The following is a 72,089-nucleotide window of genomic DNA, read 5'->3' on the forward strand; positions in this document are numbered from 1 at the left end:
ATGAAAAAAATTGTTTGGTTATGAGTTTTGAAAAAATTATTTTTTAGTAGTTAAAATAGCCCCAAACCCAAACCAGTCCAATCCTTCTTCCCAAACAAGTGCATATGAAATGAAAAGAGTTGTTTGGTTATGAGTTTTGAAAATAATTTTCAAAACTTAATTCAAAAACTTATAGCTCATAACCTAACATACAACTCAAAACTCTATTGAAAATTCTATTTAAAACTCATAACCAAACTCTTTTTAAAATTCAATTCAAAAAAATAATTTGTTATTTTGGTCTAAAAAAATAAATTGTATATCTAAAAAATATCAAAAACAAATATAATTTTTTTTTCCCCAAATAGCAGTTGCCGATTAGCAATTGAAAAAAGAAAAAATTATACTGTTTCGGTCAACCGGCCAGACATCCGGATAGATCAAAAATTCAAGAATTGTCTGATTTATCAAACATGTTTTTAAAATGTGTTTTAAAATTGATTTGGAATCATTACTTGAAAACTCAAATCAAACACAGCATTCAAATATAAGAGTGAAAACTTGATTTGAAACTCACACCAAATACCGTAATATTTTTTGTATTGTTATAATTTTACTACAAGTTAGAGAGAGAAAAAAAAAGAAGAAGAGAAATTACACTTCAGTGAAAGTCTTCAAAATTAATTACTAATCAGTGAGAAAGTGTATCAATTTTAATAATTAGAGGTATAATTTTTTTATATAAATTTATAAATATTTTATCTAAATACCATCGATTTGCAATTTTTCTCCCAAAAAATTTGAAAGTTACACATGTATATCCAACATAAATTTCATACAAATTAAATTTTTTTTAGTACATCTCACCTCACAAATATTTAAAATAAAAATAAAATAAATAATAAATAAAAATATTTGGGGAAAAGTATATGGTTGATGTGGTGCTCCAATTATAATTCAATGAATGGTGTGAAACAATACTGTAAAAACTATCAAATAACTGTTCTAACTTATAAGGTAAAGAAAGAAGGGAAACCCAATGGTATAGTGTATCATATGCATCCTATCATAATCGGTGTAACTTTACAACAAAATTGTGTAACATCAATTATAAAATGAGTAATTTTGTCACGAATTAGCAAAATGTCTAAAATTTTATAATTCATGCAACAAATTTTTGTAACTCGATTATGATATTTTTTATTACGTTAATTAATAGTAAGTTTATATATTTTATAATTAATATTATAAAATTTTATAATAAAATTATGTCAATTTATAATAGGGTATATATGATACAAATCATAGGATTTCCCCCGAACAAAATGCATGGCTCATGTGTTCAATGTCGGTGTTTCACTTTCAGTAAAGTAGTTATATATAAATATAAAATACATGATAATGTAATTATTTGCTGATCTCTTTATATTATGAGTGGCATACTGAGCCGATATAATATAATATGATCTGTTTAAACCTAGTTCGATTTTAATATTGAGCTTTTATATTTATTTAAATTTAAGTTCAAAAAATAATTATAAATCCCAAATTTATCTATCAGGTTATATAATTTAGTTCAAAAATTAATTATAAACCCCAAATTTATCTATCAGGTTATATATTAATTTTTTTTAAACATTCTATAATTAAATTTTATCACATATCATTTTAAATTGAAGAATTTTGTGTATAAATTAAAAATTTTCTTAAATAAATTCAATCACACATATCGTTACAAATTTGAGTTTGAATAAAATCAAAAAAGATAAAATATAGATCCCAACAAGAAATATATATTTTAATTTAATATAATTAATTAATTTACTATCACGCTGGGCCAAGTCGGGCTGGGATGAGTTGCAATTATAAATCTCAAGCTCAGTCCAGTAATATATCAAGTTAAAAATATTGGCCCAACCCGACTTTATGAGCTAAAAACTAGGGGTGGGCAACGGTTTATCCGAATCGCTCAAACCGCCAAACCCGCATATAAATGAGTAGTTTCGCAAACATAATGCGGGCGGATGCGGTTTGAAATATGACAAATTTACGGGTTGCGGGCGACCGCAACCCGCAAAAACCGCCCGCACTTTAATTATTATTATTTATATTTTTTATATACCAATTTTGTAACTTTTACAGGAACACCATTATATTCTCTATGACACTAGGATCCTTATTTTTAAGTATTTCTTATATGATTTTCATTGGTGATTCATCCACTTTTTCCTAATAAAATTTTCCTTCTGGTGGTCGATGGAACTTCTAGTTTGATTATTGATTACTAAACTGACAATTCTAATTGAGTACAACCTTTAATGCATTTATATACATTTTTTTCATGGCAAAAATGTTAGTGTAGGGTCTCTTTATTTTGGGTATTTTTATTTAATGTATTGATATTCAATTTTTATTTGTAAACTCATCAGAAAATTGTTATCACAAATATATAAAATGAATCTGATGCTTAAATTTAATAGGAAAAAAAAACTCAAAAATTAATTTTTAAAGAAAAAAGTGTGAACCGCAAACCGCCTGCACATTTGCAAACCCTATTCTCACAAACCGCAAACTGCATTGCGGGCGATTGCGGGTTGACTTTTTCCCAAACCTCATAGATGCGAGCGGGTCAAAACTGAACCGCAAATCGTACAAAACCGATCCGCAAACACCCCTAACTAAAACAATCTTTCTAAGTCCTAAAAAAATAGGATTAGGCCAGATGAGTCAATGACCAATGTCCACCTATACTTTCCATACCATCGTGTTCATAATTTTAAAATATTAGTGTTGTATTGTTTTGAAAAAATTTATTACATAAAAATAGTTATTTGAGATTTTTTTTAAAATTCTCAAATTCATCCATTTTTTAATTTCCTATCATAATTTGTTCTAAAACCCACCTGTAACTTTTTTCATCAAATTCCATTGCTCATAGCCAAATAAAACACATCTCTAGATGATCCTCCTATTTCAATTGTGCCAATGTCGTATTTTAATATGTTATTGCAATGTCAAAATACTATTAAACTTGAAGAGGCCCACTCAACGGTATATATTACTTTTAACACCATTCACTTTTTAAGCAATATAATAAGGGAAAGACTGTGGCACCGTATGCAATATATATATATATATATATATTTATATTTTTTGAGTCATAATTAAAAAAAAAATTATAACTAAACAATATATAAGATATAATCAAAAATTTCATGAGTCATAATTAAAATAAGATTATATTTAAAGAAAAAAATTAATCATAATTAAAGAAAAAATTAATATAATTTAGGGGTGTGTATGATAAGGGGTGTGTATAGTAAAATTTCTCATATAATAATAAATTTAAGGAAATCAATAATAAAAATATTTATCATACCAAAATTTAGCTCAATATTCTTTTATTGCCAAATTTAATATGATGAAAAAAAGTATATTTTTGTGTGTTTATTGTGTCAAATTTTACTAATAACACGATAAATAAAAATAACAAAAAATTATTTTACAAAAGCCAAGGCCTTTGAAATAAAAACAACGTACTGATCTCAAAACACTTGCATCAAAATAATTGCTGTATATAAATCATTTGGTAATGATAATATTTGGAGAGTATCAAATAATTTTTTTTTTTTCACTTTCTATTTCAAAATATTAATTTCTTTTGGGGAATTTAATTTTTTTGTAATACAATTATTATATTTTAAAAATTATTCTTTAACTTTTTTTTAGAACATCAATTATTATAATTAATGAATTTAAAATTAGAGCAAAATAACAAATTTATGTTATTTTAATCCTTATTTTTTTTGAAAAATAATTAATATTTTGAGATATTAAATGCTCATTTGGCTAACATTTTGGGATTAAAAAAGTACCAAAAGACAAAATAAGCTATATATATAAGCTACTAAAACAAAATATTACTTTTTACTCATAATCATTACACTTTTCTCTCATAAAAGTTTAAAAGTCTCAAAATAAAAATCAAACGAGGCTAAAAAAGTCAGGTAAAAAAAATTTCAAGCTAAAAAAGTTGGCTATATTACACCAAACAATAATAAAATTAAAACATAATTACGCAAGTGTTTTGAGATCAGTACGTTGTTTTAAGATAGGAAGAATAATAAAATTAAAACAATAATGGACATTGCATATTTTAAAATAAAAAATATATATAATTTAAAATGTCAAATGAAAAAAAAAAAGTTTGATTGACAAATGACTTTTCATTACTACAAGTAGTTATTATTGTCGGTGAAACACTGAAGACAACCGTACTTAAATAAATTAATAATATTATATGAATCAATTAATTTATTAATTAGTGTATTAATTGAAATTGTAACATAATTTAATTTTTTTAATATTTATAATTTGTATAATGAGTGAGATTAACAAGAATATCATAACTAGTATTAGTAAACAGTAGTGCTACATATACCAATTAGTGTACTAATTATAATGTAATAAATCCTAAATAATTTACCAAATTTTCTATCAAACTTCTTATATGGGTGTGGAACTCCCACAAATTCACATGTATGTAAGTCCTACATTCATGTGAGAGGTTTGACAGAAAATTTAATAGATTATTTGGGATCTGTAGCATCACTCAGTGTATTAACATTAGTTTTGACATTATTATTAACTCTACTCATTATACAAATTATAAATATTAAAATTTTTTTAAATTATATCACATTATCAATTGATATACTAATTAGTACATCAATTAATACATATAATATTATTTAATTAATACACTTGAATTAAGAGCTCACTCTCATTATTATAATTACAGTAAACCGAGATTAACGACTAATCACAATCTCACATCACACCGCAATTATAGCGCGTGGCGTTACCGTAGCAACCTTACTTTCCTACAAGCAAACCAAACAGATAATCTATTCATCACACTTCCGAGTCCGGATTCTCGGTCGCCCTACCCGGCGGCCGTTTCCGGCAGCCCCCAAAACGACGTCGTTTTGGGGGCAAATTTTCAACAAAAAAAAAACGCAGAGGAAGAGAGGGAGGAAGGAGAGGAAGAGGGAGGGAGGAAGGAGGAGGGAGGAGGAGGAGGAGGAGGAGGAAGTGAAGGGCCGGACTGGAGGGGGCCATAACCAGTGGGGGAGGAGGAGGAGGCGGAGGCGACGGCGGTGTAACTGCTGCGACGAGGCGACGGGCTGCGACGCGCCGGCGGCGAGGCGACGAGGCGGAGGCGGAGGCGGAGACGGCTGCGACGGCCGGCGGCGAGGCGACGGGCTGCGACGCGCAGCCTCCTCCCTCCCCTCCCCTCTGGTTATGGCAGCTCGTCGGAAAAAATGGAGAAGAAGGAAAGAACGAAGAAGAAGAAAAGAAAGAAAAAAAAACCCCCAAAACGACGTCGTTTTGGGGGGCTGCCGAGGTAGGGCCGCCAGGTAGGGCGGCCGAGGATCCGGATTCCACACTTCCACGCACGCACGCACGGTCGGTAATGTCTTTCGTAGTCTTATCCTATATATTTTTTACTATTTTAATTTTTAAAACTCTACAATGATAATTTAAACTATTGTTCTCATAATTCTAACCAATTATATGAATTATGGTAAAATTTATTTCACCAAATATTATTAAATATATGAATAAATTATATCTTTTTTTTTAAATAAACAATAATTATGTTTCAATTTAAACCTTTTATTTTATAAAATAAAAAATGATTTACCTATGAATTCACTGCTATTCGATGAAATTAATTTTTTACCAAAACGATTTTCATTGTGAAATTTACAAGGTAAACCTTTAGATTATCAATTTGAGCCTATAAGGGCATCTCCAACATTGCATTATTTTTTTTATATCAAATTTCAGCAAAAACTCTCTTTGATATCGCCTGCTCCAATGGAGGAATTTGCTTTTTTATCAAACCACTGATCGATCAGATGGTCGACTGGCCAATGTAAAATTTTCACCAATTGAGAGGTCATCAGGGAGGTCAATCTCTCAGTGTAAATTTTTCACAAAATTTTGCCTTACAGTGGTCATTCGGGAGACATTTGGTAGTGAAAATATAATAATAATGAACAGTAATTTGATAAAAGACATAAAACATTTTCAGTTTGGTAAAAAATGTAGGATGTTCTCAATTTGATATAACTTTGATAAAATTATTAGAGAGAAAAAAGTATATTTTTTATCAAATTTAAAATTGATGATAAATTTAGTTAAACGTTAGCAATGAACTAAAAATAAAGGTTGCGTTTGATAAAGTTTTCTATATGATTTGAAAATAGAGTTGCATTTTGAGTTTGTGAGTTTTGAAATTATAATTTAAGTGTAGAAAATTAGTTTGGTGAATGAGTTTTGAAAAGAGTTTTGAATTGAATGAGAAATTTTTGACGTGATATATGATATTTGATATAAAAATTTACAACTCATAATAACAAACACAACTCAAAATTTTATTAAAATTCATAAATTTTTTAAAAAAATTCAGAAAATATTTTTTATTGAATATTGAATATATAAACATTAACATGTGTCAATTGAAAAAAAAAAATTTAATTTTTTTTTATACTGTTTCAATCAACTGGCCAGACGACCGGTGAAATATCCAATAGAATGTCTACTAAGATGACCAATTAGCATAAATTCTCCTGCCTTCAGCTACATTTTCAAAATTGAGTGTGTGATTAATTTTTGAAAATCCATGGCTCAAATCAACCAAACAGAGCCAAATTTAGTTAAACGTTAAAAATAAAATATGGAAAAGTATCCAGTTTTGATTTTTCTTTTTTCTTCTAGAGAGAGAAGAGAGAGAGAGAGAAAGAGGTTCAGCGTCTTCAGACGACTCTTTTTGCTAGTCTCTGCAACTTGCTACGCTTTAGCTTTCTTCTTTCTTAATCAATCTCGAACAAGGGTTAGGGTTTTCTCTCTCTAGATTTGAGTGCTAATAATAAATCACTCATTGATTTTTGGTATGCGAACCCCATTTCTCTCCCTGTTAATGCTCCCACTTGCTTCAAATTTGCTTTCACATTGATTTCACACTAGTATATCATTGTACTAGTTTGTTTTGTTCTGGGTTTCAAGTGATTGTAGTGATTCGTTTGTTTTGAAAAGCATAGCTGGTGTTGTGAATTGTTGTGCTGTGATGAGATCACTGACATTGTACGCATATTTTCCTTTGATTTTCAGGTTGGAGGTTGAGTGATGAGAGGAGGCTCGTTAAAGTGAGGGAATTGAAGAGAAAGGTTGGGTTTTAGACAATGGGTCTCAAGAGATCTGCTATAAAGTGCTTGAATTTGGAGATCTATGTACGGGTCTTTGTGGGGCTTGTTTTGATCTCCACGGCACAAATTTCGCGTGGAGACACTAATCTTGCTGATGGTAAGTGTGGGCTGGAGCATTTCTAATTTTATTGTGCTGTTTGGTTGATTAGAAAATTAGGGGAAGAAAAGAGAAAGAAAAAAGAGGAAAGTTGATTTTTTTTTTTGTTGGGTTGCATATAATGAATAGTCTGATATTCAACATTTTATGCTTTATTATTTTCCTACCTTTTCTCGCCAGCTGAGCAGGGCAATTTATGCAGTCTCCCATCACTTATGAACCTTGGGAATGATAATCTTTAACGATATGAAGCTTTTGCCTCCTAATTTTATTTATTTATTTATTTATTTATTTCCTTTTGGAATTTCTTGTTACTTATGTGCGACTTTTAGATTCGTCTAGTTAATTAAAGCTCTAAACCTGCCTATTCGCACCTTTTTAGTTGACAAGTTCTGAAATTTCTCTCTTGGTTTTTGTCTGGGGTGTCAACATTTATTTTCTCCTATTTGTCTCTATTTTCTCGGCAATGAAAATGACGGTTGGTTTAACTTCCTTTCAATTTTTACATTTTGAAAACAATATACTTTTCTGGAAACTTTCAGCGGAAAATGAATTTCCCAGATTCTTTTTTTCTGCTAGCAAGTATGATGATTTACTTATGCTACGTCTTTTCCCATTGTAAATTTCTCGAAACAATTGCTTATTGGTGGCATTCTTTTATGTTGGTTCAGTTGCTGCAATTAATAGTTTTTATGCTGCACTTGGAAACCCTCTTCTTCCTGGATGGGTTGCTAGTGCTGGAGACCCATGTGCTGAGGCTTGGCAAGGAGTTCAATGTAACACTAACAATTCCGTAATCTCTATGTATGCAATCCCTTCTCTTCCTGCATCTTGAATACTTAATGTTTATGGACAATGTCAACTTTCAATTCTCTTATAATTATCTGGTTTTATAGAACTCTTATTGGTGCCAATTTGGGAGGACAACTGGGTAACGACCTAGGTTCATTTACTTCTATACAAACAATGTATGTGCTTCTCTCTCTCTCTCTCTCTCTAAGTGCATTTGGTGTTTCCATTTTTGATGGATAGTGGTATTGGAAAGACTTAATAGATTCTTCATTGATTTTGCTTTTAAATATCTTCCCTCTTTTTTTGGTTTTTTTGGTTCATTACCAAGTTGCTTGACAAAGTGATAATATTTTGTCAAGGATGAGGATTGAGTGTTATAGTTCCCAATTTCTTTTAATTCTCTTGATGGACTATGTATCTGGATTTTGGGGGGACTATCTATTTCTTATAGTTCAACCCTCATTGGATTGGTAGAACCATCCTGATCAGCTGTCATGGGATCTTTCTCTTATGTGATCTGCAAGATATTTCGATGTTGCCCCAGTTTATACTGTGAAGTGAAGTCCCACATTGCTTAAGTACTAAAGTAATGTGAAGTTAATAAGCATGAGGGCACCTTCACCTCAATAGCTAGCTTTTCGTGTTGATTTCTACCCAATACTGTGTAACACGTACTACTCACATTTCACACTACTGGGGAGGGTTGTCTGCAATACCTTCTCCAGATCATAATGTTTCATTTTTCTTTTAATTCACAGGATATTCAAATTTCTCTATTGATGTTGCCTTTAACATGTGTTGTGTGCCATTATTTTGTGGCAGAGATCTAAGCAACAACCACATTGGGGGTAGCATTCCGACCAATCTTCCAGTTACCTTGCTGACCTTGTATGTGCTACCATATTAAAGAATATTGCATTCAATTCATGTTATACTCAATTTTACCTATGAACTTGGATTTCCTTGTTTTTGGCCATCTACTCTTGCAAAATATATAATAGGCTTTACTTTTGGCAGTTTTCTTTCAGATAACCATTTCACTGGAAGCATCCCAAGTTCTTTATCCTCTCTAAGTCAACTGCAAGCTATGTATGTTTTCACTTTCCTCTTGTTTGTATGTGTTCTGTGAGTTGCTTCCTTTTTCTAAACAGCTTGGTTTTCCTTAGCAGTTGCTTTCTGTGTTTCAGGTCTCTGAATGACAATCAAATAACTGGAGATATACCAGATGCGTTTCAAGGCCTTACAGGATTGGTCAATCTGTAAGCAAATTTCTTTGGCAAGCTTTTCATGGTCAGGTTTACTTTTATAAGTGATTGCCATTTATCTTTGTGCAGAGATTTATCCAGCAACAATTTGAGTGGGCAGCTGCCAACTTCGCTGGAGAATTTGTCATCTCTGACCACTCTGTGAGTAATTTATCTCAGTGAGGCACTTATTTTGCACCTATTCCATCTGTGTGAATAAAGCTAACATAGTGATTGACAGTCATTTGCAGAACAACCAGCTTTCTGGGACTCTTGATGTTTTGCAAGATCTTCCACTCAGAGATTTGTACTTTCTCAACCATGTCACCTTTAAACCTCAGATGGAGTTAAATTTTTCTAGAAATGCTTTTGTTCTGAGGGAAATAACTAAATACTATTTTCAGAAGTTGGTAGGGTGAGATGCTGCTATCTCACAGTTTTCTAACTTGCGTTTTCTTTTTTTCTTTCTTTTTTTATCAGGAACATTGAGAATAATTTGTTTAATGGACCTATACCTGACAAGTTGCTGAGCATTCCTAATTTCAAGTGAGAGCTACAATATGTAAAATTTTGGTTTATTTGTTACTTCTTTTTGTTGCAATTAGAATTTTTGCATAATTTAAAATGGTTTGGGATCAAGTTCGACATCTATGCGTACTTCAATACGTGGGGTTTGGGTCGATAATCGATATTTTAATGTTACTTGATAATTATGCAAAAATTCCCTGAAAACTTCATTACTTGCAGAAGCACCCAAATCATTAGAAAACAAGCAGTCACGTGTTTATGCCCTCAAATCCAGCTGGCCATGGAAATCATATTATTCATACCCGTTGTTGAGAACACTTGACTGCATCTTCGGTTGCCAATTGTTGAGAAGTCTTCACTGCATCTTAGTTTACTAGCTCATTTTTCTGGATGAATGAATTTTGTAGTAGTGTTTGATAGGTTCTCAAAAAGAAGGGCTAAAGTTTTCCAGAAGGACCAAAACAGATAGATTAGACTATGGACACTTTAATGATGTAGTCATGTACATATATGTAATTATCTGCAAATTGCATTGTAGTTGAACAAAATTGTTTTGTGGTGAACCTATTGTTCATTATTGTCCAAAACCCTGCTGAAAATTGCTTTGCGTAAAATGGGGGTACTTCGTTTGTGGTGAACCTAATGTTGCCATGACCACTCCTTTAATGGAGCAAAACGTTTTATTTGATTAGTGCTTATTTGTAGTCATATTGATGTTTCAACTTCATGATTCTGTCTCTCACTTGTTTCAGAAAGTTATTTACAAGTCTCCCTAGAGTCTTTAAAACATTATGAAACAGTTTGCTGTGGGTTTCCTTATTTTTCCTTGAAAGGTTCGCCCAAATTTTGAACAGTTTACTCAGAAATGACTTTCCTCTTTAAACCAATTTTCCAAGCATCTGGGTTCATTTAGAACAATATACAAGTTGTATTGTAGAATAAGCACACAAAAAATAAAAGAAGTATTTTCTTTGTAATTTTTTCTATATTTGATTTTATTTGAAAGTGTTCTAAAAATATATAGACAGTAGACACCATTTCATTTTGTTGTTGATAAAAAAAGAAAAAAGAAAAAAAAAGTAGACACCATTGCACGTTTCACTTCATTGGAAAGATCTGAAATGTGAAATATGGAAAACTCCTTGAATATTCACTCTTTAGGAAATTATGAAAACATCTGAACTGTTTAACTTGTTAATGAAAATATCTAGTAAGATGAGGTAGGTGTAAACTCCAAAGCCATAGAAGCTTATCTAGAAGACCTAATATCACGTAACCTGATAATTTACAAAGGTCAGGCTCCTCAACTAAAGCTGTAAATATGTCTAACCTATCATTTAAAATTTAACTTATTAAAATGTACTTGGCTCACAACAGATGCAGGTAAATGTATGTCCAAAATATAGATTCACATCTAGTGCCATGGCAATGTGCATGGAGTGCAGGTTTTACCAAGTAGCATTGGTGACATATCCTATATAGGTTTCTGAAGCCTCTATTAGAATAATGACGGTGTTGATGAACAATTAAACCCCACTGAAGGTTTCATAGTTATTTGTGTTGTGGTCAATCGTATCTGATGTTTAAGTCAATCACTTACTGTCATATTTTTTTCAGCAAGTGTTTAGAATGTGAAGAGGGGACACCACAGGGGCACTGTAAATCTTTTGTTGTTATGTTATGCTACCGCCTAATTTTAAATTTTATCTGCAGAAAAGATGGGAACCCATTCAACACTACTATTGCTCCATTACCTTCACCCATATCCCCAACAACACCCATATCCCCAACAACACCCACATCCCCAACACCACCTCCAGCACCACCGGTTTCTGGGGCACCATCTTCTGAACAAACCCCTGGGAAAAAGGCTGATGGACCATCTGCACCGGAATCAAATTCTATAAGTACCAAAAGACACTCAACTACCGCAAGGGTAGTTTGGATATCAATTGTTGGGGTGGTGTCATTTATAGTGTTGGTATTATCAATTTTGCTCTGTATGCCATTGTGTCGGAGAGGAAGACCAGAGGCTGACAGAATTTCCAAGCGGCATGAAGTAGCTCCATATTTAGGCAGTAGAGATAATCCCATGGACAGTGAATCCTTGGTTCAACCGAACAATCAAATTGAGAAAGGTAATTATAAGTTTGTTATCCATATTTTATGGCAATCAGTTACTTCCTGTTAAGTTTCTCTTTTTTTGTAATAAATGTCTTTCTTAAAATTCTTTGAGCAGTTCCAAAAGTGGCAGTTGTGAGGCCAAAGGAGGAGCATCAAACAGGGTCGAGAAGAACAAGCTTGATGCCAAAGCCACAAAATGAGAGGGAGCTTAACGTGCAAAGACTGAGTGGAATACCAAAACGGTCTGATCATGAAATTGACATGACCAGATTTGATATTGATTCAATGCGGCCCCCACCCCCACCACCGCCACCTCCTCCACCACCTCCACCTCCTAATTTTGAGAGGGTCATTGTAAATCCAATCGCACCTGCTTCAGCAACTGCAGAGAGGCCTTCCACCAAATCTCAAAGTCCTCAAATTTCTGTGAAGTCTTTCACAATAGCATTTCTTCAGCAATATACAAACAGCTTTTCTCAAGAAAATTTTATTGGAGCAGGCATGCTAGGAAGTGTTTATAGGGCAGAGCTTCCTGATGGAAAGGTTTGATTCTTAAATTAATTTCCTTCTTTGAGAGAGTTTACAGATTGGTTAACTGGGGTGTTTCTTGTGGATATTTTACTACCTTAGACACAATTTTTTTTTTTAAAAAATCTTCCTGTGCTAGATTTAGTTCAGCAGCTTGTGCTTTTAATCTTACCAGCTGTTGATTCTTTTTCCAGTTGCTTTGCATTTGCATGTCCTTGCCCCACCCACCCCGCAGTGATTATTGGAATTATAGAGCAGATATCACTGTTCTGAATTACTGATATCTATGTTTTGAAAATCTTGACTACTGCTATTATTGTTGTCGCAACAAAATTCTATGGCAAAGGCAAACACTAAGAAAAGTAACATCCATTTTAGTCTCCATTAGATGGGGTTTGGGAGGGGTGTATTGGGTATGTCACCTAATTCCTTCCATGTTGTTTGTTGCATTGTTGTTAGTTTTCAGAAACCTGTTTCACGCGTGGTTATCAAAATCCCCGATCCGGATCGTAGGATCTTAAGATCCTACGATTCTAGTTGGGGTAAACAATCTAGATCGCACTAGAATCTTAAATTCAGTAGGATCTTAAAGTGACAACGATCTTAGTCATAAAATCTTGTAGAATCGCACTACAATCCCGATCCTACTAATTTTTTTTTCTTATTATTTATTTTTTTATATGTTAAACTTGGAAAGAGATAGAATAACTCTGTATTCTTTATTATGATCTTAACCAAGTACAATGACTCCTATATATATAGGAGGAGAATAATTACACTTTATAGGATAGATATCAACTAATATATATCTATATACGTAATACAAAGATAACTAGATAAACACACTAACAGATAACTAGATATACACTAACAGCCCTCCGCAAACTCAAGGTGGATAGACATCAACCAACATGAGTTGGGAAACTAAGTCACCGAAATGACCAAGGGGATGAGCCTTGGTGAAGATATCAGCAGGCTGATCAACAGAAGCAATAGAATAGAGATGGATTGTGTCACGAGTAACATGCTGTCGGATAAAATGACAGTCAATGTCAATATGTTTAGTGTGATCATGAAAGACATCATTATGGGCAATTTGAATGGCACCTTGACTGTCACAATAGAGAGAAGTAGCGTCAGTAGAAGCTACACCCATGTCAGCAAGGAGCCATCGGAGCCACAGAAGTTCCTGGGTAGTATTTGTAAGAGCTCAATATTCAGCTTTAGTACTAGAGCGAGCAGTGAGAGTCTGTTTCTTGCTGTGCCAAGAAATAAGAGAATCCCCTAGGAAGAAGCAGAAACCAATAGTAGAACGACGATTAGTGGGATCCCCAGCCCAATCAACATTAGAATAAGCATGAAGCTTGAGAGAGGATAGAGAAGAATAGTGAAGACCATGAAACAGAGTGCCCTTGAGATAGCGAAGAATACGGAGTAGGGCATCATAGTGAGGCGTGCGAGGAGCCGACATATACTGACTGACAATGTGGACAACATATGAAATATCAGGACGAGTAACTGTAAGGTAGATAAGGCTGCCTACCAGCTGCCGGTAGAGTGTAGCATCAGGGAGAAGAATGTCATCTAGAGGAGTAAGACAAGTCTGATGGTCAATTGGAGTAGAAGCAACTTTGCAATCAGTAAGTGCAGTTCGAGCAAGAAGATCGGATGCATATTTGGCCTGAGAGAAAAAATAGCTTGTTGAGTCATGAGAGATTTCAAGACTCAAGAAATAATTGAGAGTACCAAGATCCTTCATCTCAAATTGGCAGCTAAAAAACTGCTTGAGAGTAAGAATACTAGTCTCATCATCACCTGTGATAATCATATCATTGTCATAAAGAAGAAGAGTGGTGCCCTGAGTAGTGGTGCGAATAAATAAAGCCGAGTCATAGGAGTTGGAGGTGAAGCCAAAGTCATGAATAGTAGCACTGGACTTAGCAAACCAAGCATGGGGAGCTTGCTTGAGCCTATATAAAGCAAATTACAGACTTTATATACCGGAACCGTAGATCCAGGAGGGGGTTTCATATAGACTTCCTCAAGAAGAGTACCATTGAGGAAGGCATTTTTTACATCCATTTGAAAAAAGCCCCAGTGACAAGCAACAGCAACAACAATCAAGCTACGGATAGAAGTGAGGCGAGCAACAGGAGCAAAAGGTTCCTCATAATCAATACCATATTCTTGAGTGAAGCCTCGAGCAACCAAACGAGCTTTATATCGCTCAACAGATCCATTAGAACGAGTCTTGATTTTATAAATCCATTTACATCCGATTGTAGTCTTACCAGGGAAAAGGTCAACAACATTCCAAGTATGAGTTTTGTCTAATGCTTGCAATTCATCAGTCATAGCTTGCTGTCAAAAAGGGTTAGAACATTAGGTTGTGTTACCCTTTGTGGACGACTAGAATAAGGAGGCTGGAAAGAAGATGAGCAAAATGGTGAAGACTCATTAAGGGGTGATGGAGCCAAAGAAACACTATGAGGACATTAGGGAGTACAGGCCCGGCGGGATTAGGCGTAGGCAATGGTGTTTCTGGAGGAGGAGGACCTGCATTAAAATCATCAGGAAAAAGATCTATAGAGGGATCAATAAAGTGAAGAGTGGAAGTTGGAGAAGATAAGTGAAAGGGAGAAAGAGAGGCAAACATTTTATGTTCTCAAAAGACTACGAAGTGAGAGATACGAAAATGCTTAGAAATGGGATCCCAACACTGATAACCTTTATGTTTAATTCTATTCCCAAGAAAACAACACAGACGAGAACGATGTTCTAGTTTGGTGTGTTCATGAGGTTGGAGAAGAACAAATTATGCAGACCCAAAAACCCGAAGGCGGTGTAAGAAGGAGAAGTGTTGTACAATCGCTCATAGGGTGTTTGATTATGAAGGACCGGGGTGGGGACATAATTGATAGTGTAAACAGCAGTAAGAGCAGCTTCCCCCTAAAAAGTTTCAGGACAAGAGGAAGAAATGAGAAGAGCCCGAGTAGTATCAAGAATATGCCTATGTTTTCGTTCAGCATGTCCATTTTGTTGAGACGTGCCATCACATGAACGATGAGGCTGTGTACCATGACTTTGAAAAAAGGGTAAAAAGTCTAAATCCCTATATTCCATAGCATTATCAGAATGGAAGATTTTTATAGTTTTGGAAAACTGGGTTTGAACCATTATGGCAAAATTGTAAAAAAGTTGTTTAAGTTCAGAACAATTTTTCATAAGAAATATCCAAGTATAACGAGAAAAATCATCAACAAAATAACAAAATAGCGAGATCCCCCCATGGTAAGTGTAGGAGATGGGCCCCAAATATCAAAATGCATAAGATTAAAAGGAGCACAAGAAACATAATTAATTTTATTAAAAGATAAAAGCCGGCTGTTTGGTAAGTTGACAAGGTAAACAATCTAAAGTGTCTGAAGGGACATGACCTAACTGACCACTAGAAATTAAAGATTGTAACCGACTAACAAAAATATGACTTAACCGACAATGCCAAAGATGAAACGGTGATAAGGTAGAGGAAGATGAGGATGAGGCAGAGGTAGGGGCAGCCAATGGAGTGGAGACTGGAACATGAAGATAAAGGAGTTCACAGAGACGTCATGCTTACGGCCGATCCCAAGGGTCTGTCCCGTCTGAGGGTCCTGCACCAAACAACCATTAGTAGAAAAGGTGACAGTTAGGCCATGTTCACATAACTAACTAATGGAAATAAGGTTTAAAGTGAGAGCAGGAATAAGATAAACATATGATAAGGACAAATGAGATGTAGGGATAGAACCAATATGACTCACAGACATGAGAGAACCATCATCAATATGTATGAAAGGAATATGAAGAGAAGAAGATGTGGAAGAAAAAATAGTAGAGTCATGGTTACAAGAAGCAGAGTCAAAATACCAAAAAGATGTACCTGAGGTAATAGACAAAGCAGTAGAAGGAGGATTACTAGAGGTGATAGAAACTGTTTAATTAGGGTTTCGTTTGGGAGAAGACTGGGGTGGAAGGATCCAAAGGGTCAGAAGAGGAGAAGTCCTCAGAAGTAGTAGCAGTGTGACGAGCAGGCATAGACCAAGACTGATTCCCAGAATGGTGAGACCAGCTCTGAGAGTGAGATCCATGAGAGGATGATCCAGTAAAGGATGGATGTGATGGGTTGCGAAAACAATCTTGTTGGAGATGACCTGGGGCAATTTTGTTATAGTAGCGGCAAGACTTGATTGAACAATGAACCAAAAGATGAGCAGAAGAGAGCCTGCGATTTGAAAATAAATGTACTGAGGAGTCTGTGGAAGAGAAAAGGAACTCCGTAACTGAGTGGCCAGAACTGAGTCCATATGTGAAGTAAAGAAGGGACCAAGACGAGTCTCCTCAGATAGAAGCTCAGATACAGCTTGCTCTAGAGAAGGCAAGGGAGTGCGATGCAGGAGAGATGCACGTACCGGCTCAAAATGAGAGGTGAGAGCCATGAGAAACTGAACCAACCGTTGTTGATTGCGATACTCAAGACATAGAGCAGCATTTTCATGATGAGGCTAGGGAGGCTTAGAAAAAGCAAGCTAATCCCAAACAGAATATATTTGAGACAAAAAATCATTAATAGACTGACCAGGCTCCTGTTGCATGCGATGGAGGTGATTCTAAAGTCGATACTAATGTGCAAGACCAGTAGTTTGATACCGTTCTTTGAGAAAGTCCCAAATATCTTTAGCAAGGGTAGAAACCGAGTCAAGTTGAAAGCGACCAAACTGAAGGTTGATAGATGTGACAGAGATTTCAGAACCAAGCAATAATCTGATAATTTTTACTGGCAAATTTGGCTGCAATTTCCTCAGCCTCCTTTGTTGGTTTAGACACACCCCCAGTAGTAATGTGCCATAATTTCTTACCTTTGAGAAATCTAGACATGGCTTGGGCCTAGAGAACATAATTAGAGCCGTCAAGAATGATAGAAATAGGATGAGCAGAGTCGGAGCGATCTATGATGGTTTAGAATCAAGGCAAAAATAGAAAACAACACGATAAAAGTAAAATTAGAAAAACAGAGCATACCAGTGAGTTGGGAAGGTCGAAAAGAGACGGGAACCCGGCCAAAACAATCAAATACAGCCCAAAAAGAGATGAAAAAGCCCAAAAGAAGGGTCCAAACTAAGGCTGACGTCAGTAGCAGAGGCGGGCTACGTCAGCAAGAGGGAGCAGAGGCACGACGCACGGTAAGGAGCAGAGGCGCGGCACACGTTGGCAGGGGAGGCGCAGGAGAAGGGCTGACGTCAAGCACACGTCATCGGCTTGAGTAGGCGACTGGCGTGGATCGGCGGTTGACGGAAGCAACTAATGGAAGTGGCTGACGTAAGTGTTGCACAGAGACGCGAGTGAATGTTCGTTGGCGAGTGGCGATGGAAGACAGTGACGCAATGACGATAGAGGCGGCGCGTGAGAGCGCGTGAATGGGCTGTTGAGGACAATTTTGGCGGCGTTGGAATCTGGAAGAAATTCCGAGCAAGATGATGGGAGTGGATGGGATAGCCTGACAGTGTGCAATCAGTATCCAAAAGTAAAACCCACAAACAAGATGATGTATTCTGGTGCTGAACAGGAGAACGAAGAGAGAAAAAAATAAAATAAAATTTATAGCTCTGATACCCTGTTAAACTTGTAAAGAGAGAGATTAACTCTATGTTCTTTATTATGATCTTAACCAAGTACAATGACTCCTATATATATAGGAGGAGAATATTTACACTTAACAGGATAGATATCAACTAATATATATATCTATATACATAATACAAAGATAACTAGATATACACTAACATTATATATGTATGTATATGTGTATATTTATATAAGAAATTTGACTATAAACTCTTTCTCCAAGTATCTCATTTAATTTATGTTATAACATAAAAGATGTATTATATCAAATTTATAATTTTTCTTTAATGATTTTGAAGTTATTTAAGATACATTATCATTATGGATAATTTTTTGTTTTATTTTACATTGAAAGTAGAATCTTACGATCTTCGATCCGATTCACAAGTCTCTCCCAACGATCCTACCTAGGATCCCAATTTTAACAACCTTGGTTTCACGATGCTAGGTTTATTTATTTATTGTGTCTGTTTTCTTTTCCTTCCCCCTTTTTTCAAGCCATCTCTCATGAAGTGCTTCCTCTAGAAGGTTGTGTTTTTTATACTGGAATAATTGAGTTTCACTTTCACCTCGACTCAGCAGCTGCCCCCACTGTGCTGGCAGGAGATACCCCAATTGAGTTGCACTTGCACCTCAAGCCAACAATTGATGTTTTAATGGTCAGCATAATTGCTGAAATTGATATTGTTTGCACATTGTAACTACCTGTATTAGGTAAGGTTAAAAAAAGATATCTCCACTCCTGGCATTCTGATTTGTTTTTATGTTTTTTGCTGTTACAAATATAGTCTCTACCTGTTCAAATTAATCAGCCTTGTTCAACCAATCTTCTTTCTTTCTTTTGAGAAGAATATAGTCTTCTGGGTTCAATCATTGGTCCAAGTTAAATTAGCAAGTATTTGTATGTTTTATACTTTTATCACTTAGTTCTCTTTAGGTCTAATCTTGGTATATATAAAAAATATTTTCTATGGGTCATTCTTGGGACATCCCCAAATGCATGTCTTTCTCTCTTGCTCTTATATTGGTGTCAACTTGTATGTCAAGCAGTCTGCATCTGCATAGAATTTAATTGACCTCTTATCTTTTTGAATGATGCTGTAGTTACTCGCAGTCAAGAAACTGGACAAGAGAGTTTGCAGTCAGCAGAAAGATGATGAGTTTCTTGATCTGGTGAACAATATAGATAAAATTCGTCATGCTAATGTTGTTGAGCTCATGGGTTATTGTGCTGAGCATGGTCAAAGGCTTTTGATCTATGAATATTGCAATAACGGCACACTGCAGGATGCTTTGCACTCAGATGATGAATTCAAGAAACAACTTTCGTGGAATAACCGCATCCGGATGGCCCTTGGAGCTGCTAGAGCCTTAGAGTAAGTCAAGCAACTACTGAATAACTGTTTCTGACCCAACTTGTTAATTATCTCTTACTTTAGTGGATATGCTGTTATATCTTGAACTTCTTTTGGTTAAATTCCTGATATCTAATTTTTCAACATCTGTATATGTCAATTGGTTTGGGTTTGAGAAAGGGGGTGAATGAAGAAAACAAAGTGGTGAATAGCGAACGGAAAAATTGTATCAAATGGGAGCTTATTAATAAGCCATATTATCTATTTTCCAGTCATTAAATTTTATATTGGAGGCACCAAAAGAAGGTTTTTGACCTTCAAAATGGTTCATGCACTTCACAAATGGAAGGGGCTGGGGAGGGGTAAGGTGGAGGACAGTGGCATTCTTGTTTTCTTACCCTTGCATGAATAACTGCTAAAATAGTATTTCATCAGGTTTATTAATATTTTTCGTTGTTCTATGCAATGAAGGTATCTACATGAGATCTGTGAGCCACCTATTATCCACAGGAACTTCAAATCTGCCAATGTTCTCCTCGATGATGATCTTGCTGTACTTGTCTCTGATTGTGGGTTGGCTCCTTTAATATCGTCAGGCTCCGTGAGTCAGGTAAGTCATGATATTAGTGTCATTTACTTTTTTAATTCTACATATTTAGTATCTTCATCAAGTAGCATCAAAAGGTTGGACTGTTTAGGAATCCATGTAGTTGAAGGTTTGTTAGACTAAGCCACTGCATCAAACGATAATGAGCAAAATGAAGAGAAGGCTTAGTACATGGTGAGGGTCAAGGGCAAGAGACTACTATATTTTCATTGATACCAATGGTTGATTTGGCTCCAACAATAATTAGAGAAGCAACTTAGGGATGAATGTAATCTGTTTTGGAAAGAATATTGGATGTTCATGGTAAGGGGAAAAAAAAAAATGAAGGGAAAATGGATTTTCCTGCCTGTTTCAATGTTGTACTCGTGAACACTTCAGTTGATGGCTAGCTCCAAGGAGATCTTGCAGCGTATAGGTCATTTTTTGTGATGGTCATTGCCTATCGATCCACACCTGTTTCTTTTCTTTACACTGTGTTTGGTTGGGGGATTTGAGAAAGGATTTGGAAAGGGAAATGAAAAAGAAATGTGAAATGTGAATGAAATATACTTACATTTCACCTAGTTTCACACACCTTTTCCCTTCCTTTTTTCAAATTCCTTCCCAAATCTCCCAACCAAACACAGTATTAATGTGACGAAAAGTATGACAGATCAGTCATAGAGTTCAGAATTGTCTACTTACTTTAGGTTTTAATCTTGGAGTGGCATTGATGATGTGGCAATCTATTATTATTCGCTCCTCAAGTGTTGGCGTTCCACTTAAGAGAGTCTTCTAATTTTGAAGAGAAAAGTAATAATTTACACAACTAGCTTGCTGCTGTCTGTTCGTTTAGATGAGAGAAAAGCCTTATATGGAAAAACAATTTAGACCTTGTCTATAGCAATGTAGAAAGTTGATTTTCAAAATGGTATTTGAGAAACCTCATTATTGACGTAGTGATATGACATGATTGAATTTGATGTCCCTAATTTTGTTTCGATAAGATAAATTGAGCCCAATTTGACTGAAATTATAGCTTGTAGAATAATACAATAGCTAATCAAGTAAGATAAAATGTTCAACACAGTTGATGAAGTGCCTCATGGCATTGAGACTAAAGACATGGTTTCCAAGGTGGTTAAAGGATAGAAATGGTGATATAGTTACTAGTTAGCTGGAGGTCCAATGGCTACAATCAAAGGTTTTGAGAGTAACAATAGTTACTAGTTGGTTGGAGGTCTAATGGCTACTGTGGGTGTTGATTTTTGACCACACAACAACCGAACAAGGGAACTCAGCTGGAGAGCACCGACAGAATAGATTAAGCCCAACAATCTGTAATAAGAAGATGAGATTACCGCAGTGGTTCACCACCCGGGGGCACTCGGACGATCAGGTCAGTTATCTCTTAAAGATATCAAACCAAGTATGCAACTCACAAGTTACCGCTCTGAGACTCACGGGGGTGCCTCTCTTTTATAGCCATTAGTGCCCAAATTCCTTAGAAGCCTCACTTCATAAGACTCAAGCACATAATGTTTATCTTGGACTCCCAGCTAGGTAGGTATAAATTCCCTAAGAATTTTATCCTTATCCAAAACTAGAACCCTCCTTCGTCTAGGATTTCTGCCCCTTATCTGCTTATCTCGGAATTCGGCATCTCCGCAGATAACCTCGGCCTAGCCGAGATCACCTCGGCAAGCATGATCAGGCCATGTGACACCTCGGTTGACACTTCGGCGCCACCTGAGCCACGTGCTATCACTCACAAAATACTTCCCCACAGCTACAATCAAAGGTAGATGAGAATAACACTTTGAATCCAAGGCTTACTATGTAAAAATCAGACTTTAGGACTTATTTTTGCAATTTTGACCAAGCAAGGCTCACCACTAGGCTCAAAACCAAGCCCTAAAAAAGTAGGAAAATACGAAGAAAACAACGTACGAAATCTGAAATTTTATTCTCCAAAAAAACCTCCTTAAAAGAGTTAGTACAGCTATATGTGACGAGCGAAGTACTAACATGTTGAAGTACTTGGAAATGAAGAAAATTATAGATGACGGACAAGGTGAGAAGTGGCTTACATGCAGTCACTTGGTAACAAGCAAGTGACAAGTAGGATTTATCATATATGCAACCCTTCATTGATGAAGAAGTGCCAAGTAGCTTGCAGTCACATGATTGACCACTGGTGACAAGTTGCTACAATTAACTACCCCAAAGACAAATGTTTATAAGTAGCCATCTCAAAGGAGGTTTACCATACAACTAAGGGAACTCACAAAAATACACCAAATGACAAAAATCCTGTAGTACATTGGGTAAATTCAAAACTATTATTTAATCTTACAACTCGAGAGAGAGAGAGAGAGAGAGAGAGAGAGAGAGAGAGAAATCAGCTCCTTAAATTATTTTCTTCCTATCTTGCAGAGTGCAATAAATAACTTTTTCCACCAAAAATAGCCTTGGATCTCGACCACATCAATGGCTTTGGGGTTCTGATCCCATCTTGATGGTCAAGGCAGTGTGTGCTTATCACTATTTGGCCAAATTGATTTCACTTGGGCATTATATTGTCTATGTGCTTGATTTTCAATGGTGGGACTGAAAATTGGTTAACTTTGTCTAGAAGAAGGTTTGCAAGCCCATCTTGGTCACATACATTTCAATGAAGACGTAGAAATGTATTTGTTATAAAGAGGACTGGTGATGTCAATCAAATAAATTATGTACGAATAGTTGTAACTAAAACTTGGAATTGTAATGTTTACATAAAGCAGTGCCCTGGAGCTCAAATTTAGTTCTAAATGTCAGTTACTTTACATTTTGCTTAGTATGCATGAATATTTATGTTTGTTTTTTTTAAATTTACATTTCTTAAAAATGTTTGAAAGTTGCCTTGTTTTGTTTTGGAACTTACTGCCCTTAATAATTCCATATTGTGCAAATTCTTCAGTAAATTGACTAACCAATATTACAGTCACACTGAGACCTTGCAAAATTTCCCCCTTTATTTCCCTGGAAACAAATGGAGCCTCATTTCAGTCTGATAATGTTATATTTACTCAGTTGTCGGGACAGCTCCTAACAGTTTATGGTTACGGAGCTCCAGAATTTGAGTCAGGAATTTATACCACGAAGAGTGATGTTTACAGCTTTGGAGTGGTGATGTTAGAACTCTTGACTGGAAGAAAGTCATATGACAGGTAAAAAGAGTAAAGTTGAATCATATTGGGTTTGATGTTTTGCCTATTCTTTGCAACTAACTTTTATCTTCTTCAAAATAATGTTTAGCACGCGAAATCGAGCAGAGCAAATTTTGGTGAGATGGGCAATCCCTCAGCTTCATGACATTGATGCTTTGTCAAGGATGGTTGATCCTTCTTTACATGGAGAATACACTGCTAAATCGTTGTCACACTTCGCTGACATTATTTCCCGATGTGTTCAGGTGAGTGCTTTGTGATGTTGGTATGAAGTTTGAGTTATATGTGTATATAGTCATTATTCTTCTGCCAATGGACACCAAGGGGCTCAAAATTTTAGGTTGGCGGTTCTATGTTTGTGTTGAGAGAGAATTTTACAATCATTTTAAGCATGGGAAATCCACACCCATTTCAGGTCCAATACTTTCTTGCAATCCCTGAAGTTTCTCCATTTCAGTGACTGTACTTTGGAACTGCTGAGGTCTCCATTCAAATTCAAAGTTGTCTACCTAACCTTCAGTCTATGAACCTGATAATTTGCCCGGGAAAAAAATATCAAACATAAAAAACCATGAGTGTAGTTTAACGCTGTGTTTGGATTGAGTGATTTGTAGAGAAAAGAAAAGAAATGGAGAGATATGTATTTCTCTTGTTTGGATAACTGAAGTGGAGAGAAATTGGGAGAAATGGAGAGAAACCCATTTCTCTTATAACTCTCATTTTCAATCTTTCCAAAAATGGAGAGATTGGGAGAGAAGATTCTTATATGTTCATAATACTAATTTTGTCCCTGTAGAAATAAAATAAATAAAATGACTGACAAAATATAAAAAGGTTATTTTGGTAATATAACATAAAACAATTTATTTTCTTTTTACTTATGAAATCTAACCAAACAAGAAGAAAAGAAATCACAATCATTTTTTTTTTTTATTTCTTATTTATCCAAACAAGGAGAGAAATCACAGTCATTTCTTTTCTTTTCTTTTATAACTTAAGTAATCATTTATTTTCTTTTCTCTCCTAGGTTCCCAAACATAGTGTAAGTCATAGGAGGAAATAAATTGCCGCATAAATGACGCTTTGGCAAAATCTTTTCTACATGTGTATAGTAGGTGATGAGAGTGAGATAATAACAAAAAGATGCGTACACATTCACACATAGACATATACAATCCAAACATGCAAAAGTGGAAAACCCACAATCCTTTTATTAAAGGTGATGAAGTATCAAATCCACTTCCTATACATGTGATGGGTTTTACCAGGCTCTTCGTAATGATAGTGCAAAAAAAATAACCCCATCACATTTAAGAAATTAATTGACATTTTGATGTCTGTCTGTGCAGTGCACCAAAGTTCAGGCTGCTTGGCTCAGTTGGTGATAGTAATTTGTTAACATATAACCCATTTTGAGTTTCATTGTTATCGTCTTTTTCTTTTTTAGCTTTTGTGATATTATGCAATGGTAATGCACAATCCACATTTATGGTTGTGTGCTTATTTTCCTTTGTTTCTCTTCAAACTGGACAGAGCTAACATTGAACTCCTTTTGCAGACGCAGCCTGAGTATAGGCCACCAATGTCTGAAGTTGTTTTGGACCTCGTACAAGTGTTACGGAGGGAGTCTCCAACTAGATTGGATGGGGACTGACTTGGATTAGGCAGTGCACGACACACTGGTAATTGAGCTCATGAATAGTGAAGATGGCAAAGGTTTGATTTTCCAGATTTGAACCCATGAACATACATCTGTAAACATGCTGCAGAGTTGACGTCCCTGCTAACACAGCCCACAGTTCACATATCAAAACCGTGCCCATCGAAAAATGTTCTGGAAATCAGATACAGATAGTTTTGGTTGTGATTGGTTGTCCTTATTCTTTGGGCCAATTGTGTTCATTTAAACTATGCAAGGATGGCTTATGCTGCATAAAATTTCCTAACCCAGTCATTTAATAATGTTTATTTATGATATAATTGTTGATAGTGATGTTTGATTGTTCCCCAGGATTGTTTTCCTATTGTTTGATTAGATTTTGTTTAACTGAAGAATGATATTCATAAATTCATTTGTAGGGAAGACCGAGTACAATTTATGAATCTTGTGGTAGTTACGATGTTTCCCAGTGTGTTTCTTTCATGACATGCTATGGCTTACGTAGGTTTATTTTGGTGATTCAAACATTCAATTTGTGGAAATATTTGAAAAAAATGAGGTTGGTCTTAATTGTTAATATATATATATATATATGGGGTTTATTTTTTCAAAGGTTATTGTTATATGTGCCCTTATGACAATTAAAAATGTTAAGGTAACTTAAAAAATGTTGTAAGGAGTGTTTTGGAAAGTTGGTAAAAAGTTAATTTTTTAGTTTTTTTGACCTTTTTGGTGGTTTTTTGGCTAAAAAATTTGACTTTTTTAACTAAAAAAAGTTAAAAAGTCAAAATACTAGTTTTTTTTTAACTTGCTGTCAAAAGACTCCTATATACATTTTTGAGTTAATAGGCAAAAGGATAGTTATATAACAATAGTGATAGAGGCCTCAATTTGGCTTGACTGTCGGTTTTTTTTTTTTTTTTTTTTTTTTTTTTTTTTTTTTTTATGGGTGCTGTGTTAGGTTTTTTTTTTTTTTTTTTTTTTGTAAGTCCAATATAAAATATTATACATTTCTCACCAACTCATCATATAAAATTATATGAAATTAATAAAATTTAACCAACAGTTTAACAAAATTTAATTCACAGTTTAACTAATTAGTCAATTTTATCACTTAATCAGTCCAACTTAATTGACTGATCAGTTAGACTGTTGGTTAAAATTCATTAATTTCACATAATTTTGTACGATGAGTTAACATAGGATGTTTAATTTTTTTGCACATCCCTACATATAACCACCTTTAAAAAAAAAAAACCAACACAACCTAACAAATAAAATAAAATTAAATTAAAAAAAATTGATCAGTCAATTTTATTACCCAATCAGTCCAACTCAACTCACAAAATGTCAAATTTTTTAATACACCTTTATACATAATCACCCTTGTAAAGAAAAGAGAGAAAAAAAAATTAAAAAAAAAAAACAAACTAAAACAGCTTTGGAAGAAAAGAAAAGAAAAAAAAAATGATTTCGAGGCAAATTCGAGCCTCAAATTCGAGGCCTGAATCATTTTTGTAGTTTTCTAAATATCAAAATAAATACATTAAGTTGGACATCAACCATATAAAAAATTCAATAATATAAACACATCATAACTAATTATAATGGAAATATATTTATTCTATTTAAGGGTTTTTGTTTAGTTACAAAATGGATAATCTTTTTTAAACTTGTTAACAAAAATCAAATTTTTAGAAATAATTGTGATCTAGTCAACTGACTATAAATATCTTATTTATTTGTTTATAAATAATTTATTTGGACAAATTCTAGAAAATGGACATCAAGTAATCGAAAGTGAATATGTTTGCCAATAATGTCTCCATTTTTTTAGCACAAAATGTCCTCCATCAACTTAAACCACCTCCATTTAACGGAGTCACTCAACAGAGTAATACTTTTAAGTCTTGTTTGTTTTCACTTAAAATAATTTTTTTTATTTATTTGTAATATAAAATTAATTTTAACTTTGAAAGAAAGTATTTATACATTTTTTAGCTTATTTTGTGTGTAGTTTTTTTTTTTAATTAAAAAAAATTAGAAAGTGAAATTTAAATGTCCTACCTTTTGAAGTACAAAATGTGAAAGTTTAGTTAAAGGGAAAATTATTATCTAGTGGGACAGAAAGAAAAAAAAATTACAAAAATCTAAAGAGCTGCAACAAATTTTCACTGCACTCTATCATAGAATTACTTACACCCTGCGTGTTTATAATACATTTTTTTTTACTTTTCACTAGACAGTAATTTCTCGCAAGTTAAATAACCCAAATTAACCAAAAAAACAAACAACGCCTTAGAACCAAAAACACAAAACTCCTGTTTCCTCTCCCACCCGCGAAAGTTTCGTTTGTTATTTTTAATTTTCCTGCGAAACAAACAAAGCAAAAGAAAACGAAAACGAAAACGAAAACTATTTTGTCGATCGTTCAGATCTCTGGTTTTTGTACCATTTTGGTGATCTGGTTCTGACTCATGGCCATCCCTCACGATTCTAACCCTTTCGCTGATGAGGAAGTGAACCCATTCGCTGTAAGTTCCAAAACTATGTGTGTATATATATATACCTGCATTTTTATAACTCTGTACGTAAAATCTATAATGTTCAAACGTGTTGATTTGGATAATGTATATTCTTCTGGATTAGAATTTGTTGGTTGAAATTTTGTTTTTTTGCTAAATGGATTTGAGTTGATGTGTTTTGTGTGGTTGATTTTATGATTTGTTGTCTGCAATTTCCAGATCAGTGTATCGTATTTGTTTTGGTCGTGAATTGAAACTATCATATTTCAGGTGGTGATGATTGTAGATGAGACGGTGGATACTGCTTTTGGTTTTCTTTTTATGAATTTTCTCTCTATCAATTCTTTTAGTAAGTTTTGTAAATGATACTTTTGCTATCAAGATTTTGTAAAATTTTCTTTCCATAAAGCGCTGACAGATCTCAGATTCAAATCTCTTCATTAATTTGAATATTATTTCTCGAACCAATTGCATCTAAATGTTTTTCTTGTGAAGTTACATTGGCTTGTTAGGCCCCCTTGCCTGATTTTTTATTTTTATTTTTATTTTTTGTTAGAACGCCTTTTTATCATTACAATTATCTCTGTTAGAATAACTTAAATTATTGTTTTATGCTTAAGCATATCATCACGCAGATGATCATTTATTGTCTTACTTACGGTGTACTTGATTATTATTCTTGCTGAGATAACCAGAATCCAGGAGTTCCCCCTGTTGCAGCCTCAAAGCTTTCACCGCTTCCTCCTGAACCTGTTGACTATGATCGTGGTGCTACAGTCAATATCCCTCTTGATAATGGAAAGGTAGACTAAAGTTCAAAGGATGTTGAAATTTATACCTGCGATAATTTTTACTATTTTTATGCATAGACATAGGCTTTGTTAATTTCATTATCCTCTGCTGCAATCTAGGATTTCAGAACGAAGGAGAAAGAACTCCAAGCAAAGGAGGCTGAATTGAGGAGGAGGGAGCAGGTACTTGTTTATACTAATTAAAATTGTAGCTTCCGAATATGTTTTACCTAGAATTGGAAGTCTTATACACACTGCTTTCAAACTCTGTTTTTTTAGTAGCTTCTAAGTTTACTTGTAATTGCAATTTCATGTGAGACATCTCTATATTATCGGAGGCGTCATTGTTTATAGGTGTTGGCCGGGAAGGAAAAGTAGTTGCCTGCTTGTGGTTGCATAGGTGGAAAAAATATTTATTATTGAATGGCTATTTTTTTAATTTATCTTCATGGACACTTTGTATTAATCTTATTAGTTTTTCATTTCATTTATATTATGCCTTTGTCATGGATTCCCTGAAGGTCTATCACAACCTTGTTCTATTTTTAGACACCTTATTGTGCCCTATGGGGACTAAATATTACATTTTCTATTTTGTGCACTTTAGGCATAATTCATCTTTATGGGTAATCAGTTATCAACTTTGATGATGCTATGCAGGAATTGAAAAGGAAGGAGGATGCTATGGCACGAGGTAGTTCTATTGTCTATATATTTGAATACATTAAAAAATCAAATAGATTGATTTACTTGGCTCTATAAATATTTCCCTTTTTTTGGCAGCTGGAATTGTTATAGAGGAGAATAATTGGCCACCGTTCTTTCCAATCATTCATCATGATATTGGGAATGAAATTCCAATCCATTTACAGAAGTTGCAGTATGTTGCATTGACAACATTGTTGGGTATTTCAATAACTCTCATTTTTTAGCATTGAAGTTTAATTTTTAAAATGTCCAAATGTAGTGTGTAGTAAGTCTATAACCATGAGTTTGGCATTTGGCCTTCCCATTCTTGTTCTTTTGAAATTTGTGAATTCTATCCACTTAGCTTCTAGCAAACTCAACACTAGTGATGTCATCAATCACATTATTTTTATCAATTACTAGCATGTCATATAGAGTTTTATTGGATAAGATGTTGATTGCCGCCAGTCTAAGCCTTGCCTTGTGATTCTACTAGCAATTGAACCACTGCTTTTAGCAAAGTCTCAGATAACTAACGGCCTAGTGGCAAGCTACCTATTTTAAAAATCTTTTCCAAGATTCTTCTCACTTCAGTTCAAACTTCCAAAGTGAAAACATTGGAATGTGTTGATTCTGTTGAATGTGAAAACTACTTTCAAGATTGTATGCTGCTTCTCCTAAAGACTTGTGTCACATACCCTCCCTGTGTGTGTGTGTGCGCGCGCGCGCGTGCACGCGTGTTTTGGGGAGGGGCTTATAGTCATCTACATCAACTACCTTTCATGTTCAAATCATGGAATTCTGATGAAATTTCTTTGAATTTCCCAAATTTGAGGATTTTTTTTTTTAACATTAATTTCCCAAATGACATCAGAAAATTGATATGAAATGGAAATTTAAAAACCTTGGTGCATGAGCATCTATATCTTGTCCTACTCATCTAATATATATTTGCCACATGTCCTTGAAAAGCATGCTCTTTTTGTATGACATTTTTGTTGGTAAGAAATAGCATTCAATTAGTTTGGATTACTCTTTCTGGAGTTGGGTTGAGGTGTATTTTGTTGACTGTATTGCTCAATTAGTCTTTTTTTTTTTATTTTTTTTATCATAATAAGCTTTAACAAGAACTTCTTGTAAATTCATGACATTTGCAGGTTTGGTCGTGTGCCTTCTATGGAATATCATAGCAGTTACCGTAGCCTGGATCAATGGAGAAGGTTGGCTTGGAAATACTTTGAATGGCCTTCTAAGCCTCTTGCTTGCATATATGAGTCTTGATTTTTCTCGTCTTGTAGGTCCGACAATTTGGTTTCTTGCTATTATCTACTTCATAACAGGGGTTCCAGGGGCCTATGTGTTGTGGTATCGTCCTCTTTATCGTGCTATGAGGTACTATTTCATGCTCTTTGCCTTTAAAATTGGGATCTACTTGGGAATTCTTTGTTATAAAATTGTCTGTTAACCCATTACAGGACTGATAGTGCATTGAAGTTTGGGTGGTTTTTCTTGAGTTACGTGGTAAGCTTTTGCATCTTCTAATTAGATTTGTTTTCTACATTGAAGGTTTTCTGGAAGTCTTATTTCTGTTCCTTTTCTTTATCCATGCAGTTCCATATTGCCTTCTGCGTCTTCGCTGCAATTGCTCCTCCAATGATTTTCAGGGGGAAATCTCTCACGTAAGTATTTTTTCAAAGGATTTTTGGGCAGTATAACTTCTTAAATTTTTCCTTCTATTGTTTTATTGGGAAAAGTGAAGAATATTATTCTAAGGAAAAAAAAAGAAAAAAAAGAAATTAGTGTAGCATGGACAACTCTTATACCTTTGATTTCAATATGGAAACATTGATGGGGAAGCAATGGGAATTCATAATAACCTCAAATACAGATCCAAAACCTTTGGACTTCGAATTTGCAGTGTTCTTTCAATTTTTATTTTGTGCTAACAAGACGTGTTGAAATTTTTTAGCCCCCAAAAACGTTGGGAATAGTAAACTAAACATTGTAAATTATTTCCATTACATTTTCCTGCAAAACCAACAAATTAAGCCATATAGGGGATCACATTTGTTGTGAGTTGGTTATTTATTTTGTATCCTGCAACTGATGAATGTATTTTCCGATTGTTTGACAGGGGAATCTTGCCAGCAATAGATGTCATGGGTGATCATACTGTGGTTGGGGTGAGTTTATGATCTTATCGCATATTGCATAGTATCACCAGACCATTCTAACTGCAAAACTATTGTTGGAAAGTTACTTGATTATCTCCATTATTACTTTACAGATTTTCTACTTTATTGGATTTGCATTTTTCTCCATCGAGTCACTGATCAGCATCTGGGTTATCCAGGTTTGTTAATCTGACTTCAATTTCGTCTCCTCTCCTCTCACTTTCCTTTTTTTTTGTACTTTCTCTTGAGCTTTGATGTCCCTTGTCCCAATATTGCAGGATGTTTACATGTACTTTCGTGGCAGTGGCAAAGCAGCAGAGATGAAGCGTGAGGCTGCAAAACGGACAATGATGGCTGCACTGCCATGATTCAGAAAGATTCTTTGGTTTGATAATGCTGAGAAAAATCAAAACCATTCACTATTTTTTTGCACTTGTGCCTAGTCTAGTATTTATTTTGTTCATATAATTTTCTTAAAATATGTATGTAAAAGACAGATTCTGACAAACAAGTTTAAGTTAGGACATGTCAGTTTTTTGATAGTCATTGTCGCCAGCTACTTTGAGGCCAGGCTTGACACATTGTTCTTGAGATCCTATTCTATATTGCCATGAAATGGTTGTTCAAGAGCATGTTAGTCCATCCAGAGACATCACAATGGAGTAGAAAAATGGCCCGTGGCCCGAGGTGGGCCCAACCCGAGCCTAGCCTTAGACCCTGGACTTGGGTCAAGGCCATCATTTTGAAATCTAGCTCGATCCATCGGCTTGCTTAAAGCCCACTTAAGCCGGGCCAGCTCAGCCTGCCCGAGGCCTAGTGTCTTTCTTAGTAGAAAATAACAAAATTTTGATAGAAAAAATAAAAAAAATATTCATGCCCGTCCAAGCCCACTAGTCCGCCCAAGGCCTAAATACTTCTGGGCCTAATTTTCTGGCCCGGGCCCAGCTTGGCCCGACTCGAATTTTGGCGGGAGTCCGTGAGACCCGACATGGACCGGGCCGGGCCAAATTTACACCCCTTTGACTGCCACAAAAAATAAAAATAAAAAAAACCCTCCAACTGGTGGCTTATTGCTGGCTTTTTATTTTTAAATTTCTGTATTTTATTTGATTTATTTGTATACATGATGAAGTTCAATTTATGAGGTCCTAATTTACTTTATCTGTTAATTTATTTATATATTTATTTTGGCTGATAGATAGTCTGATTGGATAATTATAGGCAAAAATGAGGCAAAAACTGAAAGTGTATGTTTTTGAAATTACTTGGTATTTTCCCAAATCAATTTCATTTCAAAAATTGTTCCAACATGTTTGTTTTAAAATTGTTTTCAAAAATTCTACAAGTATAAAAATTGTTTTCGATAGGCCCGACATTGAAAAGGCTGCTCCACTCAAGTTGCTCCACTCATATTTTCTGTGAACAATCTTGCGATCAATTGTGCGATTGTGCAAAAAATTTATACCATTTGATCCGCTTATTCTGATATTAATTCGTTTGCAATACCATTTTTTAGTTTAAAAGTTTAAAAATCACTTAAAAAATTAATAATTTATATCAAAAAGTCAAAAAATTTTTTTTTTTTTTTCTTTTTTTACATCTTTTCGTAAAAAAATCAAAAAGTTATTACAAACATATTAATTTTTTTACATCATATTTTAACCAAGAAATTAAAAATTACTAAAATATCTATTTCTAAACGAGCCCTTAAAACACACATAAAATTCGAATATTGCACATCACCCTAATCCCTAAGCCAAGGAAACAATTGTATTAGTATGGTTTGATCTCCCAAAGTAATGTTTGCGTTTTTGTCATGATTGATGCCTGATTGTTATGAAGTGTCGTAAATTATTTCACTTAAATTTTACTTTGTCTCTCACATTTTAATTTTAATTATAATAATCAAATTTTCATAATTCAATTTATTTTTTATTGTGATCCTTTAGTTATCTCACTATTTAAAATTTGAGTGAAAATTCAAAAATAATAGACTAATAAAGCAAAACTTGAGTGAAAAAAATATGGAAAAGTGATTAGTCATACAAATATTTTCTTCCAGCAATACTAGGTATCATGAAAAGTCTTTCATGAAAATGATCATGAAAGATTTGTGACCTTTGGATTATACTTAGAATAAAAATCACACACTAATCAAGGTAATCCAAGGGTCACAAACCTTTCATGATCATTTTCATAAAAAGTCTTTCATGATCCCTAACATTTCTCATTTTCTTCTAGTGCCCCTAAGCTGTTTTTCATGATCACTTTCCATTCAAAATTTTAACAGGAAATTACACGAGGACTAAATTAAAGAGTAGTGTTATTAGCAATTCATAAATTATTTTGGACCTCTTATTTCTTTGGGCTCTACTTATAAATTTTGAAACCCTCAAAATTCCTTTTCGTCCCAAATAGTATTAAAATTATCCTTATGAAAACATTCCACCCATTGAATACACACCCTCCACACCCTAAAAAAAATCATCTTCCAAAAAATTCTGACAAAACCCACCAAGAAGAAGAAGTGCTAATGTGATTACTGTCTCTGTTACCTCATTCACCATTGTCACAGTTTGTATGCTCTCTCTCTCTCTCTCTCTCTATATATATAGACATAATTTCTTAGTTTTCTCGTAATAATTTCTTCTCTTGTAAGACAAAAAATTATAATAATTGGTTTGGTTGATTTTGTTTGTAGATATTATAAAATTGTGAGTTTAGCAGAGAACTACGCAACATTATTATAAAAGTTACGCGATGAAGGAATAACTTTTGAACCTAATAATGGATTTTGGCTACTTGCGATAACTTATGCAAGTTTTAAAATTTTTGACTATTCAATGTGTTAAGAGATTTCCATGTTCGGACCTAAATTCCCAAACATTACTTATTTGTTTAAGAATGCCTTCCCGAACAAATAAGTAATGTTTAGGCCTGTATTCTCGAACTTGAAAAAATAAAAACTTACAAACATTGACAATTTTGGCTGTTCAATGTGTTAATAAATGTTCAGTTACTGGTTCTCGAACAAATATTTGGACTTGTGTTCCCGAATTTCGGTCATATGTTTGGGAGTTTAGTTTCAAAAAAATAACGAACAGATTTTATTATTTTTGGCCATTTTTTCAAGAAACTTACTCTTATAAGGCCAATCTCCTCTGAGCTAAGAACAACATCAAAGTTATGAACCTTCTATAAGTTTTTATTGTTATATTCCTCTCATCTTATGGAATTGTAAATATTAGAAAAACTTCTACTAATTGTCATTGCCAGAGAAATGTAGATAGTCAAGTGGTTGCCACTGTTGCCGCTGGAATATTGCCGCCAAAGGGTTTTCAAGGTTTTGAGGATGAGGAGGTTTTGAATGTGAGATTTAGAGAAGATGGATAGGTGGTGATGGAGGTGGGTACTCTCATAAACCCTAATTCATGATGTAATGGGTGTGTAGGTTTAATTATGAGATGGAATGTCCCAAAATTAATGATGTCCTTTTAGTAATTTTATTTGAGGTGGTTATTATAATAAAAAAAAAAAGTTAAGAATTGAGGAATCCAAAATAATTTACCAGGTGCTAATAGCGTCAATCAAATTAAAATGCAAGTTGAACTTTGATAACTTAATTTTATAATTAATAAATGAGGAATTGAAGTGAAAATCTAGTAAAACTTAGCACTGTTTGGGAAGAAGGTTTGTAGGTTTTTTTTGGCTATTTTAGCCACAAAAGACAAAATAAGCTATTTTAGCCACAACCAACAAAACATCATATTCAACCCATAATTATTATACTCTTCTCTCACAAAAAAAGTCAAAAAGCCCTTTCCAAACCAAGCTTTTTAACCCAGGCTAAAATAACCAAAAAAGTCAAAAAATCAACCCACTTCCCAAACCAACCCTAAGGAAGAAAAATGTAAATTATTTATTATTATTATTATTATGATGTTGTCTTTTGGAGTATTTATTTTTGAGTATTGTTATTAGTATCAATTTAATTTTTTCGAATTCTCTATTTTTTTGAACCCCCATTTTAAACTCTAAATTTTTATAATTTTTTTTTGAACAATCCACTTAATACCAAATTTATCCATATTCATAATATCATTACACCTAATTGTACACCCACCTAATTTTGCAGACCCTCTTTTCTTCTTCTTTCAGTAAATGATGAATGATTGAGAGATGATTAAGAATGACAAATGATTGAGAAACAGATCGACTGTTTCTCTTCTCCTTCTCTCATAAACAATGATCTCTTTTTCCTTGTCACTGTGAACAGCGGTATCTTAGCCAAAAATCTTGTCGACGGTCTCTTTTTTCTTCTCTCAGGTAACCTCCAAATCCCCATCACATATTTTTTTTTGTTTATTTCAGAGTAAAACCCCGATACAGGGGGTTTTAGAGGGAAACCTTCAAAAAAAAATCCTATAAAATGGAACCGTTCGGCATTTCAAAGCCGAACAAAGTGTTTATGTTCAGTATTGTATTACTGAACTAAATTATTCTGTTTAGCAATGTATTACTGAACAAAACCTTAACAATTGATAAACTAGTATCGAACCGAAAACGACCTAGAATCTTAAATGCAAGATAATAAACTTACTAATGCAATGCCAACCTCATCAGAGTTGTTGTCATCGTCTTCCATTGCTTTATAAGTATCAATGAATGGTGAAAACGACTACAAATATATAAACTCGGAGTCTGCAATATGATTGTTTACAACGTTAACTGATTTGGAACATCGAAAACATTTGAAACCATCGAACAGAACGTTAACTGATTATGTGGTTTCAAATATTTTTCATTGAAAATGAATATGTGGGTTTAGGATAGTGATGAAGAAGAATATGATTAGAGTTTAGATTGATAAGGAATATGTATATATGAGGATAGAGGTGAGTGTACAATATTGTAGAGTATCATTTTAATTGTTTTCATTTGGTGAATGAGTGTTTCATTAAAAATTATCCTTTAATGTAATTTTAGTTTAAAGTATAATTATAATAAAAAAAAAGAAAAAAAGAGTTGGAAGGTCCGAGGCCTTGTTTGGAGACTAGATATTTTAACTAAAAAGTTATTATAAATAACATCACTTTTTTTACTCCTTTTTTCTTTTTCTTTTTTCTTTTTAATATCATTTTATAAAAAAATAAAAAATTATTAAAATAACAGAGTGGTTGACGCTAATAGCAGCAATCTTATGTTTTTAAAGCCTGAAAATACTACTGTTCCAGCTCTAAAAGGGGTCAGCACATATTAGCTCATGCTCTGTCCTTTACACACTGTATCTTCATTCTCACAGAGCAAAAACGAAGTGATGCTTCAAACTTGCAGTTCCAGAGAATTGGGGCACGAAAATCTCAAGAACTCAATCCAAACCCACATCGTTTCTTCACCATGTAAGCTTCAAACCCTTCACTCTTCTTTCAAATCTCGGGTTTTTCTAGGGCTAAATAGTTTCTATAATCACCACAGCTTAGTGAAGAGGCAAGTCTCTTCTTTGCCTTCTCTATCTCCTTCATTTAAAACTAATCAAACCCATGAAAGAATCGTTAATTCACATGCCCAAAAGCAAAACTTTAAGGGAACTAGGGTTTCTCTAGGGTTTAAGCTTCAGTGCCATTCAAGAACAGTGGTTTTGTCCTCAAAGAGTACAATTAACGGTAAGAAGAAGAGGTATGGAGGTATGTTGCCCTCGATTTTACGGTCCTTGGAGGAGGATGGTATTGAGAAAACCCTTAATTTGTATTATGGGAAGCTCAGTCCCAAAGAACAAACTGTGATTCTCAAGGAGCAGAAAAATTGGGAAAGGGTTGTTAGGGTTTTTGAGTGGATGAAATCACAAAAAGAATACTTGCCCAATGTAATTCACTACAATGTCGTGCTTCGGACACTGGGTCGAGCCCAGAAATGGGATGAGTTAAGGCTTTGCTGGATTGAAATGGCAAAAAATGGTGTTCTTCCGACGAATAACACTTATGGGATGCTCGTTGACGTGTATGGAAAAGCGGATCTTGTTAAAGAAGCGCTTTTATGGATTAAACACATGAAACTTAGGGGAATTTTCCCGGATGAAGTCACTATGAATACAATTGTCCGAGTTTTGAAGGATGCTGGAGAATATGATAGAGCAGATAGGTTTTACAAGGATTGGTGCTCAGGGAGGATTGAATTAGTTGATCTTGATTTGGATTCTATGGCTGATTCTGAATCTGGGTCATACTCGGAACCCATTAGTTTGAAGCACTTCTTGTCGACTGAGCTTTTCAAAACAGGTGGGAGGGATCGTCCCGCGAAAATTCTGGCTTCATCTGATGTGGACTGCTCTGTTCGAAAACCCCGACTTACATCTACTTATAATACTTTGATTGATTTGTATGGGAAGGCTGGTCGATTGAAGGACGCAGCGGGCGTGTTCGCTGAAATGATGAAGTCTGGAGTGGCAGTGGATACTATTACTTTCAACACTATGATCTTCACTTGTGGAAGTCATGGCCATATGTCAGAAGCTGAAACTTTGCTTAGAAAGATGGAAGAAAAGGGAATATCACCCGATACAAAAACTTACAACATCTTTCTGTCTTTATATGCTGATGCAGGGAACATTGATGCAGCTCTTAAGTGTTACAGAAAGATAAGGCAAGTGGGGCTTTTCCCTGATGTCGTAACTCACAGAGCTGTTCTGCGTATATTATGTGAGAGGAACATGGTTCAAGAAGTGGAGGCTGTGATTGAAGAAATGGAGAAATCTGGTGTGCGTATTGATGAGAACTCTCTTCCTGTTCTCATTAAGATGTATGTCAATGAAGGGTTGCTTGAGCAGGCAAACGTCATTTTTGAGAAGGGTGAGTTGCATGGTGGGTTGTCATCGAAAACATATGTGGCTATCATAGATGCATATGCTGACAAGGGACTCTGGGCTGAAGCGGAGGCTGTGTTCTACCGGAAGAGGGATTTGGTTGGACAGAGCAAGGATTTAGCGGAATTTAATGTCATGGTCAAAGTTTATGGTAAGGCAAAGCTTTATGATAAAGCATTGTCACTCTTCAAGGGCATGAAAAAACGTGGCACGTGGCCAGATGAGTGCACTTACAACTCTCTCATCCAAATGTTATCAGGAGGCGATTTAGTGGACGAAGCAAGGGACCTTTTAAGAGAAATGCAAAGAGTGGGACATAAACCCTCGTGTCTTACTTTTTCTACTGTCATTGCGAGTTATGCCCATTTGAGCAGGCTTTCTGATGCAGTTGATGTTTACCAAGAAATGGTGAGAACAGGGGTAAAACCCAATGAAGTTGTTTATGGGTCTTTAATTAATGGATTTGCAGAGGCTTCCAGGGTTGATGAAGCTCTTCATTATTTCCGCATTATGGAAGAAAATGGAATTTCAGTGAATCAGGTAGTGCTCACTTCCATGATTAAAGCATACAGTAAGATTGATTCTGTAGAAGGAGCCAAACGAATGTATGAGAAGATGAAGGATTTGGAGGGTGGTCCTGATGTCGTGGCATCAAATAGTATGCTCAGTCTGTATGCAGATCTCGGAATGGTATCTGAAGCCAGATTAGTGTTTGATAATTTGAGAGATAAGGGTTGGGCAGATGGAGTTACATTTGCAACCATGATGTATCTTTACAAGAATATGGGCATGTTTGATGAAGCCATTGATGTTGCTGAGGAGATGAAACAGTCAGGTATATTAAGAGATTGTGTCTCTTTTAATAAGCTAATGGCATGCTATGCCACAAATGGGCAACTAGTTGAATGTGGCAGATTGTTGCATAAAATGATAAATCAGAAGCTTTTGCCCGATGGTGGGACGTTTAAGGTACTATTTACTGTCCTGAAAAAGGGCGGTGTTTCGACTGAAGCAGTAACACAGCTCGAGTCATGTTACTGGGAAGGGAAACCTTTTGCCAGACAAGCTGTTATAGCTTGTGTCTTCTCTGTTGTGGGCTTCCATACTTTAGCACTTGAATCTTGCGAAATCTTTATAAAAGCCGAAGTGGGCCCTGATTCTTTTGCCTATAATGTCGCAATATATGCTTATGCGGCTTCAGGGGAAATTGACAAGGCTTTGAACATATTCATGAAAATGCAAGATGAGGGACTAGAACCAGACCTCGTTACTTATATTAATCTTGTAGGGTGTTATGGAAAAGCTGGCATGGTTGAAGGTGTGAAGCGGATTTATAGCCGGCTAAAGTATGGGGAGATTGAACCAAATGAATCCTTATTCAAAGCAGTCATAGATGCTTATAAAAATGTGAACAGGCAGGACCTTGCTGAATTGGTTAACCAAGAGATGAGATTTGCTTTTGAGACGCAACAATATTCTGATTCTGGACTTGAAGATGATGACTCAGATGAAACTTCTTTAGAATTGGCAGAAAATGTATAATTCAAGTGTAATGATTACCCATGGTGTAAACCTTATGCTGCATTTGTACACGCATTTATCTCTATGTATTTATGAATTGTTCAACAGTAAACTGCTGGAATATACACACAGGGTGTTTTGTTTTGACGGAGGATATGTAATGTGTGGATGTGAGGATACTCCCAAATGTTGGTACTAGTTTCTTTATGTTGACTCTCTCTCTCTCTGGGGGCGCGCACATTCAGGGAGAAAATCAAATCAGAATAGACATTTATTAATTATAATTATAATTTTTTTTTTGATAACCAACAATAAGCAGATAATAATAATTTTTGAATTAATATTAAGTACAAAAATTTAAATATATTATTACAAAAGTATAAAATTTTGTAATTAATTTCGAGTAAAATCGAAAAGAAAGTATTGTATATAATTAGTATATCATGGACAATGTAAAAAAGTTATATATTTAAGTCTTAAAATAAATTATATAATGGTAAGATAAATTAAATTTTTACAAAATTTGAGTAAAAATTTCATATAATGGCCCTGTTTGGTAGAGCTGTGGAAAAGTGATTATAACTTATAGTCTAACAGCTTATAGCTTATAACTGTAAACATAAGCTGATTTTTGACTTATAAATTAAGTTTCTCCTCTCCTACTCAAAGAATAAGTTGATTTTTGACTTATAAAAAGGTATAAGTTGTATTATTAAGTTGAACCAAACATATCGAAATAGCTTAAATTAAGCTAAAAACTGAAATAAGCCGAAAATAAGCCCTACCAAACAGGGCCAATATTGATATCACGTCATCATTGACATATAATATCACCAACTAATAGTAAAGCAACATATAAAGGGCGAACTCTACATGTAAATATAACTAACACTCTAATAATTTATATATATATATATATATAGTAAGATTAATTATATTTACATATCAATAATGATAGATATCACCATTATATTGAGATTTTTTCACAAAATTTTCATACATAAAAATATAATTTGTTATAGTCCCTTCTTTTTTAATAAAACAATCACTATCGTTCTCATCAGAGGTGGGCACAAATCAATTGCGACCGTAGAACCTCCAACTCGCCATCCGTCTGCCAGATTGGCGGATTGGAGAAAATCAATTTGCATCCGTCCGCCAATTCGGCAGATGCGCATTGACAGATGGATACGAATCGGTTTGACGGTTTAAAATTTTACAAATTTTCAACATAATTCAATTACGTACTTGCTCAAAAAAACAACCTCGACAATGCAATATTCACATCTATGTGTTATGAAAGTAACCTGGGCAACATAATTAATTACAATACAATATTGTAACAGATGTCAATATATGATCATATAGGCATAGGGGCAGTTTATTGGTTTTTATTAGTTCCAGTGGGTATAATTCAATATCACCCAAAACATTGTGCATCCAATGGGTATAAGTCATCTAAGTTACACATAAAACATAAGGAAAATATTGTGCATCCAAGTTACAGTCATCTAGAGTGCCAAAAAAAAAAAGTAAATTCATCCAAAACATTATGCATCCTACAAAAATTGCGCATCCAATTACAGTCATCCAAAAAGAAGCAAAAAAACCCATTTATTTCCTTGAGCCAAACCATGAGTCATCTAAACCTGCATAACAAAAAAATGAAATTATTTAATAAGGAAAACACTAAAAGGTCTTAAAGTAAACATATGTTAACAATATTTAACAAAGAAAAAGTATTTTACCAATGATATTAAACTTCAATAAAACTGCTCCTCGGACTTGGTCTTGAACATGAACTTGATTCCGAAATAACTACACATAAAACATAACACAACAAAGATATGTGAAGTGAAGATAATGAATTTTGAATAATACAAAATAAATGAAATTTAAAGCAAAATAAATCATTGTATATATTAATCTTTTCAAAATGATCCCCAGCCTTTGATGTTGTTCTCCCACTACTACTACTACTACTACTACTACTTTTGGCCAATGGTGGTCTACGAGGGGGAGCATTAGGTTGGGTAGAGGGGTCAATAGAAGATGATTCGGGCACAACATTAGGACTCACAAAAAATGTTTCTTCGCTTGGAGGATCCATGACCAAAAAATTATCAAATAAACTGTTTTCCTCTATAATTTCAAACAAGATGACAGATTTAACAGAATTTACGGCTAACAGAAATAGATTTCAAATCAAATGTGAAACATATTTAAATGCATGTAATGTATACAGTATTAAATTTGGCTGTCATTGATGATATTTAATTGTGTAACTAAGGAATGTAAACAAAAACAAATAAAGAAGAGTATGGAGATCAAATCAGGAGAAGAATTAACAGAATTTAGTGCTAAAAGAGAGCTAAAATTCTCAGACTGGTTCAAACTCAAAATCACAGAATTTAAGGCTAACAGAATTAACAGAATTTAGGGCTAACAGAATGTAAACAACCCAATTTCAATGGTTCAAACTCAAAATCCCAGTCACAGATATAAAAAGCTATAAATCACAGACACAGATATAAAATCACAAACTAAAAGAGAGCTAAAATTCTCAGACTGGTTCAAACTCAAAATCACAAAATTTAGGGCTAACAGGTTTAACAGAATTTAGGGCTAATAGGATGTAAACATCCCATTTGCAACAGGTACTTTCGAAATTCATTGTAGAAAAGAAGAAAAAGAAACCAAACCTCTCTAGTTTTTGAACTATAATCTTCCTCTCTATAAGCTTCCTCTCTGTGTGTGTATGTAGAACCCTCACACTCTGAATCTCACCACCTCTTTGCTTTCAGAACTGCAATAAATAAAAAAAACAAACAAACAGATTAGAGATTAAGAAGAAAAATAGAAAATAAGAAGAGAGAAAAAAGGTTTTCAAACTGGAACAAAAAAAGAAAAAGAAAAAAAAGAACAGATTACAGATTGAGGAGAAGAAAAGGAAAGAAGAAGACAAAACAGAGGTTTTTGAACAAGAAAAAAATAATAATTACAGAACAGATTAGAGATTGAGGAGAAGAAGAGAAGACAAGATCTCACCACCACTACGATCGCTGATCCTCTTTCAGTCGAATAATGGGTTAGGGTTTTAATATGAGATTCTTAGAAAAGGGCGTACAAAAAGAAAAAAAAGAAAAAACAGATCGTTGATCACCGATCGCCTTTCAGTGTAGATCGTCGCTTGCTGTTGCTCAGACGATGGAGAGGATCGTCATCACCATTGGTAGACGGTTAGAGTTTTAGGCAAAGGGAGAGAAAAGAGAAGAGAGAGAGAGAGAAAAGAGAGTGTGTCTGTCGAAGAAGAATGAGTAGTTAGGTTAGTTACTGAGTGAGATAAAAAAAGAGGGGCATAAAAAATATATATATAAAAAAAAAATGGAGACAAAACGGACAGGTCGGGTTCAATGGGTGTAATGGAAGATCAACTACCATCTGACCCCAACCCGCGAAAATACAAAATCTGGGCCCACATCTGCCCGCCACGTGTCACACATTCACCCAAATGGGGTCGGGTCAGGTCAGGTTTGGCGGGTGTAGACACCCCATTTTTGACCGACCTTAAGACTCAAACGCCATCGATTGAGTGCTCGGTGATGGTCCATGTTGTGCTCGTTTAGAGGTTTCGGAGTTTTGGCTGAGAGCCTTGCCTCCGGGCCTCTGAACTCTTTTGTGCTTCGGCTCGGTTTGTGGACCAAACTTTGTTTCTCTTCCTCAGAGGGAGGGAGTGGTCTTGTAGACCATCTCTCTGTGGTCGTAGACTACTTTTTGTGATCGTATGCCACTTTTCCTGTTTGGAGACTAGTTTCTGATTTTTGGAGCCTTTGGCCGCGTGCCTTGTCTCGGGACCACTTAACATTCTCCGTTTGGCGTGGTTTTTGAACCACACCTTGTTGCCTCTGCCTAGAGGAACACTGTGGTCTGGGAGACCACTTTTGTGGTTGCATACCACTTTTGATGCTTGTCAGCCAGTTTTCGAGGCTTTTGGCCGCGTGTTTCGCCTCCCGATTTCTCGTCTTGCATCCGCTTTGGTTTGTTTTTGGTACAAACCTTGTTTTCCTTGTTTGGAAGGTGGTACAAGGGTGGGAGACCAATATTTCTCTTTGGAGACCACTTTTTCTTTTTCTAGCTAGTTTTCTTGTCGGATAACTGGCTTTCTTGGTCTTTGGACCATCTTTTCTGGTCGGCCACCACACCACCACCTTGCATTTAGTGTGTTGACCTCTTCCACCTATGGCCGACCAATTTTTTCTCTGGTTGACCACCTAAAGTGGTCGGCCGACCACTTAAACTAGCAGGCCGACCAGCTGCTTTTTGGCACCTTTTTGGAGCTGGAGGACATTAGACTCATCCTCTATACACGTGTATGGAGGGATTGCTTTGGTGCTTAGCTTCTCCTAGAAGCTTTGCCTTTCCTCTTCTATAAAAGGGAAGCTCCTCCTCCCTCCTCTAGGTTCAGAAAATCTGAGGGAAGAGGATAGATATAGTGTTGAATCTATATTGCCTTGTTTGCTTCATTTTTGTGCCTTAAAGTGTAGATTTGTCTTACTTTAACACACAAACACACACTCAAACACCATCCTTTTGCTATTGAGGTGCTTAGGGGCTGATTTTGGTGTTCTTGGATTGCCTTGAGCTTGAAAAACCTGCTGGAGTTGCAGTTATAAAGAAGGACTTCAAATGTGAGCTTTTGACCTTTAAATCCCCGTTTCTTGCTTAAGCTTTTAGCCTATCGTGCATGCTATTTTAAGCTTAACTTATAACTAATAAAAGTTCTATTTTTGCATGCTGTTGATCTTTGTTTAAGATCACTTTTGTGTTTGGGGTTGTTTACCCCCTCTTAGGCCTTGTTTGGCCTTGTTTTTTAGCCTCTTTTGTGAGCTTCGGGACCACCTTATATTGGCCTTCTCACCACTAAAATCCAGAGGGATTTCAGTGGTGGGAATGGTGTTTTAAGGTCCTAAAAAGGGGAGGGCCATCCCCTCTCCTTGTGTCTTCTTTATATGCCTTAATATGCCTTATGTTTGAGCACCTCTGTTAAGTGTATGTTGACCATGTCTTAGCTTGTATTTGTGGTTATTTTGCTGAGGCATAACACTGTTTTTACTTGCTTTGGTCACTCCATGTATGGTCAATATACTTGTAGTGTAAATCACACAAACTAGCTTTATGTGCTTCATAAAATAGCATGTCATTCTAGCTTGTTTTCTTTCCATTTCAGTATGTTTTTGGGCTTGTTTTATCATGTCATACCTCTGTTTAGGTTTGGTTTGGTTAGCTTTTGCATGCTCCATGCACTTGTAGTGCATTTCCGTGAAATAGCCTGACATACATCATGTTATGACATGTCATTCTAGCATGCTTTTGCTTAACTTCATGAAGCTTTTGTCCATGTTTTAACATGATTTAGCTCTGATTTTGGTTGTTTCAGCCATGCATGACTTGCTTTGTATAGCTATTGTTCAATCTAGCTTGTTAGCTTTGTACACCAAGTCCACTAGCATGCTCTACTTGGCTTGTTTGAATGATTTGGCATCATTTATTATGTGATTTCAGTCCATGTTTCATGCTCATGCACTTGCATTTATCACTCATTCAATGCGTTGGAGGGTTTCTCCCTTTATGTCTTAACACGAACCATTGCGTATGCCTTCATGCCTTTGCTTGCGAGCCACCATTTCAATGTTTATTTGCGGTTATTTTGCCATGATATAACTCTGATTTTTATTGCTTAAGTCATCTCATGCTTGGTCTTAATAGGTGTAGTGTAATTCGCCGTATTTGCCTTGTATGAATCATGCCTTATGCCCTCCATGCTAGCATGTTTTGGCGTCCTTCCATGCATGTTTTAGACTCATTCTAACATGTACTAGGACTGTTTTGGGTTGCCTTGGTCACATGCTTCATGTTTTGTATACTTGTAATACAAATGCTCTTGCTTGCTCCAAGTTTTGAGTACCATTGCATGCTTCATTTGTGTTGTGTACATGATTTGACATCATCTAACATAACATTTCAGAGCTTATAGCATGCTTATGTTTCCATTTCATTCACTCTTTAAGTGTCTTTGAGTGTTGTGCATTGTTGCCTAGTTTATGGCTTAGCTTGTATGCTTGCATGCCTAGGTCTTTGAGTCCCCATCTCAGCATGTTTAGGTCTTTGTTTTGACCCCCTTGAGCTCTGTCCATGGTTGGTTCATGCATATTTGCCATGTATTGCATGCTCCCTTTGTAGTCCTCCTTGCTTGTCTTAAGCTTTAGGGACCATTGCATGCCATATTTGTGTTGTTTGAATGATTTGGCATCATTCCTTGTCTAATTTTAGTACACTTAGTGTTGCCACACTTCCATGCTTTTCACTCTTTAAGTGTTCTTGAGAGTTGCACCTTAGTGCCTTAGTTGGTGAGCCAATTGGCATACATGTTTGTATGTGTCTTCGATGCCTTCATTTTAGCATTATGGCCACTGTTTTGGCATGATTGAGGTCTGTCCATTTTAGTTTAAGTCCATTGAGTATGTGGTTTGCATGTGGTTGCATGTTTAGTGCGTTACACATTGTTGCCCTTGTTGCATTACATTGTGCACGCACGCATTACATTGTGTTAAGAACCCTCATGATTGTCTTGCATTGAGTATGCCATCTAGTTCTTAGCATTTAGCATTGTGTATGCCATGTTATGCCTTGCATTGTGTATGCTAGGTAGCTAGTTACATTGAGTATGCCATGTAGCTGCATGTTCGCATGCTAAGGTTACATTACATAGCATTGTGCATGCCATGTTTCTTACTTACATCGTGTTTGGAATAGGTGTTAGTCCAAACACGGGAAACAAGCGACGTTTCATACTTAAAGTGATGAAACGTGCCTTAATTCCCGGTCGTCGACACTCTTGATCATCCATGATAGAGTTTTAGGCTTTATGTGTTTACTTGTGCATTCATTTTCATATTGAATTGTGCAACTTCGCCTCTCGGTCATCATACATGAAAATGCACGATTGGTGGCCCGAGGGTCAAGAACCACACTCCCTTGAGCTCATGAAATGATAGGGAGGGTGGTTGTGCACACATATCTTGCAAATACATTGTCATGCCCTTTCTTGCTCTCTGTTGCAGCAAATTATAGTTCAGCAGCAACAACTGGCTAGCCAGCCAGAAAAACTAGCTGGCCGACCACTTTTCTAGTTTTTCAAAAACCAAAAGTGGTCGGCAGGTGTCTGGAGAGACCAAAAGTGGTCGACCATCCTCCCACAAGACTCCCAAGGTGAAGTTTCAGCTTTTTGGAGCTTGGTGCAAGTTTCTGAGGACAGATGAAAACAGAGGCAAATCGGGGCATCGCATTGGATTTCCGAACGAGGCGACCGAGCATGCATCCAGTCTTCTCCCTTCGAGAACCTCCTGATTTACTGCTTTCCTTAGCTGCCATGCTTAGATAGCTAGTTTACGCTTTGGTTTGTACTTTAATTAGTTAATGCGTTAGCTATTCAATTCGTTTTGTAATAATTAGTTAACTAGGATTAGTTAATTAATTTGTTGTGTAATAATTAGTTTAATTAGCTTAAATTAGCTAATTAGCTTCTTATTTGGTCCCTCCATCGAGAGGGCGTATCATTGTAATAAGCGTGCGTGTGTGTGATGCATGTCTTCCAATCCCCATTTCTTTCTCCCTTTTACTTAACCGCTTACGATGGTTAGTTTTAGGGCACGTTTCATTTAGCATACCTTATGCTCGCATGTTTGCATCCATTCATCTGTCTTGCATGCACCGGACTCGGTGTATCATACTAAATGCATTGTATTTCAATTCCAATTTGAATACATGTACCAAGTTGCATTTCACATGACATTCTAGAATAGCCGAGCCTATTTTAGTTGTATTCTCGCATGTGTTGCATTAGCCATCTTAACATGAACTAGGATCATGCATGATTTCTAACTAGTTCTTTGTTTTGGCTTGGAGTACACTATGAGTGTTTACGCTTTAGCATACTGCATGTGTGCTAATGTTGCCATGAAAGCATGCTTACCATGAGGCTAATTGCTTATGTGATTAACTGCCTGAATGCCTGTGGATGAAGGTTAGATTACTTGAGTTGGAGCAATTCATTGAAATCTGTATTTTAGCCTACTTACGAGTAGCAAACTTCAAACCACTTTTCAAACAAACGGATATGCGATGCTTCGTTCCAAATTAGGCGATCTAGTCTATACTTGTTTGCTGTGCGCATCACGTAGTAAGACTAGCTAATTAATCGAAATAAGAGCGCATGTGTTTTCAAAAACAAGATATCATGCTTAGTACAGGCCGATCTTTGATCGGGCGAGCGGGGGTGCTCATTAAATGACATTCCCCAATCGTACCCAAGTTCCCGAGCCGAGACAACTTTAGTGATGACAGACACGTGGCCTTAGGCACGAGTCAGGGTTTCCTAAATTTCTCCAAAATAAAATATTTAGCTGGCGACTCTGTATCTGGCAAAGCAGTCCTGTTTGGTACTTCTTTATAAAAATCAGTTTTCCAAAACGATTTGCCGGATTTGGACTCTTTGGTGATTTATCGGTCTCATATCGCACATTGTGAGATTAGATTCAGAACCGTGACATTTGAGTCTGAACTGTGGTAAGCCCAAATGAACGAAACGGGATTCTCCCGAGGCGTTCTGGGTGCTTCCACAACGGGTCGGTGGATCCGCTGATTAGCCCTAGGTCTCATAAATTTAGAAATATTATTGACATTTTATTTTAAATATTATTTTTGTTTAAAATTTTATTCATATATGAGAGGGTAATTTGTAAACAAATTGGGTCGAGCTAGGAAAAGTCTTTTTTGGAAGTTGGGCCGCGCAATGGGCCGAGATAAGGGCTGGTATAGCTCGGTCTTAGGCCAAGAAGACATCTCATATTTCGGATTTGAGCTAAACTATGGGCCGAGATGTTTGGGTTTCGCAAGTTGGACCTCGTTCTTGTTAGTTCGGTCGAAGACTGCTGCAGTTAGCTCGGTCTAAACAGACAAAACTGAGGTAACATCAATGGCGAGGGCCGAGCTGTGTATAGCTCGGTAGGGTGGCATTCGATAGATCGGCTTTCGATCACACAGTCCGAATGACAGGGGACCGAGATAAGGTAGTTCGGTCAGGAATGTATAACCGAGGTAAAGGGTTCAGCCATCTCACTTGGCTTGCAATGATGATACTCCTATAAGGACTCTGCTAAGGAGAGTAGAGTCCTACTAGGATTGTGTAAACCATCTCACTTGGTTGGTAGTGAGTAGGAGTATCTCTGCTAAGGAGAGTACAGTCCTACTAGGATTGTGCAAACCATCTCACTTGGTTGACAGTGAGTAGGGTGTGTGATTCCTAAGAGGACTCTTATAAGGAGAGTTGGAATCCTACTAGGAATGGGCCAAGCCAAGTCTATAAAAGCTCATAGCAGAACCTATGGGCAGGTATCACAATGACAATCCCAATTCTTACTCTAGAATACACAGAGCTTATTGTCTATTGTCTAGTTGCTGACTTAGGCATCGAAGGGGTTTCCAGCACACACCTGCCGGTTAGCTCACGTTTGTGTTTTCAGGTGGCAAAGCGGCAACGTTTGGAGGAGCGCAAACTTGATCAACAGGATTATACGAGAAGATTATTTCGTGCTCACAAAGAGCAAAACCTCTTGATCAAGTTTTCCTCTCTAGTTAAAAGCAATGGTGCACAATGAAGACTTGCCGCAATTTGCTATTGATGGGCAAACACCGGAAGGGGGTGAGAGGTGCGAAGGTTTACCTTCTATCCCACCTATGGCGGAATTAGATCCCCAGCGAAGGAATCCGATGAGAGAAGCGAGAGAAAGACATGGCTCAAGCCCACACCGCTCTCAAAGCCCTGATAGACAGAGGCGGAAGATGGATCCTCAGGTTCTTGAAGATCGCATAAGGGAGTAAGACGAAGTAATAAGAAGAATGGCGGTTGACATAGAGTCTATGAAGAGCCAGATAAAAGGCAAAAGGGTGGCAATAAAAGAGGGGCGCAAAGGCAACACACACTCTTGCCACTCAGAAAGTCGTGACAGACAAGTCACACTATCACAAACTGAAAGAAGAAGCCTCAGGTCTGACGATACATAATTAAAGACTTCCAGGACACGCTACTCCAGGCCTGAGAGAATGAGGACTGAAAGGGCTCGAAGGAGAGAAGACACTCAAGCTTGCGACTCCCGAAGAGTCTCCGCACTACAACGATTGGCTCCTAGAACACATGGGAGTGTTGAGGTTGGAATTCTAGAGCCACGCCTTACCTATGAACCAGCAGACAAAGCGTTAGCAAGGTTGTAGAGCTCACCGTTCATTCCGACAATAGAGAACGCACCATTACCCTCAGGCTTCCTCCAGCCCAAATTCACTACTTATGAGGGGAACTCGGACCCCTACATACACTTGAGCCACTTTTACCGGGTTATGGCCGTGTATCGATGAAACGAGGCTCTAATGTGTATCATGTTTCCTTCCAGCCTTGGTGACCTGGGTTTAACATGGTTTGAAAGGTTTCCAGAAGGTAGCATAGCTTCGTGGGCACAACTAGCGGAGGCATTTGTGATCAGATTCAGAACAAACACCAAGACACCAATGGAGATTGACCAGCTTCTCTCCATGGACATGGGGGAGAAAGAAACATTGAGGTCTTATAATAACCGGTATTTGGAGACTTTTAATCAGATTGGAGATTGCCCTACAAACCTAGTTATCGCACAGTACAAACGAGGTTTGTTGGCTGGCAATAAGTTGAGGGATTCAATGACAATGACGTCGCCCCTTACTATGGAAACCCTAATGGAGAGAGTGCACCAATACATCTGGGTAGAGGAAGATAGGGCGCGCACCAAAGCAAAGTTCGGCACAACAGTGATACTAGACGAAAAGCTTTTTGGCCAGAGCTAACACGGTTGACAAGTAGGATTGACCGCGCAAAAGTCTTTGCCCGACTGGGGAGCAATTGGAAAGGTTGTCAGGATTGGCCAACTCTTTTTAACAAGTCTTTGCCCGACTGGGGAGCAATCAAGAAGCTTGGCAGGATTAGCCAGTATTTAGCTTTTCTTCAGCCGAGATTAGGATCTGCGCTGAAGAAGGTTGGCAAGAATAACCAACATTTAGCTCTCCTAAGCCGAGATAAGGATTTAGGCTGCAGGAAGTTGGTCGGAATAACCAACACTTCGCTCAAAGTTGGCAGGAATAACCAACTTTGAGCTCTCTTCAGCCAAGATCAGGATCTAGGCTGGAGAGGGTTGGCTAGAAAAACCAACATTTTGTTCTCTTCAGCCGAGATCAGGATCTAGGCTGAAGAGGGTTGGCCGGAATAACCAACACTTCATTCTCTTCAACCGAGATCAGGATCTAGGCTGAAGAAGGTTGGCAGGTTTGATCAACAAATTTTTGAACTCTTTGGCGGGGATGATGGTTACCTCGGCCAAAAGCAAGTTAGCAGGTTTGACCAACAAATTTTTGAATTCTTGGACCGAGATGGTTATCTCGGCCAATGAAGGTTGGCAGGATAAAGTAAAAGCTGATGAGCCCGGCCAGACATGCCAGATTAATGGAAGGACGTGTTGAGCAACTGACAAGGCTTATTGGGACGAAACGAGCTGTGAAACCGAACAACTTTTTAGCTCAGCAGAGTAGGGGCATTCTTAGCTCGGCTGGAGGAAAAATAATGTTAATCATGTTACGCAGATGGAATTAAGAGGCAATTGAGAGGGTAATTTGTAAACAAATTGGGCCGAGCTAAGAAAAGTCTTCTTTGGAAGTTGGGCCATGCAATGGGCCGAGATAAGGGCTGGTATAGCTTGGTCTTAGGCCAAGAAGACATCTCATATTTTCGGATTTGGGCTGAACTATGGGCCGAGGTGTTTGGGCTTCGCAAGTTGGACCTCGTCCTTATTAGTTCGGTCGGAGACTGCTGCAGTTAGCTCGGTCTAAACAGACAAAACCAAGGTAACATCAATGGCGAGGGCCGAGCTGTGTATAGCTCGGTAGGGTGGCATTCGATAGATCGACTTTTGATCACACGGTCCGAATGGCAGGGGACCGAGATAAGGCAGTTCGGTCAGGAATGTATAACCGAGGTAAAGGGTTCAGCCATCTCACTTGGCTTGCAGTGATGATACTCCTATGAGGACTCTGCTAAGGAGAGTAGAGTCCTACTGGGATTGTGTAAACCATCTTACTTGGTTGGTAGTGAGTAGGAGTATGACTCCTAAGAGGACTCTGCCAAGGAGAGTACAGTCCTTCTAGGATTGTGCAAACCATCTCACTTGGTTGGTAGTGAGTAGGGTGTGTGATTCCTAGGAGGACTCTTATAAAGAGAGTTGAAATCCTACTAGGAATGTACCAAGCCAAGTCTATAAAAGCTCATAGCAGGACGTATGGACAGGTATCACAATGACAATCCCAATTCTTACTCTAGAATACACAGAGCTTATTGTCTATTGTCTAGTTTCTGACTTAGGCATCGGAGGGGTTTCCGATACACACCTGCCGGTTAGCTCACGTTTGTGTTTTCAAGTAGCAAAGCGGCAACGTTTGGAGGAGCGCAAACTTGATCAACGTTTCCATGTGGCTCCACCACTGCGTGCATCTGTAATGAATCTGCAAATGGAGTAATGATACTACAATTTTGAAGGTTTTCTTGTACACTTAATTTGAAAACGATTGCAATGACATCAAAATATTATGGGGGGTGTTTGGTGTGGATATGTAAGTAAGTTATAACTTATTTTAATATAAGAGTTTGTGTCAGGCTATTTAGTGCAGTTTCTGCTTATAATTTATTAAGCAAAAATAGTTTAAATAAGCTAAAGAAAGTTAATTTTTTAGAAATTGAGTGAAATTGAGTGAGGGATGTTTTAATTTTTGCTTTTTGATTATCAGTTTTTAATTTAAAATAATCTCCACCAAACACCCTCTATGACCTTTAATGTTCTTTTGATGGACCAACAAACAATGCTAGGCAAAAGTTGAATAACAAAGAATTCGCGAAGATTGACACCCTCTCTTTCCAGTGATCTCACATAACACCTCATCAGTCAGTTTTTATAGTCATATAATTCAATTGAAAGTTACACAATTTGGCTGACAACCTTGACTGTGAACCTACCCTTTTTTTCACAGCGGTCCTACATGACAATTCATCAATCATAGTTTTCTATAGATAAAATGTGGAGTCACAGAACTAAAAAGTAACGCAAATGACAATCTTATTTCTAATAATTCTTAATTGATGCCATTATCATTGAAAAGGCAATTATACTTCGATTCCGGTAGAACCAATTGACATCATTTCAAATCAGGGACGACAAAAAATTGAATGATTTTGCTTCATATGGATTCTGAGACGCCTGATACGTCGCTGCGGTATTTATCTTCCCAATACTTCAGCAATAAGATCATGATGTTCTGACTTGCCAGAACAATATTGGAATGCATCAACTATTTTTGCATCCTTGTTCGTTGTGAATTTCCCACATCCAAAAGTATTTGGACAATTTTTCCTAAAATTCCAAATTGCCAGGCCATTCCATGCAACGGTGAAAAGTAAAAAACTATTTGAGCAACACTATTTTTCAGCATTTAACCGCACTAAATCCGTCATATCAGGAAATTCGGTTTCATTAGGCATATCCAAGTAAGTCATGCCAACAGAAGAAGAGCCCAATCTGCTCTTGGTTTCAATCCAGCTCTTCCCAGGCTTCTTCTTAACCCCTCTATCTTGCATTAGTCTCCAGATCTTAAGAGCATCGCTCCACCGTCCAATTGCTCTATACACATTAGCTAGAAGAACATAACTCAAATGGTATTCAGGTTCCAATGCCATCATTTTCTTTGCGATGCGCTCTGCAACAACAGAATTTGTACTGGTTGAACAAGCACCTAGAAGAGCTGCCCAAAGAGACGAATCATCTTTAAATTCTGTGTTTAGTATCAAATTTTCAGCATCTTCTATCTGCCCATCACGGCCTAGGAGATCAACCATGCAATTGTAATGCTCAATTCCAGCTTTAATCCCATATTGTTCAGTCATTGAAGTAAAATGCTCACGCCCTTGATCAAGCAAACCTGTATGGCTACAAGCAAAAAGAATCCCAATAAAACTAATATAATCTGGCTTAATCCCCTCCATAACCATCTCATTGAACATCCTAAGAGCTTCTCCGCCTCTTCCATTTTGAGCGAACCCACAAATCATTGAGTTCCAAGTTATCAAATTTCGAACTGCCATCTGTACAAAAATCCTATAAGCAAAATCAATACAGCCGCTTTTTGCATACAGATCCACTAAAGCAGATTCTACAATAACGTCTCTCCAACCACCCTTCCTCAAGTACTGGCAGTGCACCTCTTTTCCCTGTCTCACAGCTGCCAAACCTGCACAGGCTCGAAGAATTGTTCCGAAGCTGTAGAGATCAACCTCGTTCATTTCCCTGAAAAGATCAATAACGGTTTCAAAATCACCCTTTTGACAGTATCCCCCGAGCAATGCACACCAAGAAACTAAATTCTTTTGTGTCATTCTATCGAAAACACGCCGAGATTCATCAACTAATCCACATTTGCCATACATGTCTACAAGACTGCTCTCAACAACCACATTTCCACAAATTTCAGTCGTAATTACCTTAGCATGCACTTCCTTACCTTGTTTTAGCCTCCTCAAATTCCCACAAGCTGTCAAGACCGTCCCAAACGTAAACCCATCTGGTGACAAACCATATTTCCTCTGCATCAAATAAAAGAACCCTAAAGCTTTCTTAAACAAATCGTTCCTCGTCAATGCTGAAATAACCGACGTCCAACAAATAGCATCTGGTTCGAGCAATTCATCAAACAACTGGCGTGCATCTTTAGATTCATAATTCTTCCCATACATGTCAATCAGAGCGCTAGCAATAACATGATTTGAATCAAACCCACGTCTAAAAACAACTCCATGAAAGCACCGACCAACCTTTAGGTCCCCAAGCTCCGAACACGCCTTAATCACAGCAGATAGAGTAAATCCATTTGGCTCAACCCCAAAATCCAACATTTCCGAGAACAAACCGATTGAATTTCTGGGTTTTCCCACACGCATGTAACCCGAAATCATCGAAGTCCAAGAAACAACATCCTTAACAAAAAGACCATCAAACACCCTTCTTGTATCGAAAAAATTCGAACCCAATTTGAAGTAGAGAGCAAGCAAACTGTTCCCAACGAAGCGATCAGTTTCGAGTCCGGATTTGATGACATGGGAATGGATTTGGAGCCCGTGGTTAAATGAGTGAACTTTGGTACAGGTCTGTAATAAACAAGCATATATGATTGGTTTTACAGAGATTTCAGAGGAATTAACAGAGTTCAGGAGTTTCAGAGCTTGAGAGAGCGAGTCTGATTTGCAGAGTTGGAAGATTTTGGACTCTTTGGATGATGAGTACTTGGTGGTTTGAAGGTTGGGAGGTATGAGAGAGCTGTGATAGCATCTGTGGAAAAGCTTCATGAAAATGGGGATGAGAGAGAAACAACTGGTTTTTTAAAATTTTCAAAAGACTGGGAATGTGGTAGTTGAGTACGAGCTTTTTGTAATATTTGATTTTGCTTCATTCGCCTTAGTACTGGAGTTCTTTGAACCAAATTTAAATCTGTGAAGAAAAATGAAGAGGAAGGCAATTGTCAATAAATTTTGAAAAAATATTAAGCTAAATTTTATTTATTTAATTTTTTTGGTGCAAATTATTGTTTATAAATAATCGTTCAACTCTCTTGTAATTCGTAAACTGAAATACATTGTGAGACATTCTATCTAAGCGAGCATCAAGCATAAAATGCATGTTAGGAAGGATACAAGGAATTGTGCGTTTATTTTTAAATATGAAGGTTGATAATACTATTTGTCCTAGTAAATGGATCAGACTGATCCAAACTCCTCAAACCCAGGTCCAAATGATCAAGGTCACCAGATAACCTGCAAATAAGTTCAACGGGGAACGGGGTAGTCCCCCAGTGAACCTTCCGACAAGCAAGTTAGAAAGAAAAGTAGAGTATAGAGGAGAGATTAGAGATAGAAAAGCTTAACTTTCTTCTTGTCTTCAACGTTTGCTTATATCCTTTGGTAATCATTTCGCTGTCCCTGTCAATCTGCCCCATTCGCCGAAAGTCTATGCTGTAGCTTACCTTGTTCAGGGTAAGGGGGTCCTGTTCCGACGGGGAGGTGTTGTCGTAATAAATGCTGTGATGGGCTGCATTAATGGTGATGTGCAGTGACAATAACTTTGCAGGTCTTTATCTGCCGATGTGACTTGTCCTTTGCCTGCCATATGTCTGAATGTCATTGGCTCTTTGTGCCATGCTGGATTCCAGTTGTTCTGGCCTCCACCAACTGGGTTATGTGCTGGGCTCCAAGTGATAGGCTTGGGTTGTTTATAGTGGGTTATGGCCTCTATGGGCTTAGCCACGTCAGTAGTCCCCCATTCCCGAGTGCAGCTTTAGTTCAACGAAGGGAATACAAATGAAGGGAATGAGAGTGCCAGAGAATGGTGGGGGTCGACCGGCAGGGGTGACCGAGGGGGTGGACCGACCGTGAGGTGAACCGACCGTGAGGCAGACCGACCGTGAGGCGGACCGACCGTGAAGGGTGGCCGAATGGGAGGGCCGACCACGAGGGTGGCCGACCGCGGGGAGGACCGACCGCGAAGGGTGACCGAGTGGGGGGGCTGACCACGAGGGGGGGCTGACCGCAGGGGTTGGCCGAGTAGGAGGGGCGCGGGGCTCAAGAGGCGGCGTATCACGAGGTGATTTGAATTGGAAAAGACAGGATAAGGGGAGGAGACAGTGAATCGTAGTCGTACACGTGGCACCATCTCGTGGGAGGAGATTAGGCGTTGGAGCAGAAATGAAACGATGGGTCATCTGTACTATATATTAAGCAAAATGGGGTTTTTAACCCCAAGGCCTGTGAGAGCTCCAATCTCCTAATCCTAATTTTCTAATTTTTTGATTTAAAAAAAAAATCTCAGCATTTATTAACTTCTTCCAACCCAATCTCAGCATTTATTAACTTCTCCCAACCCACAATCCCTTTTGACTTCTCTCATAATTATTGCAACACCCTTTTTAATTTCTCCCATACACTATGGTTACACACAAAAATAAAAGAAAATATAAGAATTTAGCTATAGATTTCAAAAAGATATAACATCTAAATTTGAATTATGATTTAATAATATAATTATGTATTTTTTTTTATGTATATCTATCAAAATTTTAAATCACTTAATAGGACAAATTAATCAATTTTCCAAAATTATTGATTTTTAATTTACAAAATAGATTAAAAAAAACTATTGACTGATTTATTTATTTAATAACAAAAATATTTCATAATCTCTCCCTCCTAATCTCTCTCACAAATTTTCAAAAAAAATATTAAAATTTGCATTCCTTTTCTCTTCCCCAAAAAATCAGATAATATTTTTTTGTTAAAGTTGTAGATATCTACCTATATTTTATATATTATATTATAACATAACAAAGAAAAACTAAAATACTATAAAAAAAAATCTTTAAAGTTTATCTAAATAAACTTTAAATCAATAAAACTCACATGTCTATCACATATCTAACTCACATCATAACTTACCTAAATAATAATAATTAAAAACAAATAGAAACCACAGATAAATTAAATTTAAAAAAAAAAAAAAGATACTCACAACTCCATCTTAAATAAATTGAAAAAAAAAAATACCCGAATAGAAACCTCACAAAAATAAAAATAAAAATAAAAAGATATATCTATCTATCTATATATATACTATATATTAAGTAAAAGGGGGTTTTTAACCCTAAGTCTTGTGGGAGCTTCAATCTCCCAATCTAAATTTCCTGATTTTTTGATTTATAAAAAAAAAAAAAACTTAGTATTTATTAACTTCTCCCAACCCACAAGTCTCACCCTCATAATAACACTTTAATGTATTAAGAACAAGCATAAAAAAAAAATTATTTGAAATCCAACACATATGAATTCTTTGAAAAGTCCCAACATATATGATTATTATCCCTCATAATAATACTTTAATGCATTAAAAAAAGAATAAAAAAAATTTCTTGAAAAGTCAAACACATATGATTATTATCAAAATATTAAACTTTAATATAATATAATAAAAGAAAGAAGACATTTAATTTCTTGAAAAGTCAAACACATATGATTATTATCAAAATATTAAATTTTAATATAATATAAAAAAGGGAAAAAAAGACATTTAAAAATCGCAATTCATATATATAGATAATTGTAAATATATTAAGAAAAATGGGGTTTCTAAACCCCAAGCCTTGTGGGAGCTCCAATCTTTCAATCTTAATTTTCTAAATTTTTTATTTAAAAAAAAAACTCAGCATTTATTGATTTAGTCAAAATTACCTGATCAGCATTTATTAACTTTTTTCAATCCACATGCCTGCATTTATTGATTTGGTCAAAATCTCTTATTAGCATTTAAAATATCCTCATACAAATAATTATAGGTACAGCCCGCGCATAGTTACTGTAGTAGTTTTTTTAATTTCTTCTGTACACTATGATTAGTGATAAAATTGTTAAATTATTTTTATAAAAAATCTTAAAAAACATAATTTATATATTAAAAAAAATTAAAACAAATATAAATATCTATAATTATCCCGTGCATAGCACGACTGATAGGCTAGATATGGGTGTTGAAAAGACAGTTTTGGCGAATGATTTGAAAAGTTTTCAAACTAGCGAAAATTAATTGGGATCCTTGGAATACGGGCAAACCATGGGCTTTTGGCATCATTCGATTCACCTACTTGTTTACAAAGAACCAAGACATTCCAAGTGTTACTTCATTTGTTGCTCACGATACACCTCTGCAACACTTCTTCAATTTCCTTGCTCCTGCATCGGAAGCGATTCACAGACATACCATAGAGATTGCCCAAGAAGAAGCTGTGAATATCAGGGTGGATCCACTAGGCGATGATGATGCAGTGGAGTTAGCGCAGCAATATAGGATGGAGAGGGTGGAGGAGTCGGTCGCACGATCCCACAGTTCCACCATGATAGCAGCTGCAAAGCCAATCAGCCAGGCAGAATCAGACCACTGGCATACAACAACAGATAAATCAACGGTTACTGCGGCGGATTTGGAGGTTGTTCGCGAAAAATACCAGGTGCCTGCTGAAATAGAGTTATCGTTGCCGATGTCGACGGAGAGGCCATCCAATGCCAGGGCAGGGTAGTTTGCCCTTTATGAGGAGGCATTGAAAGGAGGACTGAGGCTGCCCCTGCCGCAGGTGGTAGTAGATGTCCTAAATCGTTTGAAGGTGACGCCAGGCCAACTAATGCCTAATGCGTGGAAGATCTTATTGTCCTGTGCAAGTGCCTGGCCAAAGGCGAACGAAGGGGCGGCTATGACAATGGACGAATTCTTCGCATGTTACAAGGCCTCCGGCCAGCAAGAGACTTGGGTCACTCTGCAGGCAGCGGCAGGAAAAGGGCTAGTGGCGGGGCTGCCGTCGTCGATCAAGGGGTGGAGACCATGGTGGTTCTATGTGTCTGGCAGTGGAGGGGTTGGAGTGCACACCATTTGAAAGGTGCCCACCAAGTCGATGGAACCAAAGTTGGGAGCAGCAGCAGAGGAGAGGGTGAAGAGGGTAAAGAAATGGAGGGAGAAGGGAGGGGCCAGATAGGACGAGCTCATACAGCCGTCTGCATTGTTTGAGGCAAGTTTAGGTCCACAGCCGAGCGGGGGGGATCTTGACCGAGCGGAGTTGGAGGCAAGAAGGAAGGCTCAAGAGGCGGAGGATCGGACCATTCTTGCAAAGGCCCAAAAATTCAAAGAGTCTCAGGCAGACCGACCGGCAAAATCAGTTGCCAGGGAGAGGATTCGACCTTGCCTCAAACCCTTGGAGGAGAAAGATTTAGGTGAATTTGTGCCACGATCGCCACCAATGGACCCTTTGAAGGAGAGGTCTTTGAAGAAGAGGTCTTTGAAGGAGATGGAGGTGTTGGGCGTGGTGAAGAAGAAGAAGAGAGTGAGGTAGAGTGAAGAAGAGCCTGCCTAGAAGAGAATAAGGGAAGTGAGGGCAGAAGAGGCCAGTCTGACCTAGGAGATAGAGGGTGGGGAAATTGAGGAGACCCCAGGAAGGGTAGTTGTCCCAAAAGCGGTGGACATTGCCTCAGAGGTCAGAGAAGTCATGCCAGTGGTGCCGGCGATCGGCGTAGGGGTCGCGAGGGTCACCCTTGAGTCAAGGAGGGGAGAACAGCCCCAAGGTGGGCCTGCACCCCAAGGAAGGGGAGTTAGTCTGACTACAACGATCTATCACGCTCGTGTAGTGGCTGGGCGGCTAAAGGGAGAAGAAGGCCCAGCCAGGGCAGGGGCAGACCGCCTGGTGGGGATTGTAGAAGAGGCAGCCCTACGCTCAGCATCCAGATTCAACGATGCTGAACTGCTGAGGGGGTTATGCTCCGCTCAAATGGAGGTAACCACCTTAGCAGGGGCTCTGCTGAGGAAAACGGCGGCTGCCAAACTCAAGGTAGATGAGGCCAAGGCTCAACTTGCAAAGTTGAAGAAGGAGAGTGCAAGTTGGAAGACTGCCCACACTGATCTGCAAGCGGTCAAGGTGGAGCTGGAGGACACACACCGCCAGGTTGTGTTGCTCGAGTTCCAACTGGCTGGCGAGCAGAAGAGGTTGGATGAGGCCCAAAAAGCCTGCGCAGTCGCAGTCGAACGACATGAAGAGGCAATGAGCAGTAACGAAGAGCTGGTCAGGCAGAAAGATGAGGCAGATGTGAAGATTGGCGATCTGAAGAAGGAGCTGGAGGGCGAACGTGCCAAGGCAGTGGAGGAGAGGGGGAGACTTCAGAAGGAGTTGGCAGCAGAGAGAGCCAAGGCGTCGGCGGAAAAGGCGAGCCTGGAGAAAGAGTTGGAGGAGGAGAGGGCTAAGGCTGCGTCTGAAAGGGGGGCCCTCCAGAGGGAGCTGGACGAAGAGAGGGCGAAGGCAGCCTCTGAAAGGGCGGCTTACCCCGATCTGTGCGTCGCAGTAGTGGAGCAATTCAAAAGGTCTGCTGAATTTCAGATGACAGTTGATGTTGCGGTCGCCAGCAACTTGGCTAGGCAAGAATCTGGGGGGGCAGGCCTATCGACGACGACCGCTGGAGGCAGAACTGAAGCAGAAGTTATTGAGAGTTTCCAACGGTCAGACTTCTACAAATACGAAATGGCTGAGTTCTGGGACAATGGCTGGAAGATGTTCAAACGTAGAGCTGAAGAACTGTTCCCAGACTTAGACCTCAGTAGTGTAACAATTGGTGAGGATGATGTGGCTCAAACCCCCCTAGATGAGGGTATCGAAGAAGAAAACCTCATCTCTAATGAGGAGGAGTAACTGGAGAAGAAGAAGGAGAAGACTTTGCACAAACATTGTTTTTGTTTTGTTTTGTTTGTTTGTTTTTTTTTTTTTTTTTTTTGAATTGCTGTAATGAACTTATGTACAAAGTTGTGAATAAATAAAATTTCAGTTGTGTTTTACATTTGACTGTGTTTACTTGTGCGTCTGAAATGGATGAAAACTTGTGATAAAAACTTGTGATAACAACCGAATTTAGGAATTCCTCAAGACGGAGTGGGATTGAAATTGTAATAGAAACTGGGTGCAGAGTAAAGTTAAGGACTCCTTAACGCAGAGTGAAATTTAAAATGTAATAAAAACTCTATGCAGAGTAAAGTTAAGAACTCCTCAATGCAGAGTGAAGTTTAAAATGTAAAGCTATGATTCATTGACGTTGTAAGGAACCCAGTCTGAACCTGAAATTGTGGCGCTTGGTCCGGCTGAGACTTGTTATGCTTAGGCTGGCTGAGGCTTGGTCTGGCCGAGTGCTCTATGCTCAGTCTGGCTGAGGCTTTATGATGCTCAGTCTGGCTGAGGCTTTATGATGCTCAGTCTGGCTGAGGCTTTGTGATGCTCAGTCTCGCTGAGGCTTTGTGATGCCCAGTTTGGCTGAGGCTTTGTGATGCTCAGTTTGGCTGAGGCTTTAGGATGCTCAGTCTGGCTGAGGCTTTTTGGTGCTCAGTCTGGCTGAGGCTTTAGGATGCTCAGTCTGGCTGAGGCTTTTTGGTGCTCAGTTTGGCTGAGGCTTTAGGATGCTCAGTCTGGCTGAGGCTTTTTGGTGCTCAGTCTGACTGAGGCTTTATGATGCTCGGTCTGGCTGAGGCTTTATGATGCTTGGTCTGGTTGAGGCTTTTTAGTGCTCAGTCTGGCTGAGGCTTTATGATGCTCAGTCTGGCTGAGGCTTTTCGTGAGTGCTGTAACAAAAACGTCATGGAGACACCATATAGATAACTGAAATATATAATGGATGACAGGGGGAGTGTAACCCAGTTAATTGAAAAGTTACATTGCGTCAGGAGATATCAAGAATGTGTAAATTTGCCGAAAAGAAAATACAATAACTGAGCGATACAAAAGTAAAAGCTTATTGAAAGTAACATTTCAGGTGTTCGGCATTCGATGGGTGAGTAGGTCTCGACCTTCCATGTCCTGAAGTCGGTAGGTGCCCGAACGTGGTCGGGCTTTCACAACGTAAGGTCCCTCCCACTTGGCTGCCAGTTTACCCTCAGTCAGATTTTTGGTGGCAAGAGTAGCTTCTCTCAAGACAAGGTCCCCTACAGCGAACTCCCTTGGTCGGACTTTCTGGTTATAGTTTGTTCTCATTTTCTGTTGGTATGAGGCCAGTCTGACAGCGGTGGTCTCTCTAAGTTCTTCGATTAGGTCCAGGTCTGCCCGACGGAGCTCTTCCGTTTGTGCTGGATCCGAATGTAAAACCCTGGGAGTAGGCAGACCGACTTCTACTAGAATAACCGCCTCAGCGCCGTATGTTAAGCGGAAAGGGGTTTCCCCAGTGGGAGGCCGAGCTGTAGTTCGGTAAGCCTAGAGTATATTCGGTAGTTCCTCGGCCCAAAGCCCCTTAGCAGCCTCGAGCTTAGTTTTGATGATCTTCAGGAGAGAACGGTTGGTGACCTCGACTTGGCCATTGGCCTGGGGATAACCGGGGGAAGAGAAACAAGGTTGAATCTAGAGGTCGGCACAGAACTTCCTGTACTTGGCGTTGTCAAATTGTTTGCCGTTGTCGGAGACGATAGCCTGAGGGATGCCAAATCTGCAAACGATAGACTACCAGATGAACTTGGTTGTGTTCCGTTCGGTAATGGTGGCAAGGGGTTCTATTTCTACCCACTTGGTGAAGTAATCAATGGCGACGATCGCGAACTTGGTCTGACCTCGGCGGGTGGGAAGTGGACCGACCAAGTCAATCCCCCATTTGGCGAACGAATAAGGGTTGCAAAGTGTGATCAACTCTGAAGGAGGAGCATAGTGAATGTTGGCAAAACGTTGACACTTATCACATTTGAGCACGAAATCAGTCGCATCCTGATTGAGAGTTGGCCAGAAATAGCCAGTACGGAGTATTTTGTGGTCCAGAGACCTGCCGCCCGAATGATTGCCACAAATTCCCTCATGGATTTCCCGTATTACATAGGTTGCTTGAGCCGAATTGAGGCATCGCAGGTATGGGCGTGAAAAACCACGTTTGTATAAGACGCCACTGACCAGGATGTAATTGGACAACCGGGCCCTAACTTTGGCGGCCTACTGTCGGTCATTTGGGAGTTCTCTCGTTGTCAAAAATAGGAAGATGTCGGAGGGCCAAGAGATGGATTCGTTTTGGAGGAACTGCACTTCTTGTAAGTCGGGTGAGATGGCTGGGTGGGCTAGGTATTCGAGGCGGACACCGTGGCTGAGGTCGGACTGGTCTGCAGAGGCCAACTGAGCCATCTCGTCTGCCTTGGAGTTTTCCGCCCGAGGTATGTGCTTGATGTGGAAGGTATTGAAGAGTCAAACAAGGGGGAGGGCCATATCCCTGTAAGCCCGCATTGTGTCCTCCTTGGCATCGAATTCCCCCGTAATCTGGTCGACGATAAGCTGGGAGTTGCGGCTGACTCCAATGTCCTTGGCGATGCGGGGTCCTGCTATCAATGCCTCATATTCGGCCTCATTGTTACTGGCATTAAACAAGAAACGGAGAGCACATTTGAAATAGTCGCCCTCAGGGGCGGTGAGAATGAGGCCAGCTCCACTACCTTCCCTGTGGGATGATCCGTCCACGTTGAGAGTCCATGAATGCGGGTCTTCTGGCTCGGTAGGGGTTGGTGGAGGTGGGGGCGCAGCGGTTGGGGTAGGATCAGTGAATTCCAGTATGAAATCCGCGACAGTCTGTCCCTTAATTGCTGTTCGAGGCCGGTAGGAGATGTTAAACTGACTGAGTTCCACTGACCACTGCATGAGTCTGCCAGAAAGTTCTGGTTGTTGCATGACCTTCTTCAATGGTTGGTCGGTGAGAACTACTATGGAATGGGCCTCGAAGTAAGGACAGAGCCGTCTGGAGGCGGTGACCAAGGCCAAGGATAATTTTTCTAACAGCGGGTAGTTCTGCTCTACTCTCCTGAGAGCCCGACTGATGTAGTAGACCGGCCGTTGGACAGAGTCGTCTTCCCTGATAAGAGCTGCAGTGACTGCGGTGCTTGAGACGGCTAAATAGAGGAAGAGCGGCTCGCCGTAATTGCTTGTGAAATGAGGGGGGATTTGCCATAAACTGCTTCAACTGCTGAAAAGCTTCTTCAGATTCAGTTGCCCATTCAAAAGTTTGCCGAAAAACTTTAAAGAATGGTAGGCACTTATCTATTGCGCGAAAAATGAAGCGGTTGAGGGCCGCAACACGGCCAGTGAGCCTTTGAACTTCCTTCACCGTTCTGGGTAACTGCATCTCAATCAAGGCCTTGATCTTTTCAGGGTTAGCTTCAATGCCCCACTGACTGACCATAAAACCCAGAAACTTCCCAGATCCTACGCCGAAGGCGCACTTCTCTGGGTTGAGCTTCATTTGGTACTTGCGTAGGGTAACGAAGGTCTCTCGCAGGTCGGACAGATGATCAATAAAGAGTTTGCTCTTGACTAGCATGTCGTCGACATAGACTTCCATATTCCGACCTATCTGATGATAGAAAACGGCATTGACCAACCGTTGGTAGGTAGCCCCAGTATTCTTCAGTCCGAATGGCATCACGCGGTAGTGGTAGGTACCTCGGTCGGTAATGAATGATGTATGTTCCCGATCGGACGGGTGCATCAGGATTTGGTTGTACCCAGAGAAAGCATCCATGAAGCTGAGCATTTGATGACCGGCCGTGGCGTCGACCAGCAGATCTATGCGGGGAAGAGGATAGCTGTCTTTGGGACAAGCTCGGTTTAGGTCAAAGTAATCGACACAGAGTCTCCATTTGCCATTGTTCTTGCGGACTAGGACCACGTTTGACAACCATTTAGGGTAATCCACGTTTTTGATGAATTGGGCCTCAAGGAGCTTCTCAACCTCTGCGGCTATAAGTGTATTGCGCTATGGATGGAAGATTCGCTGTTTCTGGCGGTAAGGTCGGAAATGGGGTTCGATGTTGAGGCAGTGAGTTATGAAAGAGGGGTCAATGCTCGGCATGTTTGAATGGGTCCAGGCAAACACATCATTATGCTCGATCAGAAGGGTTGTAAGGTCGGCCTTAGCTTAGGGGGATAGTTGGCTGCCGATCTTGGCAGTCTTCATGGGGTTGGTGGGATCGATGGGAACCTCAACGAGCTCCTCAACCGGTTCTCCTCTAACCAGCTCGTCCTCATCTCGGACGTCAAGTCCTTTAATGATCATGGCCTCTTTCAGCTTGACTTCCTTAAGTGAAGCGACATAACATTCCCTAGCTACAGTCTGCTCTCCCCTTACTATCCCGACGCCCAGGTCGGTAGGGAACTTTATGGCGAGGTGGTAGGTTGAAGTAATGGCTTGGAAAGCGTTGAGGGCGGTGCGGCCAAGGATGATGTTGTAGGCAGAGGGACAGTCGACCACAAGGAAAGTGACCAACCTGGTAGTCTACCGTGGGTATTCGCCGATGGTGAGGGGGAGATCGATGGAGCCGATAGAGGTCACCCAGTCGCTAGTGAAACCGACCAAAGAGGTTTGAAGGGGAGACAGGCTTTCCTCCCCAATCTTGAGCTGGCGGAAGCAGTTGAGGAATATGATGTCTGAAGAACTGCCGTTGTCGATGAGAACCTGTCTGACCTTATAGTTGGAGAGGATGGCAGAAATGACGAGAGGGTTATCATGAGGATAACGAATGCTTGTACAGTCGGCGTCCGTGAAGGTGATGGGCTCTGTCCACTGCTTGGGCTGTTTGGAGGGTCGGTCTACCGTGGCAACTGCTCTGTCCGAGCCTTGCCTTATCTTCCCGAGCTCTGCCCTCTGAGCGGAGCGGGATGGTCTGCCACAAGCAAGGCCACCTGAAATGACTCGGATTTCACTAACTGGCGGAGGGGGATTACCTGGTGGCCGAGGCTGTTGTGAGGGGCGATCATGACCTTGGTTAGGTTGGGCTGGCTGCCGGGGTGGGGTACGTCGGCGGTTGTTTCTGAGGGGCTCGGTTCTTTGCCTCTGCTGTGGGCGGGTGTCCATGGACCGGCTAAGATGCCCTTGACGAATGTGGGTCTCGACCTGATCCTTGAGGTTGATGCAGTCATCAGTGTTGTGGCCATGGTCCTAGTGGAAACGACAATATTTGGACTGGTCTTTCCGGCTGGAAGGGGTCCGTGAGGGTAGGGGCCATTTGAGGGGGTAGTCCCGTTGGATCTGGCGGAGGACCTGTTCCATGGGAAAATTAAGGGGCGTGTACCGCTCGAACCGACCGGGCGGTCGGGCTGGTGCCGACCGGTCAGCGCGAGGAGGTGGGTCGGTATAGTGGGGTGTTTGGCTGTTATACTGGGTGTTTCTGGGTTCTGAGTCTTTTCTCTTTTCTCTAGGAGTCGGATTTTTAGATATTGGATCCTGCCGAGCGGCTAGTGAATCTTCGGCATTCATGTATTTCTGGGCTTTAGAGAGTAGGGCGGCCATGGAGGTCGGGGGGTTTTTGGAGAGGGAGAAGAGGAAATCGGACAATCGTAGCCCGGCCATGAAAGTTGTGAGGATGACCTTGTCATCGTTTTCCGCTACCTGCAGGGCTTCGGTGTTGAAGCGGGTAACGAAACTGTGCAGCGACTCCCCCTCGGTCTGACGGATGTTGAGGAGTTAGATTGCAGGGCGGCGTTGGCGCTGGGCTCCAATGAAATGGCTAAGGAAGGAGTTGCTGAGATGCTAGAAAGTGGAGACAGAGTTTGCTGGCAACTGGCTGAACCACAATCGAGCTGATCCCTTCAGTGTCATAGGGAAAGCCCGACACATGATCTCGTCAGTGAAGGCATGGAGGATCATGAGGGTACGGTAAGTCTCCAGGTGGTCGACTGGGTCCGTCGTACCGTCAAAAGAGTCAATGGTGGGCATCTTGAACTTGGCGAGCAGAGGTTTGTCCCGGATAGAGGCAACAAATTGTGAGCTTGCCGTGGTAGATGCTTTATGCTGAATGTTCTGCATGACCCCTTGGAGCTGGAGCTTCATTGCTCGAAGTTCAACGTCCTAGAGAGGAACGTGGTCACCATGGTCAGTCAATGGGGGCTGGATGCTGCTGGCTTCCCCTTCTAGGCCTGGTGCCACGACCGAAGGGTGTGGGGGTGGAGGTGGTAGATTTATATGCGGAGGAGGAGGTTACAAACCCTCCAAGTTGGGTGGATAGGGTTGCAGAACAGTATGGCTCGGGGCTCTTTCTTGGTTGAGTGGGATGTCTGGAGGTGGTGGGGGAGGCATGGGAAGGTTTCTTTAGAGTAGAGCATTTATCAGGGCCTGGTTTTGTTCAGCCATGCGGTTAATGCTGTTGGTAAGCTCAATGATATACTGTGGTGGGTTGTTTGGATTGGAAGGGTCAGTTTGCTGGTCGGCAGCATTATGGTGAGAAGCCATGGATCTAGTCATGACCATACACTTGGATGGGTAGGAGGAAAAGGTTGTTAGGACAGGGTCTCCGGCGACAATGAGCACAACTGGCGTTCGGATGAGAACCACTTCCCACAGACGGCGCCAACTGATAATACTATTTGTCCCAGTGAATGGATCGGACTGGTCCAAGCTCCTCAAGCCCAGGTCCAAATGATCAAGGTCACCGGATAACCTGCAAACAAGTTTAACGGGGAACGTGGTAGTTCCCCAGTGAACCCTCCGACGAGCAAGTTAGGAAGAGAAGTAGAGTATAGAGGAGAGATTAGAGATAGAAAAGCTTAACCTTCTTCTTGTCTTCAATATTTGCTTATATCCTTTGGTAATCATTTCGCTGTCCCTTTCGATCTGCCCCCCTCGCCGAAAGTCTATGCTGTGATGGGCTGCATTAATGGTGATGTGTAGTGGCAATAACTTTGCAGGTCTTTGTCTGCCGATGTGGCTTGTCCTTTGCCTGCCATATGTCTGAATGTCATTAGCTCTTTGTGCCATGCTGGATTCCAGTTGTTCTGGACTCCACCAGCTAGGTTATGTACTGGGCTCCAAGTGATGGGCTTGGGTTGTTTATAGTGGGCTATGGCCTCTATGGGCTTAGCCATGTCAAAGGTAAATTGCAAATGCAATAAAAGACATGGAGTAGAAATAAATTTTGTCTCTTAACAAAATGTATGCTTTTGTACATTGATCGGAATTGGAGGCTGTTGTCACCACTGATCCTATTTCGATAATTTAAACTATTTATTTTGTCTGGCACTTATTATATGTCATTCATTTAAAAAATTAAATCGATTAAATAGTTGTAATTTATTCAAAATTACATCGTGTTTAATTTTATTTTCATTCTATTCATTTTTGTTTTTCAAAAATAAAATAATAAAAAGTTTTTTTTTTAAAAAAGTTTTATCTATTTCATTTTTTAATAAAAAAATTCAAAATTTTAGTAACTTTTTATTGTTTGCTACATAGTACTACTTCCATCATAAATTGTTTGTCCAGTATGAAAAATAAAAATAATATATGTTTATGTCAGTTTAATTTTTTTTAACATAAATTAAAAGTACTTAACTAGTGGGAAAAAAAATTAAAAAAATTAATTTAAAATACATAATTTTATTATTTTTTTTTTTCAAATATTTATTTATTTTTTTACACAAGCACATTCAGATTACATGAGGAGAGAGGAACCATGCCAAGAAAAAGTGATGCAATAAGCCCACTTGTCCGTCCACGTGGAAGGCCAAGATCTCAGCACCAGCATCGCAACCCCAAATTAACACATTAACCAGGTGTCAAATCCACATTGGTTAAAAAAAAAAAGAACAAATGTGCATCGAACAGCTTATTCCATACAACGGTACCAGTCCCACCTAATCCCATCCCCAACATTAACTACCTCCCGCGTCCTATATATAAAAGTAGTAGCCGGTGCTATCTACTGGATAATTATAAATATTTATATTTATTTTAGATATAAATTATATTTTTTAAGATTTTTTATAAAAATAATTTAATAATTTTAACATTAATCATAATATATGAGAGAAGTTAAAAAAGGTACTGCAATAACTATACACGAGTTGTATCTATAATTATCTGTATGAAGAGATTTTAAATGTTGATTAGAGAATTTTGACCAAATTAATAAATGTAGGCATGTGAAAAGACACGTGGATTGAAAAAAGGTAATAAATGCTAATCAGGAGATATATATGTGAATTATGATTTTTAAATGTTTTTTTTTTTTACTTTTTTATATTATATTCAAGTTTAATATTTTGATAATAATCATATGTGTTGGACTTGTCAATGAATTAAATGTTTTGTTTTTTTATATTATATTAAAGTTTAATATTTTGATAATAATCATATGCGTTGTACTTTTCAAGAAACTTTTTTTATGCTTGTTCTTAAAGAATTAAAGTGTTGTTATGAGAGATAATAATCATATGTGTTAAGACTTTTCAAGGAATTCACATGTGTTAGACTTTTTAATAAATTTTTTTCTATACTTATTCTTAATGCATTAAAGTGTTATTATAAGGATAAGGCTTAGGGGTTGTGAGAAATTAATAAATGTTAAGTTTTTTTTTTTAAATCAAAAAATCAAAAAATTTATATTGATATATTGAAACTCTTACAAAACTTGTGGATTAGAGATAGATATAAATAAAGAGATAGATATAGATATAGATATTTATATTTATTTTAAATTTTTTTTAATATATAAATTATTTGTTTTGAAAAAGGTACTGCAATAATTATAAAAAAGTCTTGTGATCGAGAGAAGTTAATAAATGTTAAGGTTAAAATCTGATCACCAGCATCGCAACCCCAAATAAATACATTAACCAGGTGTCAAATCCACATTGTTTAAAAACAAAAAAGAACAAATGTGCATCGAACAGCTTATTCCATCCAACGGTACCAGTCCCACCTAATCCCATCCCCAACATTAACTACCTCCCGCGTCCTATATATAATCAATCACTCGTACTATTCACGGAATAATTATAAATATTTATATTTGTTTCAGATATAAATTATATTTTTTAAAATTTTTTATAAAAATAATTTAATAATCTTATTACTAACCATAGTCTATGAGAGAAGTTAAAAAGGGTACTGCAATAGACATGTGAAAAGAAAAAAGGTAATAAATGCTAATCAGGGAATATATATGTGAATTATGATTTTTAAATGTCTTTTTTTTTTCTTTTTTATATTATATTCAAGTTTAATATTTTGATAATAATCATATGTGTTAGACTTTTCAATGAATTAAATGTTTTGTTTTTTTATATTATATTAAAATTTAATATTTTGATAATAATCATATGTGTTGTACTTTTCAATAAATTTTTTTTATACTTGTTCTTAATGCATTAAAGTGTTGTTATGATAGATAATAATCATATGTGTTAGAACTTTTCTAGGAATTCATATGTGTTAGACTTTTCAATAAATTTTTTTTATACTTATTTTTAATACATTAAAGTGTTATTATAAGGATAAGGCTTAGGGGTTGTGAGAAATTAATAAATGCTAAGTTTTTTTTTTTAAAATCAAAAAAACAATAAATTTATATTGAGATATTGGAACTCTTACAAAACTTGTGGATTAGAGATAGATATAAATAAAGAGATAGATATAGATATAGATATTTATATTTGTTTTAAATTTTTTTAATATACAAATTATTTGTTTTGGAAAAGGTACTACAATAATTACGAGAGAAGTCAAAAAGTCTTGTGGTTGAGAGAAGTTAATAAATGATAAAGTTAATTTTTTTTTAAAAATAAAAAATTAGAAAATTAGGATTGATATATTGGAGCTCCCACAGGCCTTGGGGGTTAAAAACCCCCTTTTGCTTAATATATAGTATAGATAACCTATCACCCGTGCTATGCACAAGATAATTATAGATATTTATATTTTTTTTAGATTTTTTATAATATATAAATTATGGTTTTTAAGATTTTTTTTCTTATTACTAACCATAATGTATGAGAGAAGTTGAAAATGGTATTGTAGTAACTATACACAAATTGTATCTATAATTATTTGTATGAGGAGATTTTAAATGCTGATCAGGAGATTTTGACCAAATTAATAATTGTAGGCATGTGGAAAGATATGTGGATTGAAAAAGGTTAATAAATGTTGACCAGGAGATTTTGACCAAATCAATAAATGTTGAGTTTTTTTTTTAAATAAAAAATTTTAAAAATTCAGATTGGATTATTGAAGCTCCCATAGGTCTTGGGGTTAAAAATTTCATTTTGCTTAATATATAGTATAGATATAGATTGATAGATAGATATATCTTTTTATTTTTGTGTGGTTTCTATTCGGGTATTTTTTTTTTCAATATATTTAAGATGGAGTTGTGGGTATCTTTTTTTTAAAATTTAATTTATCTGTGATTTCTATTTGTTTTTAATTATTATTATTTAGGTAAGTTATGATGTGAGTTAGATATGTGATAGACATGTGAGTCTTATTGATTTAAAGTTTATTTAGATAAACTTTAAAGATTTTTTTTTAGTTTTTTAGTTTTTTTTGTTATGTTATAATATAATATATAAAATATAGGTAGATATCTACAAGTTTAATAGAAAATATTATCTAATTTTTTGGAAAAGAGAAAATGAATGCAAGTTTTAATATTTTTTTTTTGAAAATTTGTAAGAGAGATTAGGAGGGAGAGATTATGAAATATTTTTATTATTAAATAAATAAATCAGTAAGTTATGATGTGAGTTAGATATGTGATAGACATTTGAGTTTTATTAATTTAAAGTTTATTTAGATAAACTTTAAAGATTTTTTTTAATTTTTTAGTTTTTTTTGTTATGTTATAATATAATATATAAAATATAGGTAGATATTTACAATTTTAATAGAAAATATTATTTGATTTTTTGGGGAAGAGAAAATGAATGCAAGTTTTAATATTTTTTTTTGAGAATTTGTGAGA

At 37.4% G+C, this 72,089-nt stretch overlaps 4 protein-coding genes across 5 annotated transcripts; 3 read left to right on the plus strand and 1 right to left on the minus strand.

Annotated features, from left to right (window-relative positions):
- The first annotated feature begins 6,588 nt into the window (after positions 1-6,588).
- LOC114314287 (protein STRUBBELIG-RECEPTOR FAMILY 3) lies at positions 6,589-25,507 on the plus strand. Of its 2 annotated transcripts, none has more exons than XM_028260766.2 (17): positions 6,589-6,880; positions 7,159-7,350; positions 8,022-8,154; positions 8,247-8,318; positions 8,965-9,030; positions 9,160-9,231; positions 9,330-9,401; positions 9,477-9,548; positions 9,628-9,693; positions 9,867-9,932; positions 11,628-12,052; positions 12,154-12,581; positions 19,335-19,606; positions 20,057-20,195; positions 23,247-23,383; positions 23,472-23,628; positions 24,942-25,507. In XM_028260766.2, exons 2-17 carry the CDS (start codon positions 7,230-7,232, stop codon positions 25,035-25,037), a joined length of 2,394 nt encoding a protein of 797 aa, XP_028116567.1. In that variant the 5' UTR covers positions 6,589-6,880; positions 7,159-7,229; the 3' UTR covers positions 25,038-25,507. The 2 variants fall into 2 exon arrangements, with proteins under 2 accessions (XP_028116567.1, XP_028116566.1); XM_028260765.2 differs by having other exon boundaries at positions 6,638-6,938.
- A 502-nt stretch (positions 25,508-26,009) lies between these two features.
- Positions 26,010-31,847, plus strand: LOC114314206 (secretory carrier-associated membrane protein 1). Its single transcript, XM_028260662.2, has 12 exons — positions 26,010-27,577; positions 28,264-28,371; positions 28,480-28,542; positions 29,020-29,053; positions 29,143-29,265; positions 30,204-30,266; positions 30,345-30,438; positions 30,522-30,567; positions 30,658-30,725; positions 31,181-31,229; positions 31,334-31,399; positions 31,499-31,847. The coding sequence occupies exons 1-12, from the start codon at positions 27,521-27,523 to the stop codon at positions 31,586-31,588; spliced, it is 861 nt and encodes a 286-aa protein (XP_028116463.1). The 5' UTR covers positions 26,010-27,520; the 3' UTR covers positions 31,589-31,847.
- A 4,573-nt stretch (positions 31,848-36,420) lies between these two features.
- Positions 36,421-39,747, plus strand: LOC114314286 (Pentatricopeptide repeat (PPR) superfamily protein). Its single transcript, XM_028260764.2, has one exon. The coding sequence runs from the start codon at positions 36,484-36,486 to the stop codon at positions 39,619-39,621; it is 3,138 nt and encodes a 1,045-aa protein (XP_028116565.2). The 5' UTR covers positions 36,421-36,483; the 3' UTR covers positions 39,622-39,747.
- Positions 39,748-52,649: 12,902 nt separating this feature from the next.
- LOC114314285 (Pentatricopeptide repeat (PPR-like) superfamily protein) lies at positions 52,650-55,443 on the minus strand. The gene has a single exon (XM_028260763.2). The coding sequence runs from the start codon at positions 55,121-55,123 to the stop codon at positions 53,204-53,206; it is 1,920 nt and encodes a 639-aa protein (XP_028116564.1). The 5' UTR covers positions 55,124-55,443; the 3' UTR covers positions 52,650-53,203.
- Positions 55,444-72,089: the final 16,646 nt, after the last annotated feature.

Source organism: Camellia sinensis, chromosome 8 (genome assembly GCF_055761805.1).
Source record: "Camellia sinensis isolate YWXY chromosome 8, ASM5576180v1, whole genome shotgun sequence".
Classification (NCBI taxonomy): domain Eukaryota; kingdom Viridiplantae; phylum Streptophyta; class Magnoliopsida; order Ericales; family Theaceae; genus Camellia; species Camellia sinensis.

What these genes read in the sequence shown, in the direction of transcription:
- LOC114314287 (XM_028260766.2), top strand. Translation starts at nt 7,230, where the DNA reads ATGGGTCTCAAGAGATCTGCTATAAAGTGCTTGAATTTGGAGATCTAT. An exon ending in CCAGTTACCTTGCTGACCTT is followed by an intron (nt 9,031 to 9,159) that starts GTATGTGCTACC and finishes TACTTTTGGCAG; the next exon opens with TTTTCTTTCAGATAACCATT. An exon ending in CTGAGCATTCCTAATTTCAA is followed by an intron (nt 9,933 to 11,627) that starts GTGAGAGCTACA and finishes TTTTATCTGCAG; the next exon opens with AAAAGATGGGAACCCATTCA.
- LOC114314206 (XM_028260662.2), top strand. Translation starts at nt 27,521, where the DNA reads ATGGCCATCCCTCACGATTCTAACCCTTTCGCTGATGAGGAAGTGAAC. An exon ending in GGAGGATGCTATGGCACGAG is followed by an intron (nt 29,054 to 29,142) that starts GTAGTTCTATTG and finishes TTTTTTTGGCAG; the next exon opens with CTGGAATTGTTATAGAGGAG. An exon ending in AGCCTGGATCAATGGAGAAG is followed by an intron (nt 30,267 to 30,344) that starts GTTGGCTTGGAA and finishes CTCGTCTTGTAG; the next exon opens with GTCCGACAATTTGGTTTCTT.
- LOC114314286 (XM_028260764.2), top strand. Translation starts at nt 36,484, where the DNA reads ATGCTCTGTCCTTTACACACTGTATCTTCATTCTCACAGAGCAAAAAC.
- LOC114314285 (XM_028260763.2), bottom strand. Translation starts at nt 55,123, where the DNA reads ATGAAGCTTTTCCACAGATGCTATCACAGCTCTCTCATACCTCCCAAC.